The sequence below is a fragment of the Salmo salar genome, chromosome ssa02, assembly GCF_905237065.1.
Source record: "Salmo salar chromosome ssa02, Ssal_v3.1, whole genome shotgun sequence".
NCBI classification, from domain to species: domain Eukaryota; kingdom Metazoa; phylum Chordata; class Actinopteri; order Salmoniformes; family Salmonidae; genus Salmo; species Salmo salar.
This window is the reverse complement of record NC_059443.1, coordinates 62,174,118-62,236,524: the sequence shown is the minus strand read 5'-3', so window position 1 is coordinate 62,236,524 and position 62,407 is coordinate 62,174,118. Positions and strand designations below refer to the sequence as shown.

Genomic DNA, 62,407 nt, shown 5'->3' with positions numbered 1-62,407 from the left:
TGAACCTTTGCCCCAGTCTGAGGTCCTGAGCACTCTGGAGCAGGTTTTCATCAAAACATCCCCACAGCATGATGCTTCACTGTAGGAATGGTGCCAGGTTTCCTCCAGACGCGATGCTTGGCATTCAGGCCAAAGAGTTCAATCTTGCTTTCATCAGACCAGAGAATCTTGTTTCTCATGGTCTGAGAGTCTTTAGGTTCCTTTTGGCAAACTCCAAGCGGGCTGTCATGTAACCTTTTACTGAGGAGTGGCTTCCGTCTGGCCACTCTACCACAAAGGCCTGATTGGTGGAGTGCTTCATAGATGGCTGTCCTTCTGGAATGTTCTCCCATCTCCACAGAGGAACTCTAGAGCTCTGTCCAAGTGAACATCGGGTTCTTGGTCACCTCTCCGACCAAGGCCCTTCTCCCCTGATTGCTTTGTTTGGCCGGGCGGCCAACTCTAGGAAGAGTCTTTGTGGTTCCAAATGTCTTCCATTTAAGAATGATGGAGGCCACTGTGTTCTTGGGAAACTTCAATGCTGCAGCCATTTTTATGTACCCTTCCCCAGATCTGTGCCTCGACACAATCCTGTCTCGGAGCTCTACGGACAATTCCTTTGACCTCATGGCTTGGTTTTGCTATGACATGCACTGTCAACTGTGGGACCTTATATAGACAGGTGTTTGTCTTTCTAAATCATGTCCAATCAATTGAATTTACCACAGGTGGATTCTAATCAAGTTGTAGAAACATCTCAAGGATGATCAATGGAAACAGCATGCACCTCAGCTGAATTTAGACTCTCATAGCAAAGGGTATGAATACTTATGTTAATAAGGTATTTCTGTTTTTTTCTTTGTCATCACGATGTGTTGTGTGTAGATCGCTGAGGAAATGTTTTTGCTTAATCCATTTTAGAATAAGGCTGTAATGTAACAAAATGTGGAAAAGGTCAAGGGGTCTGAATACATTCTGAAGGCACTGTACATGACAGCCACAAGGTTTTCCCTGACCAGGATCAAATCTAGGCCCTGGTTATAGCCTTTGCTAGCCCCTCACATGACCACACTTACAACAACAACACCCCATTCTGATCTCTGTACTATAATTCCCCAATGATGAAACAGAAACACATCCCCCCCACAGTACTCAACTACATAACTGACTACTACCCCCTATCTATACCACACAACAGAACATAAACAAGTCTTTACTAGATGTAGGTCAAACATAGTCGGATATAAGGCACGTTTTGTTAACAATTCTCCTCGAGAACAATAGCAGCTAATTACCTCTTCTAATGACTGTTAGCGCCGCCGTGGCTAATGGCTGTAGGAGATACAGATCTCTCATTACTAAATCCTCCTCGTCGTATATATCCTCCAGCTGGAGGAGTGGTGTGTGTGTGGTGTGTGTGTGTATGTGTCTGCTAGCTGGAGGAGGATAAAATATTACAACAAACTGCTGCTTCTCTGCTGGTGGGAACAATTCACACATTGATACGAGATGAGGAGGACTGCTGGGCATGATATCTATAGGCTATATATGTGTGTGTATATACTATATATATATATATATATATATATATATATATATATATATATATATATATATATATATATACTGCTCAAAAAATAAAGGGAACACTTAAACAACACAATGTAACTCCAAGTCAATCACACTTCTGTGAAATCAAACTGTCCACTTAGGAAGCAACACTGATTGACAATAAATTTCACATGCTGTTGTGCAAATGGAATAGACAACAGGTGGAAATTATAGGCAATTAGCAAGACACCCCCAATAAAGGAGTGGTTCTGCAGGTGGGAACCACAGACCAGTTCTCAGTTCCTATGGTTCCTGGCTGATGTTTTGGTCACTTTTGAATGCTGGCGGTGCTTACACTCTAGTGGTAGCATGAGACGGAGTCTACAACCCACACAAGTGGCTCAGGTAGTGCAGCTCATCCAGGATGGCACATCAATGCGAGCTGTGGCAAGAAGGTTTGCTGTGTCTGTCAGCGTAGTGTCCAGAGCATGGAGGCGCTACCAGGAGACAGGCCAGTACATCAGGAGACATGGAGGAGGCCGTAGGAGGGCAACAACCCAGCAGCAGGACCACTACCTCCGCCTTTGTGCAAGGAGGAGCACGAGAAGCACTGCCAGAGCCCTGCAAAATGACCTCCAGCAGACCACAAATGTGCATGTGTCTGCTCAAACGGTCAGAAACAGACTCCATGAGGGTGGTATGAGGGCCCGACGTCCACAGGTGGGGATTGTGCTTACAGCCCAACACCGTGCAGGACGTTTGGCATTTGCCAGAGAACACCAAGATTGGCAAATTCGCCACTGGCGCCCTGTGCTCTTCACAGATGAAAGCAGGTTCACACTGAGCATGTGACAGACGTGAGAGAGTCTGGAGACGCCGTGGAGAACGTTCTGCTGCCTGCAACATCCTCTAGAATGACCGGTTTGGCGGTGGGTCAGTCATGGTGTGGGGTGGCATTTCTTTGGGGGGCCGCACAGCCCTCCATGTGCTCGCCAGAGGTAGCCTGACTGCCATTAGGTACCGAGATGAGATCCTCAGACCCCTTGTGAGACCATATGCTGGTGCGGTTGGCCCTGGGTTCCTCCTAATGCAAGACAATGCTAGACCTCATGTGGCTGGAGTGTGTCAGCAGTTCCTGCAAGAGGAAGGCATTGATGCTATGGACTGGCCCGCCCGTTCCCCAGACCTGAATCCAATTGAGCACATCTGGGACATCATGTCTTGCTCCATCCACCAACGCCACGTTGCACCACAGACTGTCCAGGAGTTGGCGGATGCTTTAGTCCAGGTCTGGGAGGAGATCCCTCAGGAGACCATCCGCCACCTCATCAGGAGCATGCCCAGGCGTTGTAGGGAGGTCATACAGGCACGTGGAGGCCACACACACTACTGAGCCTCATTTTGACTTGTTTTAAGGACATTACATCAAAGTTGGATCAGCCTGCAGTGTGGTTTTCCACTTTAATTTTGAGTGTGACTCCAAATCCAGACCTCCATGGGTTGATAAATTGGATTTCCATTGATTATTTTTGTGTGATTTTGTTGTCAGCACATTCAACTATGTAAAGAAAAAATATTTAATAAGATTATTTCTTTCATTCAGATCTAGGATGTGTTATTTTAGTGTTCCCTTTATTTTTTGGAGCAGTATATATATATATATACAGTCTGTGGTGCAACGTGGCGTTGGTGGATGGAGCGAGACATGATGTCCCAGATGTGCTCAATTGGATTCAGGTCTGGGGAACGGGCGGGCTAGTCCATAGCATCAATGCCTTCCTCTTGCAGGAACTGCCGACACACTCCAGACACATGAGGTCTAGCATTGTCTTGCATTAGGAGGAACCCAGGGCCAACCGCACCAGCATATGGTCTCACAAGGGGGCTGAGGATCTCATCTCGGTACCTAATGGCAGTCAGGCTACCTCTGGCGAGCACATGGAGGGCTGTGCGACCCCCCAAAGAAATGCCACCCCACACCATGACTGACCCACCACCAAACCGGTCATGCTGGAGGATGTTGCAGGCAGCAGAACGTTCTCCACGGTGTCTCCAGACTCTGTCACGTCTGTCACATGTGCTCAGTGTGAACCTGCTTTCATCTGTGAAGAGCACAGGGCGCCAGTGGCGAATTTGCCAATCTTGGTGTTCTCTGGCAAATGCCAAACGTCCTGCACGGTGTTGGGCTGTAAGCACAACCCCCACCTGTGGACGTCGGGCCCTCATACCACCCTCATGGAGTCTGTTTCTGACTGTTTGAGCAGACACATGCACATTTGTGGTCTGCTGGAGGTCATTTTGCAGGGCTCTGGCAGTGCTTCCCCTGCTCCTCCTTGCACAAAGGCGGAGGTACCGGTCCTGCTGCTGGGTTGTTGCCCTCCTACGGCCTCCTCCACGTCTCCTGATGGACTGGCCTGTCTCCTGGTAGCGCCTCCATGCTCTGGACACTACGCTGACAGACACAGCAAACCTTCTTGCCACAGCTCGCATTGATGTGCCATCCTGGATGAGCTGCACTACCTGAGCCACTTGTGTGGGTTGTAGACTCCGTCTCATGCTACCACTAGAGTGAAAGCACCGCCAGCATTCAAAAGTGACCAAAACATCAGCCAGGAAGCATAGGAACTGAGAAGTGGTCTGTGGTTCCCACCTGCAGAACCACTCCTTTATTGGGGGTGTCTTGCTAATTGCCTATAATTTCCACCTGTTGTCTATTCCATTTTAACAACAGCATGTGAAATCTATTGTCAATCAGTGTTGCTTCCTAAGTGGACAGTTTGATTTCACAGAAGTGTGATTGACTTGGAGTTACATTGTGTTGTTTAAGTGTTCCCTTTATTTTTTGAGCAGTGTATATATATTTATATTTCATACAGTATATGATGGTTGGTTAATAAGGCAATATTTAAAGGTTTGTAACCTTTTCTCCACTTTGTCACTGTTGAACGTGGAACGAGGGAGAACTCGGTTTGTTTTGGAAAGTTTGTTGTTTTAAAAGTGTATTGGAACATTTCGTAGTAGCTAGCTAACTTTTTAGATTGGATCGCTGCGACACAGTTGGCATCAGTTGCTGGGACTGCTTCTCTCTGTCCAGTGATCCTGCCGTCCAAGGCCGGGTCTGAGGAGATGCTAGCTAGCTGCCTATCAAGCTAGCGGTTTCTTAAGGGCTTGAACACAGCCCGTGATGTGGTTAGCCATTGTGGCTGGGACCTCAGACTGTCCCGGGTTTGTGGCTGTCTAGATCCCTGCTGTTTGTTGTTTCCAATCTTCCCTGTGACCTGCCCTGTCTGGAACTGCGAGGAGTAACAGTGTAACCTATGTTGCTAGCTACCATGAGAAAGACCAAAGCCGGTGGGAGTACTGTTGAGGACAGTGGTGTCTATCACAGGTGAAGGATCTTTTAAACGAACAAAAAGAGTTCTACAAGCAGCTGTTACAACAACAAGAAAAAAGCTTCAACTGTTTTGTCCAAATACTTGTGTATTCAACTAATAAAAGAATGGACGACCTGACCAGAGAGGTCCAGGACCTGAAGAACAAATTGCAGTTCTCTTAGGGTCAGCTCAATGAGTTGAAATAGGAGAACGGCAAGATGACAACAATCTCAAGTCATTGAGAGAGGACATCAGTTTTTTGTGTGTATCCATGATAACAATGACGGATAAATCAGACTTGAGGGATCAAGGCGGAATAACATGGTTGTGGACGGAATTGCAGAATCTCCACATGAGACCTGAGGACAAAGTGAGGGAAATGATCTCTGAGAAATTGAAGATGGACCACAGGAAGATTGAGGTGGAGCGCGCCCACAGTACTGGAAAAAACACCACCGGCCCAGGTGACAGGCCCAGGCTGATAGTGGTCAAGTACCTGAGGTTCAAGGTAGCTGTTCTGGAAAGAACCAAGAACTTGAGAGGAACGTATCTCTTCCTCAACGAGGACTATCCTGAAGCTGTGCGCAAGAAGAGGAAAGAACTTATCCCAGCCATGAAAGCTGCCAGAGTGTGTGAGGACATTGATTACATCTGCTATGACAGGCTCATTGTCCACGCTCCCTCCCATAAGCCTGGAAGGGATGAGCAAGCCAAGCCTATGTGTTCGTAGCTTCAACCCCGCAGCACGCACACACACGCACGCACACACACACACACACACACACACACACACACACACACACACACACACACACACACACACACACACACACACACACACACACACACACACACGCACACAAATTGATTCGTGGACTGCTGAATGTATATTTGTTCTCTTGCTTTCTTTGCTCTTTTCCATGTTAGGTCTATCTCTGATAAGCTACCAAGGAAAGCACTGAATATTAAAATGCAGCCATAATATAGCCCATATTAATATGCAGCCTTAGAAACAAGGTTAATGAAATCAATAACTTGCTGACATCAGTTAACATTCATATATTGGATAATTCATTTGATGATACAGCAATAGCAATACAAGGATATAACATCTATAGAAGAGACAGAAATGCTTATGGGGGAGGTGTTGCTGTATATATTCAGAGCCATATCGCTGAAAATGCTTAGAGACAATCTTATGTCAAGTGTTATTGAAGTGTTGTGGTTGCAGGTTCACTTGGCACATGTAAAGCATTTTCTTTTGGGGTATTGCTATAGGCCACCAAGTGCTAACAGTCTAAATAATATGTATGAAATGCTTGATAGTGTATGTGATGTAAACAGAGAGGTCTACTTTCTTGGGGACCTGAATATTGACTGTTTTTTTATCAAGCTGTCCACTCAAGAGGAAGCTTCTCACTGTAACCAGTTTATTTTACCTTTATTTAACTAGGCAAGTCAGTTAAGAACAAATTCTTATTTTCAATGACAGCCTAGGAACAGTGGGTTAACTGCCTTGTTCAGGGGCAGAATGACAGATTTGTACTTTGTCAGCTCGGGGATTTGAACTTGCAACTTTACTAGCCCAACACTCTAACCACTAGGCTACCCTGCCGCCCCAAACAGTGCCTGTAATCTGGTTCAGGTTATTAATCAACCTACCAGGGTGTGTACAAGCACTACAGGAACAAGATCATCCACATGTATCGATCACATTTTTACTAATACTGTAGAACTTTGTTCTAAAGCTGTATCAGTACCCATTGGATGCAGTGATCACAATATAGTGGCTATATCCAGGAAAGCCTAATTTCCATGTATAAGAGATCATACAAAATATTTTGCTGTTACTTTTATGTGGATAATGTTAAAAATATTTGTTTGTCTGATGTGATTAAAAGGAGCATCCAGATGCTGCACTTGATGAATTTATGAAATTGCTTCTTCCAATTATTGATAAACATGCACCTGTTGGATTGATGAGGAATTGAAAAACAGTATGGTTGAAAGAGATGGGGCAAAAAGAGTGGCTTATAAGTCTGGCTGCACATCTGACTGGTTGACTGTAATTGAGAAATTATGTGACTAAACTCAACAAAAAGAAGAAGAAACTGTATTATGATGTCAAGATCAATGATTTAAAATTTGGAGAACTTTAAATGAAATTATGGGCAGAAACACACATTCAACTCCATCTTTCATCGAATCAGATGGCTTATTCATCACAAAACCATTTGTTGTTGCCAATTATTTGAATGATTACTTTATTGGCAAAGTGGGCAAACTTTTAAGTTTGAATTTTGTAAAGTTAGTGTGGGAGAGGTGGAAAAATGATTGTTATCGATCAATAATGACAAACCTCCTGGCATTGACAACTACCATTTGTCATATATTTAATCTGAGCCTAGAGGAAAGTCTTTGTCCTCAAGCCTTGCGGAAAGCCAAAGTAATTCCGATACCCAAGAGTGGTAAAGCAGCATTTACTGGTTCTAACAGCAGACAAACTGTATAAGCTTGCTGCCAGCTCTTAGCAAAAAATTATGTTTGACCAAATACAATGCTATTTCTCTATAAACAAATTAACAAAAGACTTTCAGCATGCTTATAGAGAGATTGATAGTAAGAAGATTTTAGGGGCTGTACTGTTAGATTTCAGTGCAGCCTTTGATTTTATTGACCATAACCTGTTGTTGAAAAAACGTATGTGTTATGGCTTTTCAACCTCCATATCGTGGATTCATACTTATCTATCTAATATAACTCAAAGGGTTTTCTTTAATGGAGGCTCCTCTAATGTCAAACATATAAAGTGTGGTGTACCGCAGGGCAGCTCTCTAGGCCCTCTACTAATTTCTTTTTTTTACCAATGACCTGCCACTGGCATTAAACAAAGCATGTGTGTCCATGTATGCTGATGATTCAACCATACACGCATCAGCAACCACAGCTAATGCAGTCACTGAAACCCTTAACAAAGAGTTGCAGTCTGTTTTGGAATGGGTGGCCAGTAATAAACTGGTCCTGAACATCTCTAAAACTAAGAGCATTGTATTTGGTACAAATAATTCCCTAAGTTCTAAATCTCAGCTGAATCTGGTAATGAATGGTGTGGCTGTTGAACAAGTTGAGGAGACTAAATTACTTGGCATTACCTTAGATTGTAAACTCTCATGGTCAAAACATATAGATTCAATTGTTGTAAAGATTGGAAGAGGTCGATCCGTAATAAAGTGATGCTCTGCTTTTTTGACACTATACTCCAAAAAGCAAATCCTCAGGCTCTAGTTTTGTCTTATCTTGATTATTGTCCAGTCATGTGGTTGAGTGCTGCAAGGAAAGACCTAGTTAAGCTGCAGCTGGTCCAGAACAGAGCGACACGTTTTGCTCTTCAATGTAACCACAGGGCTGATATTAATACTATGCATGTCGGTCTCTCTTGGCTAAGAGTTGAGGAGAGACTGACTGTATCACTTCTTTTTACAAGAAACATTAATGTGTTGAAAATCCCAAATTTGTTTGCATAGTCAACTTACACACAGCTCTGACATGCACACTTACCCCACCAGACATGCCACCAGGGGTCTTTTCACATCCCAAAATCCAGGACAAATTCAAGAAAGTGTACAGTATTATATATTGCCATTATTGCATGGAACTCTGTTCCATCTCATATTGCTTAAGTGAACAGCAAACCTGGTTTCAAAAAACAGATAAAGGAACACCTTACGGCACAACGCCTCCCCCCTATTTGACCTAGATAGTTTGTGTGTATGTATTGATATGTAAGCTACGTGTACCTTTTGTATTTATTTATTTATGATGTTCTGTCCTTGAGCTGTTGTCTATTAATCTTCTGTATTATGTCATGTTTCATGTTTTGTGTGGACACCAGGAAGAGTAGCTGCTGCTTTTGCAACAGCTAATGGGGATCCTAATAAAATACCAAATACCCAAAATTTGCCAGTGTATTAATGCATGAGAGGTCAGCTTGTTTTGCAACTGTGGGATTAAACAGTGTTGTTGTAAAGTTGAACTGTTTCCGACTAGTGTTGAGGATAAGCAAGGAATGATACTTCCACACCGAATGTTGGATGTCAGATGCCATCTCTCATGGTAAAACCTCACACCTTCACAGTCACACCTTTCTCGATTTCTCTACCTATTTCTCTTTCTCCTCACGTGGCATGGCACGGCGACAGGAAACTAGTGGCATACTGTTATTATCACAGGTTAGTATGTTGTGACTGGCAGCTGCAGACAGAGAAGAGCAGGGGGCTGATCTGGGAGGAAGAGACCCACCACTGAGAAGGAGAGATGGGGGAGGGAAGGAGGGAGGAAGAGACCCACCAGTGAAAAGGGGGGATGGAGGGAGGGAAGGTGGGAGGAAGAGACCTCTGTCTCTTCTAGACGGGGGAGAGTGGCCAGCCTAAAACTCCCATGACTATGACATCATCTGCTCCCGTGTATTCTATGCCTAACCAAAGAAAATAGCCCTTATTGATATTTGTCAACTAATGAATTCGGTTTGATTTTCGCCACTGGATTGCAACAAGATAATGTCACTAGTATTGGATGAGATAGCACTTACCAGTGGAACAATGAATTGGCATTGTCTAATAATGAATTGGCATTGTCTGGCCGATTGTCAGTCCGCCAGAACTGATCTGGCCCTTAGATAGCTTCACAACAACCTCAGAAACAAAGCACACAGTAAGTGGATAAAGTGATTAGCCGAACTGATGATCTGCAATATATAAAGCTATCTCTCTCAAAAATCTAATGAATAGAATGGAAGCTTCCCTCCATTGGAAGCAGTGATGAGCAAAGCTGAAGCTATAAGCCATCCTTTTCCCGCCCCCCATCTGTTGATTAAACACTAAAACACCACTGTGCTTCGTGTTGTTGCACTGTGTCTAACCTCCCTTCCCATTCCCTTACAATGTCATTATCTAGCATTCGATTGAACTCAACAACACAACAACATGACTAGCTAGCTAACAGCTGCACTTTCTAGCTTTTCACTCCCTTTAAAAGCTAATGCTAACTGATGCGGACATACACTTGCTTAGCGATAATGCTAACTCTCTCTCTCTCCTATTACTGGCAGATTTAACTCAATGAACGAATACACTTTTAACATGATATCTATAGGTTCAGCTTATAGACTAGTGCATTACATGGATATAGATTTAACTTAATTAACAAATTGACTTTGACTAGCTTGTGACATCGATAGGCCTAAATGGTTTCAGTACGAAAGGGAGGACATACCGATATGGCTAGCAATAATTAGCAATTTTCCGTGCATTTTGTGTAGTATAGCCGCAAAGCTAGGCTAATCCATCTGTCATGTGGTGAGGACTTTCTCCCAAATACTGCAACCAAACTCCATTGGGCTCCAGGATTCAGCCTGGGCTCTGTGGCGCCATTTTGCTTCTTACTCACCCAGTGACAAATTAGGCACAGGGCCACAGACTCAAATAGTCCTACAGAGAAATAAACCTCAATTTCGGATCATTTCACTGTGGTACTTTAGCTGCGGGGCCCTGAAATGAAAGCCATGATGTATCCTGGGGGGATATTCAGGACAGCTCTGTATCCTACAGTTCCTGACTGCATTGACACGTCATCGCAAGTCCATTTTCTGTGTGCCTTTTATTAGCCCCTAAAAATATCCTGGAAACAATTATGCATTTCCCTCTGCCACAGAAACAACATATCCCCCATGTACCAAACGTGAAATGCAACGGCTGCCAAAAAATATCTATTGTATGCTGAGTACATTACATTGCAAGTTGGAGAAGAATGAGGCAACTGGGAAAAAACGAACTGCAGTGCATTTCGGTAATGATTTCAGAGAATGTGACTTTCACACAGAGTAATAATGTGTTCGATGGGGCCTACAGTACCTTTCTGGTGACTCAGTCAAAAAGCTCTAAGGTATAGGAATAACCATCTCCATCAATACACCTACGATAGTTCATTATTATACATTACACTAGCCTAACGCCATCTGCTTTGGCAGGGGCAACGGCATCCAGGAGTTGCAATTCAATGCACAATATTCACTGATGAGATCCTATTGAAGTATTTCAAATGCCAGGGGATGATGGGTCAGGCATTCATATCCTCAAGTGTACACACACACACACACACACACACACACACACACACACACACACACACACACACACACACACACACACACACACACACACACACACACACACACACACACACACACACACACACACTTCAATGTGTCATTAGTGTCTGATGGAATGAGGAGGAACAGGTATCATTCCAATGAGACAGACAGGCAGGCAGGCAAAGGCTTTGGGCAGATTTGTTTGGGCTTATCTCTCGATGTTGATAGAGAGGAAGAGAGAGACAAAAAAGAGAGAGAGCGAGAGAGATAGAGAGACAGACGGGAGAGAGAGAGACTGAGGGAGGAGCCCATGTGAGGCAAATGTCATAACACATATCTCCCTTCCCTTCCCCCTACAATGTCATTATCTAGCATTTGACTGATCCAGACAGCACAACAACATGGCTATCTCTCTCTCTTTCTGTCTCTCATTCTGTCTCCCTCCACTTCTCATTCTGTCTCCCTCTACCTCTCTCATTCTGTCTCCCTCTCTCAGGCCTCTCTCCTGTAACATCAGCCAGCCTTCACAGGCTCAGCTTAGTAACTGTCAATCTGGCTAAGTTCTATCTTAGTTTTCCACCATATTCCCCCTGTGTGGGCGTGCATAAATGTACACGCAAAAAAGGCTTACACAATCTGATAGCCACACAGCAGTATGAAACACACAGAGAAGGCGAGGACAGTAAAATAGTAAGGAAGGTGAGAGGAGGGGAGAGAATGAGAGAGATATGGGGAAAGAGGAGAGAGGTACCAATGGGCTAAGGTGTGAAAGCAAACAAGGCGCTGTGGAGTTCAGTCCATTTCCTCTTGTACTCCTTTTGACAGGTTGTGAAATATCTACAATACATGACATTAACACAAGGACACATCATTGTAATGTGGCATTGATTCTGACAGCACACCAGTTCTATCGAACACTGATGTCTCAATACAATACAGAACGGTCCCTCTTAGTTTAATCTCTCTCTCTCTCTCTCTCTCTCTCTCTCTCTCTCTCTCTCTCTCTCTTCTCTCTCTCTCTGCCAACTAATGCATATGCATACCTTAGTTACTCACCACGTCCCAAAGGCCTATGTACAATGCAGCTAGTGTATTATATCTCCATCCCCTGCACGTAAACACAACCTGCGTCTTTCTCTATTCACATCAAATATACTGTATCTCTCCTGAGAATCACAGAGGTCACTACCTCCCTGGTGGAAACAGACGACAGAGCTAGATTTTGACTTGGGTCCAACACAGTGACATTTTCCCAGTTCTTTGGCACATTTGACATTGGAGCTTTTTAGATGTCTGGTTAGTGGACATGACACACGCTCTGTGACCCTGTGATTGTCCACACACATACACACACAGATACACACACAGATACACACACAGATACACACACATATACACACAACACACATATACACATACATCTACAGATACACACACATCTACAGATACACACACAGACACAGATACAGACATAGACACACACACACACATACACACACACACACACACACACACACACACACACACACACACACACACACACACACACACACACACACACACACACACACACACACACACACACACACACACACACACACAAACATCCCCCACAGCTCATTCAGATGTCTCCAATCTACATAAAGTGTCTTAATAGGGTGCTGGGCCACCACAATCCAGAACAGATTCAATGTGCCCTGGCATAGATTCTACAAGTGTCTGGAACTCTATTGTAGGGATGAGACACCATTCTTCCACCAGAAGTTACATCATTTGGTGTTTTGTTGAGGTGGTGGAAAATGCTGTCTCAGGTGCAGCTCCAGAATCTCCCATAAATGTTCAATTGGATTGAGATCCGATGACTGACACACACACACACACACACACACACACACACACACACACACACACACACACACACACACACACACACACACACACACACACACACACACACACACACACACACACACACACACAACCTTTAATCCCCCTATGCTCCTTTGATCTCACACATACACCCCCTTCCCTGCCACAACACACAGCCTCTGCCCTGCCCCAGATTCCTTCTCTTATGTGTCCCATCTCTCTCTCTGCGTCCTTGTTCCTGATGCTCCATCCCTCCCTCCTCCCTCTCTTTTCAGACAGGAAGCTTTATCATCCAACCAGCCGTCTGAATGTCTGAGAGTTGCCGCGTCAACAACACACCACTAAATGGCTTTTTCCAGGACCCATTTGGCTCTGCATCGATTAAACAGGCCCAGGTCGTGATGGTTAGAGCTGTGTGCATGCCTGTGTGTGTGTCTCTGTGTGTGCGTGTGTGTGTGTGTGTGTGTGTGTGTGTGTGTGTGTGTGTGTGTGTGTGTGTGTGTGTGTGTGTGTGTGTGTGTGTGTGTGTGTGTGTGTGTGTGTGTGTGTGTGTGTGTGTGTCTGTGATGGGTGATAGCAGGAGGAGAGAACCAGGCCAGGGCTCCATCCCTCCAGTCTGTGTGGGAGCTGTCAGCATGTAAGACCCAGTGATGAAGTGACCCGACTGGGGTGGAGCGAGAGATGGAGATGGAGATGGGACAAGGCAGGGCTGCACCTCGACACCAGTAAATATTGGAGGCTGGGCTGTTTACTGACCTGTCAAAGGCTTGGTATTGATTTTCTCCTGGCTGGGCAGCGGTAAACAAGGGAGGAAGACTATCATACAGAAGAATAACATGTGAAGGGCTGTGTTATAGATCAATTCACACAATATAGAGGGTACAGTAGATCTCTTATCTAGCGACGTAGCTTTAATTGGTTGTTGTTGATGTGTCATACCGTCAGATCAATGGTGGCAGTGGTTACTGCTGAACGTGTATTGCCGTGGATTTAATTTAATGAGAGATATCGATTTAATTGGAATGCAAGCAACCTAAATCTGTTGTTCTATCATGCCAAAGCTAGCTGATCATTATGGGGTTTAAAAAACGCGGGACAATAAACTGCCTGTGTGGCGAACCCACAGATCACCTACCCTTCCAGGTGGGAAACCTCTTCATCATGTTCTCCTAAGAGACTAGACCCCGGTTGGCTCAAAAAGCAAAACAAGCCTCTTAAACTTAAAAATCGCCCCCGCCGTTAACAGGCCGTATCAGGGAGTGAGATGTATCGTCCCACCTGCACACTAATAAAAATGATTGTTTGCTCTCCTTCCTCTACACATAAAATACGGTTTTGTTCCGGGGGGCATCACATTCATCAAGTTTCACAGTTTACACCTCTACACCCCTCCCATACAGAGTCCCAGACATGGTGTTACGCAGTGGTGAATTTATTAGTGACGTTTTATGCATGTATACAGATGTCTTGTTGTCGGGTGGCGGTAGGGGAAAATGGCTTGTGTGTGTCGACAGTTGTGGTTAGTGGAGATGGGAATCGAACGAACGGCTTACAGGTCAAGGGAAGTATTGAAATCATTGGTTGCGTCCCAAATGCAATCCTATTCCCATAGGGCTCTGATCAAAAGTAGTGCACTATGTAGGGTACGTATATGGTGCCATTTGGGACACAGATTTAATGTACTTGCCTCACGGCTACACACAATGGTAGGGAAGGGTATCAGGGTCTTGTTCATTAGGCAGGAAATGTAAGAAAACAGATTGAAACAGGGAGAGACTACCTGACCTTGTCCAATAAGATATGCTTGTTTTCATTGTCCGCCGTGAAATGCTAGGCTACGGTGTGCCTGAACGAGTACGGCTCACGGCAATAAGTTCAGGCCCAGAAAGTTAAAAACATAGGAAGGAGAGGGTATTGTGTAAACGCTCTCCTCTGAGACCAATAGTAACAGACAGCTGGCCTTAAAAGGAACACAGACATCTCTCAATACCGCTTCTGCAGGTTCGCAAATTCACAACTCAAAGTGATCGGTCTGTTTTGATTTAGCCATATGCACAATTCAGTGTGTTTGACAAAAAAACTGAATTTCATGACAGACGTCCCTGCATGGTGTTTTTAGTATGGCTGATATCCCAGCAGAGCAGAGCTTGGATTGCAATATGTCATATTCAGTAGAACTCACATGATGCACACCCTTGTAGCTGAAGGATGTTTGTATTGTTGTGGATGGATGCCGGTCTAACTCTCCTACCACAGTAACATTACTAATATTTCTTTGAATAGAAGTACTTGTGGGCTTTTCAGACACTGCATCTCTAACCTGCATGCTGAAGAGGCTGTAGTCTCCACACCCCGGCGGTGTCTAAATCGAGGATAACATCCCCATCATCCATCCTGCCCAACACCTGAACACGGCCTCCTAAGACACCGGGACGTGGCAGTGCTGTCTGGAACCATCACTGCACCCCACTGATACACCCACACACACACACACACGCGCGCGCGTCCACACACACACACACACACACACACACACACACACACACACACACACACACACACACACACACACACACACACACACACACACACACACACACACACACCCCAATGACAGGAAATGGATGACAGCCAGCAAAGGAAGTGACATCGAACATCTGACATCTGATTAATGTAACTGGACACTGGTTCTCGATTGGTAATTAATAAATTTTGTTAATTAATTTGGTATTTTGGCTGTGACCTTACTCCTCGAACTAACCGAAGTGGATTAACAATGTATTGTCCAGCTAAAATACCACATATATAACTCTTATATAGCTAAACAATGGCTAATTCACTTGAAATCAATATCAACTATTTAAATCACTGTAAAATGCCTTATTTATAGTCAATCTGTCTTTCCTCCTACATGAAGAGGAGAAATTGCCCCTGTTGTCTGACATAGCGTCAGCAAACCGAGGGATAGAGGGTGTGATAGGTAGAGAGAGAGAGAGAGAGTTCTCTCTATGACGTTACACTTTTCCCCTCGTTCCTCATTCTGTCTGAGGAACACACACACACACACACACACACACACAAAAACACACACACCGCCTCTGAGACAGCGCCCGGCACAACGTGCGTGTGATCGGAATCACTAATGAGGTTACCGCAGCGATAATTGACGACCATTTAAAATGTAGGGAGTCATTATATTGGGGCTTGGATGGTTTTAATGAGAATTATGGATGCAAAACCAATGCATTTTATATGAATCAAACAAACAAACCAAAACAGGGAGATGGAAGGACGGAGGGAAAGGAGGGGGGAAACATAGCTAATGGCTTTGGACTAAACAGGAGGAGAGGACAGATGAGACACAATGTTCCGTTTTTTAGAGATGTGTCTTTTCTAGAGACTTCCACTAGCAGTTGTAATTAGTACTTGCTTTCATGTTAATGTTTGATGTTATTTATTTGTTGAATTGTTACTTCTTAGCGCCGCAGGAACTGAATATGTCATCAACTGTTTTCTAACATGTGTTCACGCTCTTGCCAAACATCAGCTACTGTACAGTGTGTGTGTGTGTGTGTGTGTGTGCGTGCGTGCGTGCGTGCGTGTGTGTGTGTGTAGGCTAAATGCATCGTTGGCTCTTCTCACAGACAAACTATTGATATTTTGTGTCCACAGCAGTGCAAGAGGGGATTATTTTCATATTTCATATTTTCCAGACAGATGGGCTTTCACTCTCACATGCAATTTAGATTCATGACACCAGAGGATGCAGAGAATCCACTAATACATGACAATACATACAGTTATCTATTGGGCTTTTCTGCAGGTAGGTAAACCTCACCGAAAGACTTGTGTGTGTGTGTGTGTGTGTGTGTGTGTGTGTGTGTGTGTGTGTGTGTGTGTGTGTGTGTGTGTGTGTCCATATGCGCGTGGCTGTGTGAGTGTGCGTGGCTGTGTGTGTGTATGAGTATCTGCGAATGGGAACACAATGTCCCGAGGACAGTCTTGAGGCACAGTGAGCGTGTCAGCCCATCCAGCCCCTAAGGGCTGTACTGAGAGAGAGAGGCTGCTGGTCCAATCAGTGCCCTGTCTGCAGAATGCTGCTGCAATAGCATCACAGCGGGGGACTGGCTGTGACATCAGAGGAATAACAAGGAACACCCCTGCTGATTCCCACCCTGCAGGCCAGGTGTGTTGAGACACGCAGATAGTGACACACACGCGTAGACACACGCACACATGTACTCAGGCATGTATATATTCACACCCTGAGACTCCAACTGACATCTACCATCTCCACACATCTCCACACTAAATCTCTGATACCAGCAATCACACAAATACCTCCATCAACTAAAATCTCCATCATGTCACATCAACCCACACAGTAAACATTCTCATCACTCACAGCACAGAATTTCAACTCTGCTAACATCTGGTCCTTCTCCAGCCCACTGTTCAGTGACTAACAACATTCATCTAGTCAGTTATACCATCGGGTCATGTGAAAGCTTCAGCGCCAGCTCCTCAGTATAGGCCAGTAATTAGAAACAGTGTGTCAGCCTAATACTGCTAAATGCATGTATGCACACGCACACACACACACACACACACACACACACACACACACACACACACACACACACACACACACACACACACACACACACACACACACACACACACACACACACACACACACTTTCCTATTTTCCCACAGTAACACCAACCCAAATGTTCCTGTGATCTGCCTGGTTCCATTAAGATGGATTACTCCCCTTTACATAATCACCTTAAACTGATTAATACGGTGTGGGAGACTTGTGGAAGGTGACTTTTGTTCACCTTAGAGGCATATTTCTATTCTGTCTAAAAGCCATATGAGGGTAGAGTATTGTCCATCTCTCCAGTGGCTCCTGGGGACAACAGGCCCCATTAGGACTTTTTTTCTCTCTCTTTCTAAGACGTTACCTCATTGTGGGCTTCCTTATTAGGGTTGTGAAGAGCACTTTAAGACCACACTATGGCAGGACAGGAGTCGGTGTTAAGGAGGATTAGAATCAACACTGTAACAGACAAGCATAAGGAATTGAAGTTGAACAGAGTGTGACTTGCCTCCTGTATTCTGGTTGGATTCTTGCTAACGTCTATTCTGGGTGCGTGCACGCACACACACACACACACACACACACACACACACACACACACACACACACACACACACACACACACACACACACACACACACACACACACACACACACAGTAGCAGTCTGCAGAGATCCTGTACCAGTTAACAATAGCGGTCCGGGATAGTACTGTAGCTACTGCAGAGGCCATTTGACACCTCCTTTATGAAGAGACGCAGTGCGCAGGGCTGGCTGCATAATGAAACACAACCCTGGCTGGAACAGTATGGGGACTAAACAGTGTTCATCATTTGGGCCTTAGTCTGCTGAAAAACTCTGTATCCTGGTTACAATACACAGCCTTAGTTCTGGTTAAAAATACAAGGATTACAATATGTGTTGTTCCCCAGATAAAACAGCTCTGTTATGACTAAGACATGTGACATCCTGTATCATTAGAAACATCACACTACATTTTCACTAAAAATACAAACAAAAAGTTTAAAAAGTGGTTTGTGCAAGTTATGGTTGTCCATAAAGCCAGTCTCTTCAGTAGGCAGATACAGTCAGTGAAGGGTGAGTCGAGTGCTGAATTCAAATACCAGGCAGCCATTTGAGAGAGAGAGACAGAGAGAAAGGGGGTGGTGTAAACTCTAAGAACTAAATAACTGCCCCTTTTAACCTTATATGGCCAGGAGACATCCTGCTCTGATCATGTGATTTCCTATATGATTGAAAATGAAAGGAAGACAGATAACTTCTATTTACATTCCTTTTACCGGTAAGAACTTTATTTGGTGTAGAATAATCTGTCTGGTGAATCACTTTTACCTGTACCTCCCTTTAGAGATCAACACTGATCTGTCATTAGGTGAACTAACTAATATATAACCATATAACTTGGACATTTTTTGGTGAGTATTTTATCCAACTTAACCTTTTCAAATTGCAGATGTTTTATACTCAGTTTTGATATACTGTAGGTAAAACATAGTTTATTTCCTTCCATATATATATATATATATTACCTAGTCAGACTAATTTTCCCCTTTCTTACTCGTCCAGTTCTGCAGTATTGTGCATTGACACACTTATTTGTGGTCAGGAAGGGAATTCCTTCAAATTGGGGAGGATATGGCCATGTGGGGAGGAGATTACTTCCCTACTTCTGCTGGGGCACGAAGAATGGGTCTGTCAGGGCCACGGAATGGCAGAACCTACATCATGTACCATGGCACCTCTTGGTGGGCTGCACAGACAATCATGACCAAAGGTTTTTATCCATCCAACCGTGGCATGTTGGGGCAGGGTGTGTATCTAAGCCGGGACCTGGAGAAGGCTAGTAGATACCCCCTGGACCTCACAGAACACCAGAAGGTTGTCATCAAAGTTAAAGTCAATGTGGGCAAGGTGAAAAAAATATACTGCCAAGGCCACCCTTTGCAGAAGACGTGGCATGACGAAGGTTACGACTCAGCCTGGGTTCCTCCTAACTGTGGCATGGTGAAGAGTGGTTTAGAAGAGAACTGTGTCTGGGACCCAAACCGTATTACTGTTTTAGACACTATCAAATCAAAAACAGAACCCACCTTACAAAGTGAGGACACTGATGAGGAAGAAGAGGAGGAAGAGGATGAAGAGGACACTGAGGAGGAGGAAGAGGAGGAAGAGGGGGTGGAGGGAGAGGAGGATGATTATGAGGAAGAGGGGGTTGATGAAGAGGAGGAGGAGGATTTTGAGGAAGAAGGGGTGGAGGGAGAGGAGGAGGATTATGAGGAAGAGGAGGAAGCAGATGGGGACACTGAGGACGAGGAGGATGAAGAGGGAGAGGAAGTGAAGGAGGAGGAAGCGGATGGGGACACTGAGGAGGAGGAGGAGGAGGAGGAGGGAGAGGAAGAGAAGGAGGAGGAAGCAGATGGGGACACTGAGGAGGAGGAGGAGGAGGAGGAGGAGGAGGAGGAGGAGGAGGGAGAGGAGGAGGAGGGATAGGGAGAGGGAGAGGAGGAAGCGGATGGGGACACTGAGGAAGAGGAGGAGGAGGGGGACACTGAGGAGGATTATGAAGAAGAGGAGATGGAGGGAGAGGAGGATTATGAGGAAGAGGAGGAGGACACATGGTGAAGATGAGCAGGATATTCTATGAACTCAGTGGTGTTTTTAATACATCTCCCTCTCTCAGGCTGAGGGACAGAAGCCACCATCATTGTAAAATGTTAACTAATTTGTTGTTTTGGGAAAGTCATTTCTGTAGATGTTTACTTACTTAATGGGATTCATTTACATTTGTACCACAGGTGTGAGACATGATAATGGTCATGATTAGGGACATGAGTTTTTACTGACCACAATGTCCTGACCAGGAAAAACTCCCAGCTCTGGTTATGATACACAGACTTTGGGGCCCAACGTTGTTCCTGGTCAGGTACATCATACTTGATATAAATTGAAAGAAGACTGCAAGTGCTTTACATGTACTGTATAGCCAGAGGATAATAAACATGTTTTTGTACTTGCTGACCTTTGATGGTAAAGGTATTACCATACTGACATCATACATCACTATAACAACCATAGAATCAAATCAAATCAAATGTATTTATATAGCCCTTCTTACATCAGCTGATATCTCAAAGTGCTGTACAGAAACCCAGCCTAAAACCCCAAACAGCAAGCAATGCAGGTGTAGAAGCACGGTGGCTAGGAAAAACTCCCTAGAAAGGCCAAAACCTAGGAAGAGACCTAGAGAGGAACCAGGCTATGAGGGGTGGCCAGTCCTCTTCTGGCTGTGCCGGGTGGAGATTATAACAGAACATGGCCAAGATGTTCAAATGTTCATAAATGACCAGCATGGTCAAATAATAATAATCACAGTACTTGTCGAGTGCAACAAGTCAGCACCTCAAGAGTAAATGTCAGTTGGCTTTTCATAGCCGATCATGGAGAGTATCTCTACTGCTCCTGCTGTCTCTAGAGAGTTGAAAACAGCAGGTCTGGGACAGGTAGCACATCCGGTGAACAGGTCAGGGTTCCATAGCCGCAGGCAGAACAGTTGAAACTGGAGCAGCAGCACGGCCAGGTGGACTGGGGACAGCAAGGAGTTATCATGCCAGGTAGTCCTGAGGCATGGTCCTAGGGCTCAGGTCCTCCGAGAGAGAGAAAGAAAGAAAGAGAGAAAGAGAGAATTAGAGAGCGCATACTTAAATTCACACAGGACACCGGATAAGACAGGAGAAATACTCCAGATATAACAGACTGACCCTAGCCCCCCGACACATGAACTACTGCAGCATAAATACTGGAGGCTGAGACAGGAGGGGTCAGGAGACACTGTGGCCCCATCCGATGATACCCCCAGACAGGGCCAAACAGGCAGGATATAACCCCACCCACTTTGCCAAAGCACAGCCCCCACACCACAAGAGGGTATTCTTCAAACCACCAACTTACCATCCTGAGACAAAGCCGAGTATAGCCCACAAAGATCTCCGCCAAGGCACAACCCAAGGGGGGCGCCAACCTAGACAGGAAGACCACGTCAGTGACTCAACCCACTCAAGTGACACACCTCTCCTAGGGACGGCATGGAAGAACACCAATAAGCCAGTGACTGAGCCCCTGTAATAGGGTTAGAGGCAGAGAATCCCAGTGGAGAGAGGGGAACCGGCCAGGCAGAGACAGCAAGGGCGGTTTGTTGCTCCAGAGCCTTTCTGTTCACCTTCACACTCCTGGGCCAGACTACACTCAATCATAGGACCTACTGAAGAGATGAGTCTTCAGTAAAGACTTAAAGGTTGAGACCGAGTCTGTGTCTCTCACATGGGTAGGCAGACCATTCCATGAAAATGGAGCTCTATAGGAGAAAGCCCTGCCTCCAGCTGTTTGCTTAGAAATTCTTGGGACAATTAGGAGGCCTACGTCTTGTGACCGTAGCGTACGTGTAGGTATGTACGGCAGGACCAAATCGGAAAGATAGGTGGGAGCAAGCCCGTGTAATGCTTTGTAGGTTAGCAGTAAAACCTTGAAATCAGCCCTTGCCTCAACAGGAAGCCAGGGTAGGGAGGCTAGCACTGGAGTAATATGATCAAATTTTGGGGTTCTAGAAAGGATTCTAGCAGCCGTATTTAGCACTAACTGAAGTTTATTTAGTGCTTTATCCGGGTAGCCGGAAAGTAGAGCATTGCAGTAGTCCAACCTAGAAGTAACAAAAGCATGGATTAATTTTTCAGCATCATTTTTGGACAGAAAGTTTCTGATTTTTGCAATGTTACGTAGATGGAAAAAAGCTGCCCTTGAAACAGTCTTGATATGTTCTTCAAAAGAGAGATCAGGGTCCAGAGAAACGCCGAGGTCCTTCACAGTTTTATTTGAGACGACTGTACAACCATCCAGATTAATTGTCAGATTCAACAGAAGATCTCTTTGTTTCTTGGGACCTAGAACAAGCATCTCTGTTTTGTCCGAGTTTAAAAGTAGAAAGTTTGCAGCCATAGAAATATGGCTGAAAACACAGCTAAGCCTGTCGACTATCTATGTATTCAAACATTATACTGTGTGTTACAATCTAGACAGACAGGGTATTATTCATACAATCATAACACAACAAATACAACACAAAACATTATTTAACCCTTCTCCATCCTTGCACAGTGGGGGAGCTGTATAACACGCACACACACAGACACACACACACTGCAACAACATGTCCAGCTCTGGTCTGTTAATCTGTGTGGTCATCCTCTAGCTCACCCACCACCACCACACACAGATGGCCTGTCACCACACGGCCACGCCAAAGCCCCTTGTATACCTCCCCCTGCCTCCCTCCTCTCCCTCTGCCTGGCTGGCTAACTGTCTATCTCCCCTCCACCCCAACTCACCCATCTCCCCTGCCTGGCTTCCTCACCTGTTAAGACTGTCTCCTCACAGGAACGACCAGGGAACATGGGGTCCTTGATGAAAATGCATATTCTGACACCGACATTGATGGATATTGTGGCCTTACCAATACAGAGGGAATCAGACACACACACACACACACACACACACACACACACACACACACACACACACACACACACACACACACACACACACACACACACACACACACACACGTAGACTGTCTTGGAAGGAGGCTATTTGAAGTAATGGAGCATGTCAATGGAGGATAATGTAAGATAAAATATTTATTTTATTGCAGTATTGCAGATCACATTCAAAGCAGAGGTACAAAGGAAGTGGATTTGCTACAGCTGACCGATTTGTCATGATTGTATTTTATTTAGCTTTGTGTTATTACATGAAAATGAGTTTATATATTGAATCAACAAGAGTGGCTCAGTCAATTACTACAGTTATTTCATACTTGTTTGTGAAAGCATCATGACCGTGAACAATAACAATCTGTCAATAATCTCTGGTGGACAGACCACGTAAACATACATGGTAGCGTAGATCTGTCTTCATACTATGGCCACCGATAGCTAACGAGCAGCAGTAGTTACGTGTTTTTTTCATCACTGGTTATTTGGACAAGTCACGATTTCGCAGGTGTTATGCACCTTTCGAATTTCAGAAGGGTAGGGGACTTGCCTGTAACTTTCAAAGAGAGAGGGTGAAGCTCCTTGATCCGGTTCTGCTCCTCATTCTAGCATCTCTTATTCTCGTCTCTTAACATTTCTGGACCCAGAATCTAATCGAGCAGCTGACCAATTACGCTAGACTTTAGTTTTGGGTGAACCGAGATTAATATTTCAATATCCTCATACAGTCCATCCATCAAGTAGAGTATTACTATGTTTCAAAACTGGACTATTTTTAGCTACAGTCCCTGCATTGAAATGTACCTCTCTGTAGTCACAAACCAATAAATGCAGGTATTGTAAACAGTAAAATGCCCAATCGAAGCAGCAAGCAGCAGTTAAGGCAGAATTTACTCTCTCACAAGGTATTAACAACTGTCTCTGGGTGGTTAAACAAATCAACCAATGAGAAATCAATACCAGACTGGCTTGCAGTCAGGCGAAGCTGAGAGAGCTGCGTTCAAGAGAGGGCTGATAAGAGCTCTTCTTCTGACGGTCAGACGTCCACACTTTTACAACCTCTCCTTAATGCATTTCTAATTGGACAACGGTGTAGGAACGATGGGTTGGAGAGAGCTGTGCTCAAGAGAGGGACGATAAATGCTCTTCTAGCAAGGGTCAGACAATGTTACAAGACGTACAACTATACTCAACTTAAATGTAATACACTTTTTGACGTTTATTTATTTTCTGGCAAGGCTACGGAATGGCAGGGTCTACAAAATGTACCACGCCACCTTTGAGAAAACTATATGTAAAATCAAAGGTTTTTATTCATCCAAGTGTGGCATGTTGGGGCAGGGTGTGTATCTAAGCCGGGACCTGGAGAAGGCTAGTAGATACCCCCTGGACCTCACAGAACACCAGAAGGTTGTCATCAAAGTTAAAGTCAATGTGGGCAAGGTGAAAAAAATATACTGCCAAGGCCACCCTTTGCAGAAGACGTGGCATGACGAAGGTTACGACTCAGCCTGGGTTCCTCCTAACTGTGGCATGGTGAAGAGTGGTTTAGAAGAGAACTGTGTCTGGGACCCAAACCGTATTACTGTTTTAGACACTATCAAATCAAAAACAGAACCCACCTTACAAAGTGAGGACACTGATGAGGAAGAAGAGGAGGAAGAGGATGAAGAGGACACTGAGGAGGAGGAAGAGGAGGAAGAGGGGGTGGAGGGAGAGGAGGAGGAGGAGGATTATGAGGAAGAAGGGATTGATGAAGAGGAGGAGGAGGAAGAGAATGAGGATTATGAGGAAGAGGAGGAAGTGGATGGGGACACTAAGGAGGAGGAGGAGGAGGAGGATTATGAGGAAGAGGGGGTGCAGGAAGAGGAGGAATAGAATAAGGATTATGAGGAAGAGGAGGAAGCGGATGGGGACACTGAGGAGGAGGATTATGAGGAAGAGGGGGTGCAGGAAGTGGAGGAAGAGGAGGAAGAGAATGAGGATTATGAGGAAGAGGAGGAAGCAGATGGGGACACTGAGGAGAAGGACGAGGAGGAAGAGGAGGATTATGAGGAAGAGGGGGTGCAGGATGAGGAGGAGGAGGAAGAGAATGAGGATTATGAGAAAGAGGAGGAAGCAGATGGGGACACTGAGGGGAAGGAGGAGGTTGCGGATGGGGACACGGATGAGGAAGAGGAGGAAACAGATGAGGACACGGAGGAGGAGGAGGAGGAGGAGGAGGAGGAGGAAGAGGAAGATGGGGCACAGGAGGAGGATGAGGAAAAAAAGGAGGAGGAAGCGGATGGGGACACTAAGGAAGAGGAGGAGGAGGGGGACACTGAGGAGGATTATGAGGAAGAGGAGATGGAGAGAGAGGATTATGAGGAAGAGTAGGAGGACTCATAGTGAAGATAAGCAGACTACTCTACGTATGAACTCAGTGGTGTTTTTAATACATCTCCCTCTCTCAGGCTGAGGGACAGAAGCCACCATCGTTGTAAAGGTTAGCTAATTTGTTGTTTTGGGAAAGTCATTTCTAAAGATGTATACTTTCTTAATGTGATTAGTGATTTATTTACATTTGTACCACAGGTTTAAGTCAGAAGTGGGAAAATTAACATGCTTTAGAACATGCTAACATCAGACATCAACATAATAGCCATGGAAATATGGCTGAAAACACAGCTAAGCTTGTTGTCAATCTACGTATTCAGACATAATACTGTATGTTACTCTCTAGATGGACAGGGCAGGGTAATATGCAGACAATCATAACGAAAAATAAATAAACTGTCACACCCTGATCTGTTTCACATGTCTTTGTGCTTGTCTCCAACCCCTTCACGGTGTCCGCTTATCTTCCCCATTATCCCCAGTGTATTTATACCTGTGTTCTCTGTTTGCCTGCAATTCTGTACCTTGTCACACCACACTGGATTATTGACCTCTGCCTGCCCTGACCATGAGACAGCCTGCCGTTCTGTATCTTTAGGACTCTGATCTGGATCACTGACCTCTGCCTGCCCTTGACCTGTCATTTTGCCTGCTCCCTGTTCTAGTAATAAACTTTTGTTACTTCGACACTGTCTGCATCTGGGTCTTCCATGATATAAACATTATTCAACCCTTCTCCATCCTTGCACAGTGGGTGACCTGTATAACACACACACACACACACACACACACACACACACACACACACACACACACACACACACACACACACACACACACACACACACACACACACACACGCACACACACAATGCAACCAACATGTCCAGCCCTGGTCTGTTAATCTGTGTGGTCATCCTCTGGGGACAGGGCTGACACACATCTCCAGCACTGCTGACAGAGATTCCCTTGGTGTACTGTTACCCAACGTCTGTGTGTGTGTGTGTGTGTGTGTGTGTGTGTGTGTGTGTGTGTGTGTGTGCTGTGTGTGTGTGTGTGTGTGTGTGTGTGTGTGTGTGTGTGTGTGTGTGTGTGTGTGTGTGTGTGTGTGTGTGTGTGTGTGTGTTTGTGACGATTCCTAAAATGTGTGTGTGTCTACTCGCCCCCCCCCCACCACACACAGACGCCTGTCACCACACGGCCCCACCAAAGCCCCTTGTATACCTCCCCCTGCCTCCCTCCTCTCCCTCTGCCTGGCTGGCTAACTGTCTGTCTCCCCTCCACCCCAACTCACCCATCTCCCCTGCCTGGCTTCCTCACCTGTTAAGACTGTCTCCTCACAGGAATGACCAGGGAACATGGGGTCCTTGATGAAAATGCATATTCTGACACCGACATTGATGGATATTGTGGCCTTACCAATACAGAGGGAATCACACACACACATCACACACACACACACACACACACACACACACACACACACACACACACACACACACACACACACACACACACACACACACACACACACATACATACATACATACACACATACATACATACATACATACATACATACATACATACATACATACATACATACATACATACATACATACATACATACAAGCCCACATAGACTGTCTTGGAAGGAGGCTATTTGAAGTCTTGGAGCATGTCAATGGAAGAAAATGTCGGATTTATTTAAAGTATTGCGGATCAAATTCAAAGCAGAGGTACAAAGGAAATGGATTTGCTACAGCTGACCGATTTGTCATGATTGTATTTTATTTAGCTTTGGGTTATTACATGAAAATGAGTTTATATATTGAATCAACAAGAGTGGCTCAGTCAATTACTACAGTTATTTCATACTTGTTTGTGAAAGCATCATGACCGTGAACAATAACAATCTGTCAATAATCTCTGGTGGACAGACTACGTAAACATACATGGTACGTAGATCTGTCTTCATACTATGGCCACCGATAGCTAACGAGCAGCAGTAGTTACGTGTTTTTTTCATCACTGGTTATTTGGACAAGTCACGATTTCGCAGGTGTTATGCATCTTTAGAATTTCAGAAGGGTAGGGGACTTGCCTGTAACTTTCAAAGAGAGAGGGTGAAGCTCCTTGATCCGGTTCTGCTCCTCATTCTAGCATCTCTTATTCTCGTCTCTTAACATTTCTGGACCCAGAATCTAATCGAGCAGCTGACCAATTACGCTAGACTTTAGTTTTGGGTGAACCGAGATTAATATTTCAATATCCTCATACAGTCCATCCATCAAGTAGAGTATTACTATGTTTCAAAACTGGACTATTTTTAGCTACAGTCCCTGCATTGAAATGTACCTCTCTGTAGTCACAAACCAATAAATGCAGGTATTGTAAACAGTAAAATGCCCAATCGAAGCAGAAAGCAGCAGTTAAGGCAGAATGTACTCCCTCACAAGGTAATAACAACTGTCTCTGGGTGGTTAAACAAATCAACCAATGAGAAATCAATACCAGACTGGCTTGCAGTCAGGCGAAGCTGAGAGAGCTGCGTTCAAGAGAGGGCTGATAAGAGCTCTTCTTCTGACGGTCAGACGTCCACACTTTTACAACCTCTCCTTAATGCATTTCTAATTGGACAACGGTGTAGGAACGATGGGTTGGAGAGAGCTGTGCTCAAGAGAGGGCCGATAAGTGCTCTTCTAGCAAGGGTCAGACAATGTTACAAGACATACAACTTCTTGTTAATGCTTTTTTAATGAGGAAATAGTGTAGGAACTATTATGGTTGGTTGCTCACCCTTCAGAGACACCACATAGACATGGCTCTTGACACGTGAGCCTTTTCTTCTAATGTAGTCTCGAGAATATTCAACAGTAACATCCATAATAATGCCTTATTTGAAATACTCAAATATCTTATTTGGCAATATACTCAACTTAAATGTAATAAGTTTATTTGACTGTTATTGTCTTGGGAGAAGGGGTATATTTATCCTGTCTACTTCTGTCTAATAGAACAGATTAGAGCAAGGCGACTGGTAACATGACCGAATACAAACAGTGTAGCTATTCCCTCTGCAAGGCAATCAAACAAGCTAAGCGTCAGTATAGAGACAAAGTAGAGTCGCAATTCAACGGCTCAGACACGAGAGGTATGTGGCAGGGTCTACAGTCAATCACGGACTACAAAAAGAAAACCAGCCCCGTCGCAGACCACGATGTCCTGCTCCCAGACAAACTAAACAACTTCTTTGCTCGCTTTGAGGTCAATACAGTGCCAACGACACGGCCCGCTACCAAAATCTGCGGCATCTCCTTCACCGCAGCCAACGTGAGTAAAGCATTTAAACGTGTTCACCCTCACAATGCTGCCGGCCCAGACGGCATCCCTAGCCGCGTCCTCAGAGCATCCGCAGACCAGCTGGCTGGTGTGTTTACGGACATATTCAATCAACCCTTATCCCAGTCTGTTGTTCCCACATGCTTCAAGAGGGCCATCATTGTTCCAGTTCCCAAGAAAACTAAGGTAACTGAGCTAAATGACTATCGCCCCATAGCACTCACCTCCGTCATCATGAAGTGCTTTGAGAGACTAGTCAAGGATCATCACCCTACCTGACACCCTAGACCCACTCCAATTTGCTTACCGCAATCGCAATCACACTGCACACTGCCCTAACCCACCTGGACAAGAGGAATACCTATGTAAGAATGCTGTTCATCGACTACAGCTCAGCATTTAACACCATAGTGCCCTCCAAACTTGTCATTAAGCTCGAGACCCTGGGTCTCGACCCTGCCCTGTGCAACTGAGTCCTGGACTTCCTGACGGGACACCCCAGGTGGTGAGTGTAGGAAACAACATTTCCACCCCGCTGATCATCAACACTGGGGCCCCACAAGAGTGCGTTCTCAGCCCTCTCCTGTACTCCCTGTTCACCCATGACTGTGTGGCCATGCACACCTCCAACTCAATCATCAAGTTTGCAGACGGCACTACTGTGGTAGGCTTGATTACCAACAACGACGAGACGGCCTACAGGGAGGAGGTGAGGGCCCTCGGAGTGTGGTGTCAGGAAAATAACCTCACACTCAATGTCAACAAAACAAAGGAGATGATCGTGGACTTCAGGAAACATTAGAGGGTGCACCCCCCATCCACATCGACGGGACAGTAGTGGAGAAGGTGGAAAGTTTTAAGTTCCACGGCGTACACATCACGGACAAACTGAAATGGTCCACCCACACAGACAGCATGGTGAAGAAGGCGCAACAGCGCCTCTTCAACCTCAGGAGGCTGAAGAAATTTGTCTTGTCACCAAAAACACTCACAAACTTTTACAGATGCACAATCGAGAGCATCCTGTCGGGCTGTATCACCGCCTGGTATGGCAACTGCTCCGCCCACAACCGTATGGCTCTCCAGAGGGTAGTGAGGTCTGCACAATGCATCACCGGGGGCAAACTACCTGCTCTCCAGGACACCTACACCATCTGATGTCACAGGAAGGCCAAAAAGATCATCAAGGACAACAACCACCCGAGCCACTGCCTGTTCACCCCGCTATCATCCAGAAGGCGAGGTCAGTACAGGTGCATCAAAGCTGGGACCGAGGGACTGAAAAACAGCTTTTATCTCAAGGCCATCAGACTGTTAAACAGCCATCACTAACATTGAGTGGCTGCTGCCAACATGCTGACTCAATCTCTAGCCACCTTAATAATACAAAATTGAATGTAATGAATGTATCACTAGTCACTTTAAACTATGCCACTTTATATAATGTTTACATACCCTACACTACTCATCTCAAATGTATATACTGTACTCTATACCATCTACTGCATCTTGCCTATGTCGTTCGGCCATCGCTCATCCATATATATTTTTATGTACATATTCTTATTCATTCCTTTACACTTGTGTGTATAAGGTAGTTGTTGTGAAATTGTTAGATTACTTGTTAGATATTACTGCATGGTCGGAACTAGAAGCACAAGCATTTCGCTACACTCGCATTAACATCTGCTAACCATGTGTATGTGACAAATAAAATTTGATTTGATTTGATTTCAGAGCAAAAACCAAGCCATGAGGTCGAAGGAATTATCCTTTGAGCTCCGAAACAGCATTGTGTCGAGGCACAGATCTGGGGAAGGGTACCAAAATATTTCTGCAGCATTGAAGGTCCCCAAGAACACAGTGGCCTTCATCATTGTTAAATGGAAGAAGTTTGGAACCACCAAGACTCTTTTTAGAGCTGACCGTCCGGCCAAACTGAGCAATTGTGGGAGAAGGGCCTTGGTCAGGAAGGTGACCAAGAACCCGATGGTCACTCTCACAGAGCTCTAGAGTTCCTCTGTGGAGATGGGAGAACCTTCTAGAAGGACAACCATCTCTGAAGCACTCCACCAATCAGGCCTTTATGGTAGACTGGCCAGACAGAAGCCACTCTTCAATAAAAGACACATGACAGCCCTCTTGGAGTTTGCCAAAAGGCACCTAAAAACTGTCATACCATGAGAAACAAGATTTTCTGGTCTGATGAAACCAAGATTGAACTCTTTGGCCTGAATGCCAAGCGTCAAGTCCGCAGGTAACCAGGCACCGTTCACTACCTGTAACACCCTGGCCATAGAGAGGGTTTTTTTGTTATTTATTTTGGTTAGGCCAGGGTGTTACATTGGGTGGGCGTTCTATGTGCATTTTTCTATGTTGGTTTGTTTCATTGATTTTGGCTGTGTGGCTTCCAATCAGGCACAGCTTTAGAGTGTTGTTGCTGATTGGGAGTCACACATAAGTGCCTGTTTTTCCGTTGGGGTTTTGTGGGTAATTGTTTCTGTTAGTGTTTTGCACCTGACAGGACTGTTTGGCTGTTGGTTTTCTTATTTTTGTATAGTGTTCTTTCGTCTATTAAATATTCAATGATGAACACTAACTCCGCTGCACCTTGGTCTACTCTCTCTCACGACAGCCGTTACACTACCCGGCCAATACCATCCCTACGGTGAAGCAACGTCGTGGCAGCATCGTGCTGTGGCGATGTTTTTGAGCAGGAGCGACTGGGAAACTAGTCAGGATCGAGGCAAAGATGAACTGAGCAAAGTACAGAGAGATCCTTGATGAAAACCTGCTCCAGAGTGCTCAGGTCCTCAGACTTGGGTCAAGGTTCAGCTTCCAACAGGACAACAACCCTAAGCACACAGCAAAGACAACACAGGTGTGTATTCGGGTCAAGTCTCTGAATGTCCTTGAGTGGCTCAGCCAGAGCCTGGACTTGAACCCGATCAAATCTCTGGAGCGGCTTGCAAATAGCAGTGCAGCAACGCTGCCCATCCAACTTGACAGAGCTTGAGAGGATCTGCAGAGAAAAATGGGAGAAACTCCCCAAATACACGTGTGCCAAGCTTGTAGTGTCATACCCAAGAAGACTCGATGCTGTAATCACTGCCAAAGATGCTTCAACAAAGTACTGAGTAAAGGATCTGAATACTTATGTAAATGTATATTTCATTTTTTAAATCTTTTTACATTAGCAAAAAATTCTAAAAACCATTTTTTTCTTTGTCATTGTGGAGTATTGTGTGTAGATTGATGAGGGAAAAAATATGTAATCAATTTTCACATAAGGATGAATGTAACAAAAAGTCAAGGGGTCTGAATACTTTCTGAAGGCACCGTACAATCTAGCTGCATAGCAGATTCCCTCGTCTGCATTCCGTGTGGATCTGTGGCTCTGCTGCTAGTTCAGGAGAATCTGTGTGGATCTGTGGCTCTGCTGCTAGTTCTGGAAAATCTGTGTGGATCTGTGGCTCTACTGCTAGTTCAGGAGAATCTGTGTGGATCTGTGGCTCTACTGCTAGTTCAGGAGAATCTGTGTGTATCTGAGGCTCTACTGCTAGTTCAGGAGAATCTGTGTGGATCTGTGGCTCTACTGCTAGTTCAGGAGAATCTGTGTGGATCTGTGGCTCTGCTGCTAGTTCAGGAGAATCTGTGTAGATCTGTGGCTCTGCTGCTAGTTCAGGAGAATCTGTGTGGATATGTGGCTCTGCTGCTAGTTCAGGAGAATCTGTGTGGATCTGTGGCTCTGCTGCTAGTTCAGGAGAATCTGTGTGGATCTGTGGCTCTACTGCTAGTTCAGGAGAATCTGTGTGGATATGTGGCTCTGCTGCTAGTTCAGGAGAATCTGTGTGGATCTGTGGCTCTGCTGCTAGTTCAGGAGAATCTGTGTGGATCTGTGGCTCTACTGCTAGTTCAGGAGAATCTGTGTGTATCTGAGGCTCTATTGCTAGTTCAGGAGAATCTGTGTGGATCTGTGGCTCTGCTGCTAGTTCAGGAGAATCTGTGTGTATCTGTGGCTCTACTGCTAGTTCAGGAGAATCTGTGTGGATCTGTGGCTCTACTGCTAGTTCAGGAGAATCTGTGTGGATCTGTGGCTCTGCTGCTAGTTCAGGAGAATCTGTGTGGATCTGTGGCCCTGCTGCTAGTTCAGGAGAATCTGTGTGTATCTGTGGCTCTACTGCTAGTTCAGGAGAATCTGTGTGTATCTGTGGCTCTGCTGCTAGTTCAGGAGAATCTCTTTTGGATGCTGCTCTGACATCATCAGCACGCCTCCGCCTCACCTGAGTGACCACTGATCCCTGCTCCCCTCTCTCTGTCCCCTCTGGCTGAGACTGATCATTCTTCATCTGGGGGTTATCACTCACTCACAAACTCTCTCTCTCTCTCCCTCTATCTCTATATCTCTACTCACTCTCACTCTCTCTCTCTCTACTCACTCTCTCTCTCTCTCTCTCTCTCTCTCTCTCTCTCTCTCTCTCTCTCTCTCTCTCTCTCTCTCTCTCTCTCTCTCTCTCTCTCTCTCTCTCTCTCTCTCTCTACTCTCTCTCTATCTCTCTGTCAGGTATATGAGCAAATATTGTCACCAAGGGGAGTTCTGTTTATTGTTGTGAGAAGAAGTGAGTCATCCTGGGTTATTAAAAACACACACACACACACACACACACACACACACACACACACACACACACACACACACACACACACACACACACACCCTCCCCCTAACACACACACACCCTCCTAGGTAGGACAGCTCCTAGGTAATAATAATCACACACACGTACATGCTGTAACACCCCCCCCCCACACACACACACACACACTGCATGTGAAATCTGTAATCCCACAGGCCCATAGAAGCCCTGATGAAACACACACTACAATTGTCCACCATCATCAAAAGCTGTGTTTGTTCATGTCCAAAACAACAAACCTTTATCCACTGTGATCCCGATCCTCTATTCATATACTGCTATATTTAGAATCTGTAAGTAAGTGCTTCCATTTGGGCACATTCAATTTCATTCAATTCAGGTCAAGGTAAATTGAAAATCCAATTCAAGGGTTGAATAAGGCCATTTAATTGACATATTTCTTACTTTCATAAAATGTACTGAACTGGAATGGGATTGACCCAAACCCTGTTCACTGAAGTAATTTACAGTGGATCTTGGGATCTTTAACATTGCGACAGCAGCATGTGACCTTTCCTCTGTCTTGTGTCAGGCTTAAGCTAACAGGAAGTGTTATACAACGTGACATTTGTACATCCGAAGCCTCAGAAGGTTCAAATCCACATGACTTACATAACATCTCCCAACACACGCTGTCAATCAATCTGATTTCTAATCAATCAGTTGACTATCGCTCTAATGTGCTGGCCTGAATTAACTGGATTAATTTCCATTACTTTAGTCACTAGCAACATGTCCTTTCATTTCAGGGTATTCCCACAGCCATTTTAGAAGAAAGAGGAAGCAGCAGACTCTAGTAGCTCCGATGCAGTCATCTATTTACAAGCGTTTCCACAGCAAACCGTCTTCATCAGGGTTTCATCAAAATGTATTCCTACAGCCATAGCATGGAACTGTCCCGGGCAGATCATATTGTGTAGTCGATACATTGATATCTAGTTCAAAATATGTATTTAACTAGGCAAGTCAGTGAAGAAGAAATTCTTCTTTGCAATGACAGCTTACCCCACCAACCCTATGGGACTACCGATCATAGCCGGGTGTGATCCAGCCTGGATTTGAACCAGGGACTTTAGTGATGCCTCTTGCACTGAGATGCAGTGCCTTAGACCGCTGTGCCACTCAGGAGTTGTGTCATGTCCACTACTGTTGGTACATTTACATTACAAATACATGTGAGTTATTTAGCAGACACGCTCTTATCCAGAGAGACTTACAGGAGCAGTTAGTATCATTCATACAGTTGCTGTGTGGTGTGCGGATGTGTCATGCCTAGCAGGATGTATGCTTTAGGGCAGCGGTTCCCAAACGTTTTCACTCAGGCCCCCCTTTCAGCACTGGGGACATCCCGACCCCCCCCCCTGCATGCGTGCACCCCGTCTATTTCTATAGGCACAAGCACTGTTCATGACACAAACTGTTCACAACCCCTCTTGTTGGCGGAGAGAAGATTTTGCAGGTTTAAAGCTTATTTCCTGCAATTCTAAACATTTTGCCATGTCTAATGTGTATTCGTATGATATTTCAGTGACTCGAACATAAAAAACCTAGCTAAAACACGTTCGCAGACATGGGCTAGTTGATCTGGACATTTCTGACAAGTTAGAAATAGCTCTCTAAGGTCTGAAATGACTGACATGACAAGAGGAACTGATGATGCACTACCCAATTTAGAAACTGCATCTTGTGCATTCTACTATTATAACTTTCAAGAGTGAGTTGAAAGATGGACTGAGTTCCTTCAAAAAAAGTGAATTTATTTATTTTATGTATTTTTTTGGAGGGGGGGGTGTAGTGTACCAGAGCAGATGCAAAGCTTCCATAGTCAGTCATCTATCTTGCTGTGTTGAGGACAACCACCCACACAACCCTCCCCTTCCAGATACATCTCCTCACCCCCACCATACCACCACACACACATTCTAAGAAATGTACACATTTCTACCATACCCCCCTCCGCTGCCCTCCTCCACTCCATCTGGCACACACACACACACACACACACACACACACACACACACACACACACACACACACACACACACACACACACACACACACACACACACACACACACACACACACACACACAACCCGCCCCCACACAGTCGTGTCCTCAGTAGCCTGACAGCGGTAAGGTTATAGACCCACAGATCACATCTCACTGTCACCCAGAGAGCTCCAAATCAGTCCTCACACACACACCACAATGAGTTACAGAGTATCCAGACATAGAGACATTTTAATGAGCTCAGCCTCCTGACACATCCATCAGAGGACACCAGGGAGGTGTAGATTTGGCCCCCTCTCTTTCAAAAGGTTCCCCTCTCACATAGATTTATTGAAATGATATGCAGTCGTGTCGCCCGTCATGCATTTTGGAAAATGTATCTAGTCGACTCTCTTGGAAAACGTTGGGCATAGAGTTTATGCTGAGGACAATTCAGGTTAAAGTGCTCTTCAAGGAAGCTGAGGTTCATGAAAAACAATAGCATCAAATTAAATGTGGGGGTCCCATAGGCTAATAGGCCAACTGCTAACCCCTATACCAGTAAGTAATTGTCATCCCTGGAAAATTAGAGTCTCAATTATCGTATTCGAAGACAGTTAACATTGTATCATTTCAGCGATCATTTTTTTATTTAATAATAATTTAATAATTCAACATAGTCAAATGAAATGTCACACCCTCCTCTTCAAGACTAATCCTGACCTATTCCTCCCCCATTGAGAACAATGTATCATTGACCTTCTGGAGTAGGCATTTACATATCCAGCTTTATGATGTCTGACCTCATCATAGCTGGGTTCATAGTACTGGAGCTGACGGCTCCTTCTGACATCTCTCTTATCACCATGGCAATTAGGAGGATGGTTGGATGTGTTGCAATGTGGAAGTGATGTTGCAAGCAATGGCGCCGACAGATATGCAGTATTTTACAGTATTTTTTTTTTTGTGTGTTATTTCTTACATTATTAGCCCAGAAAATGTTTTGTGTTATTACATACAGCCTGAAATAACTTTTGGATATCAGAGCGGCCGTAACTCACCAGCATTACGACCCGGAATACGACTTTCCCGAATTGGATCCTTTGTTCGTACCCCCCAGGGCACATGAACTTATCCCAGAGGCTGCTCCAAGTCGCCGCCGGCGGAGAAGAGGTACTCGGAGTGGACTTCTAGTCCGACTCAGGAGGCGGGCACACCATCCACCGCTTCCGAGTATATTACTCGCTAATGTTCAGTCTCTGGACAACAAAGTAGATGAGCTCAGGGCGAGGATCTCCTTCCAAAGAGACATCAGGGACTGTAACATACTCTGTTTCACGGAATCATGGCTCTCTCTGTATATATTGTCCCGGTCCATACAGCCAGCTGGGTTCTCAGTTCATAGCACAGACAGGAATACAAATCTCTCTGGGAAGAAGAATGGCAGGGGTGTATGCTTCATGATTAACCACTCATTGTGTGATTGAGATAACATACAGAAACTCAAGTCCTTTTATTCACCCAACCTAGAATACCTCACAATCAAATGCCGATCATATTACCTCCCAAGAGAATTCTCTTTGGTTGTAGTTACAGCCATGTATATTCCCCCTCAAGCCGATACATAACGGCCCTCAAGGAACTTCACTGGACTTTATGCAAACTGGAAACCACATATCCTGAGCCCGCATTTACGGTAGCTGTGGATTTTAACAAAGCAAATGAGGAAAACGCTACCGAAGTTCTATCAACACATTGACAGTAGTACTTGCTTAGGGAAAACACTAGATCACTGCTACTCGCCTTTTCGAGATGCCTACAAGGCCCCGCCCTCCCTTTGGCAAATCAGATCACAACTCCATTTTGATCCTCCCTTTCCATAGGTAGAAGCTCAAACAGGAAGTACCCATGCTAAGGTCTATTCAACCCTGGTCTGAACAATCGGAATCCGTGCATCAAGATTGTTTTGATCACGCGGACTGGGATATGTTCCAGGTAGCCTCTGAGAATAACATTGACACTTACACAGACACGGTGACTGATGTTAATCAGAAAGTGTATAGGGGATGTTGTTCCCACGGTGACTATTACAACCTACCCAAACCTGAAACATGGATATATGGCAGCAATCGCGCAAAACTGAAAGCACGAACCACCGCATTTAACCATGGCAAGGTGACTGGGAATATGGTTGAATACAAACAGTGTAATTATTCCCTCCCTAAGGCAATCAAACAGGCAAAACGTCTGTACAGAGACAAAGTGGAGTTGCGATTCAACTGCTCAGACACGAGACGTATGTGGCAGGTTATACAGACATTCATGGATTACAAAGGGAAAACCAGCCATGTCGCGGACACCAACATCTTGATCCTAGACAAGCTAAACACCTTCTGCGCCTGCTTTGAGGATAACACAGTGCAATCAACGTGGCCCGCTCCCAAGGACTGTGAGCGCTCATTCTCTGTGGCAGACGTGAGTAAGACATTTAAGCGTGTTAGGGGCTCCCGAGTGGCACAGTGGTCTAAGGCACTGCATCTCAGTGCTAGGGGCGTCACTACAGATCCTGGTTCGATTCCAGGCTGTATCACAACCGGTCATGATTGGGAGTCCCATAGGGCAGTGCACAATTGGCCCAGCATCGTCCAGGTTAGGGTTTGGCCGGGTTAGGCCGTCATTGTAAGTAAGAATTTATTCTTAACTTGCTTGCCTAGTTAAATAAAGGTTAAATAAAAATGTAATAAAAAAACTCACAAGGCTGCCGGCCCAGACTGCGTCCCTAGCCACGTCCTCAGAGCATGCGCAGACCAGCTGTCGGACATATTCAATCTCTCCCTATCCCAGTCTGCTGTCCCCACTTGCTTCAAGATGTTCACCATTGTTCCTGTACCCAAGAAAGCAAAGGTAACTGAACTAAATGACAACTGCCCCGTAGCACTCACTTCTGTCATCATGAAGTGCTTTGAGAGGCTAGTTAAGGATTATATCAACTCTACCTTACCTGACACCCTAGACCCATTTGAATTTGCTTATCACCTCAATAGATTCACAGACGGGTGTGATCCCCATCGCACTAAACACTGCCCTATCCCATCTGGACAAGAGGAATGCCTACATCAGAATGCTTTTCATTGACTATAGCTCAGCCTTCAACACCATAGTACCCTCCAAGCTCATCATTAAGCTCGGGGCCCTAGGTCTGAACCCCACCCTGTGCAACTGGGTCCTGGACTTCCTGACGGGTCGCCCCCAGGTGGTGAAGGTAGGAAACAACACCTCCACTTTGCTGATCCTCAACACAGGGGTCCCACAAGGGTGCGTGCTCAGCCCCCTGCTGTACTCCCTGTTCACCCATGACTTTGTGTCCACGCACGCCTCCAACTCAATCATCAAGTTTGCAGACGACACAACAGTAGTAGGCCTGATTACCAACAATGACGAGATAGCCTACAGGGAGGAGGTGAGGGCCCTGGCAGAGTGTGGCCAGGAAAATAACCTCTCTCTCAACGTCAACAAAACAAAGGAACTGATCGTGGACTTCAGGAAACAGCAGACGGTGCCTGCCCCATCCAAATCGACGGAACCTCAGTGGAGAAGTTGGAAAGCTTTAAGTTCCTCGGCGTACACATTACTGACAATCTGAAATGGTCCGCCCACACAGACAGACACACGAGGCTGAAGAAATTTGGCTTGGCCCCTAAAACCTTCAGAACCTTTTACAGATGCACAATTTACAGCATCTTGACGGGCTGTATCACCGCCTGGTACGGCAACTGCTCCACCCGCAACCACAGGTCTCTCCAGAGGGTGGTACGGTCTGCCCAACGCATCACCGGAGGCACACTGCCTGCGCTCCAGGACACCTACAGCACCCGATGTCACAGGAAGGACAAAAAGATCATCAAGGACATCAACCACCCGAGCCACGGCGTGTTCACCCTGCTATCATCCAGAAAGCGAGGTCAGTGCAGGTGCATCAAAGCTAGGACAGAGAGACTGAAAAACAGCTTCTATCTCAAATCTATCACTGTTAAATGATGCCGATGCATGTCTAGCATTTGTCTTTGTGACTCTACGCATCAATATTTCCTACTGGGCAGATAAACTGTCATGAGAGAATGGGGCCTGTCTGATAAAAGGCATAGTGACTAATGCACACCATTTTCCAGCAGCCCACCACCAATGTAATGTTATCCATTAAATTGCACTGCCCAATAACAAATGCCCCATACAACCTATTATCATTGCCAACATAACAATAATCTGCCATAAACAGGTGAACAGCCTACCAAACGACCCCAACACCAAATATTACAGCACTCCCAATCCCTCACAACACCCCTCTCCTTTATCACAGCCCAACTGCGGTGGTGTTAATAACAGCGTCCTTTTGTATTCCGCTCACCAGACCACCATCACAGTAGACAGTAGCCTACAGGGGATCTAAGGACTCTTGACTGCTCAACTGACCTCAACCTTTTCCACTCTTCTCTTCTCTTCTGCCTTTCTTGCACATTTCAATACTTCTGGGAACTACTGTTGTTGTGCTTCGGAAACAAAATGGCCACCGTAGCTGGCCCACAGGGTAATGTGATGCGGGTGGATTGGTCGCAGCAGGTGCTGCAGTCAGTCAGAGGGAGAGAGGGAGGAAGTCAAGGTTGCCTGAGTCAAATGTCAGTGGCCCTGATGGGAGGAGACAGGGGCACCCTATCCCTAGATAGGGCTCTAGTCAAAAGTGGTGCACTATGGGCACTGATCAAAGGTAGTGAACTATATACTGTAGGGAATAGGGTGCCATTTGGGACACAGACAGGTCATTGGACGTGGCCTCAACCTAACCTGATCCCTGACTGCCTGCCTAGCTGTCTGCATGACTGGTGGCCGAGGTGTGTGTGTGTGTGTGTGTGTGTGTGTGTGTGTGTGTGTGTGTGTGTGTGTGTGTGTGTGTGTGTGTGTGTGTGTGTGTGTGTGTGTGTGTGTGTGTGTGTGTGTGTGTGGCCCCTGGCAGAGCCTCCTCTACTGTCTCTGGGAGGACAACAACATTCCCACTATACTGTAGTAGACAGAGACAATTCCCCAAAGAGAAGACGGGATGGAGAAGGGGAAGAGAGAGACAGGGAGAGAGGAATGGAGAACAATAGAAAAGGGATGATGCAGAGACAGGAAGACATGAAGATAAAGAAACAAGGGTAATAGAGAAAGGAAAAATGAGTGAGATCGGGAACAGAAAGGAAAGGGAGTGAGAGAGATAGAGAGAGAGGTCAAGAGGTGAATAAACTTGACTTTTTTCCACATAACTGAAGTGTTTACATAACAGTTTGCTGTGACTAGCTTGTTCTAGTTGGTGTGTTGCTGTGTTCTATCTGGCTGGGGCTTGACAACCTCCCCACCACCACCAATACAGCCTTGCATGCCAGTGATGTCTCCTCTGACTCAGGTTGCTGCCCTTCATTCTTAACACACAGATTGTCCCTTTCATCTCCTCATCCTCCAGTCCTCCATCCTCCAGCCATATCTCATTACTACCTCACCGCTCATATTGACACACACTGGGCTAACATGGAGGAGTTCCATTTAATGAGAAGAGAAGCATAGATAAGCATTTATAAAGGCCTTAAAATGGAGTTATGAAGCCTTTATGAGTTGCGGTTAGTTTAAAGTGGGGTTATCGCATTAATAACACTGTCGCGCATATCTCATATTCACGCACTGGGCTAGCATGGAAGAATCACATGCAGTTTAATGAGAAGTGTAGCCTTTAACACAATATCCTGGTCCCAGATCTGTTTCTGCTATCTTGCCAATTCCTATGGTTATGGGTCCGCAAGATAGCATAAACAGATCTGGGACCAGTTACTAAACAGCGTTGGGAGCAGGGATTGTCATGACTTTCCCATTGGAACATTAAGTAAAACATTTGGTGTTCTTTCTTCGTATTTACTGGAAATACAACATGACAATAATTGGTTGTTGTAATGATAATAATATATGCCAACTATGCAGATGCTTTTATCCAAAGCGACTTACAGTGTTACGGTATGCGTGCATACTTTTTTACCACACATTGTAGCTCCCACATTGGAGAGAATAATAGGCCACTCAGTCCAATCTGTTTGTGTTGGCATGTTTCTCTCCCAGGTAGAATGGTTAGAAAGTGTTTGTGACTCTATCAGTGTTGTTTTCAATTAGACAGACTAGAGACAAGGGGTGTTTCTCACAATGCATACTACTGTGCTGCGAGCATGCAAATTGGAGCACAGAAGGGTCGGAGTATGAGTCCAAATCAAAAGTATGTGAAACAGAGCACGGAGGTCACTTCTCGAATGCGTACTCCATTTGTGTATATTTTGAACCATGCAGCGATGCAAGATTCAACTGAGCGTGTGCAACGGAATATGACGCAACCACATCAAAGATTACGCAAATGTTCTTGAAATCAATGGCGGCCGTTATTTGAGGTGAAGCAAGAGAAAATACACTCCGACTTCGGAATGAACTAATGCCTTTTCACATCTCTATTATTGCCTAACTACAATATTTGAACTTGATACATGAATAAATACATGCTGTGTTCATGTTGTCATGGTTACCTGCCTACAATACCCACTGTAGTGTGTGTAGGCTGCAAGCCCATAGTAAGTCAATAGAGCTAACTAACTAGCTACTGCTGTTAGCTAGCCAGATAGCCATGAAGAATTGACATCTACGTTGGATAACATTAGTCATTTTTGCCTGTTATACTATCTGGTTAGCTACATTATTACGATTCACATATACACTACCGGTCCAAAGTTTTAGAACACCTACTCATTCAAGGGTTTTTCTTTATTTTTACTATTTTATACATTGTAGAATAATAGTGAAGACATTAAACCAGGTCATCTTATGCAGCACTCCATCACTCTAATTCTTGTTTAAATAGCCCTTACACAGCCTGGAGGTGTGTTGGGTCATTGTCCTGTTGAAAAACAAGTGATAGTCCCACTAAGCCATAAACCAGATGGGATGGCGTATCGCTGCAGAATGCTGTGGTATCCATGCTGGTTAAGTGTGCCTTGAATTCTAAATAAATCACTGACAGTGTCTCCCCCACACCATAAAACCTCCTCCTCCATGCTTTACGGTTGGAAATACACATACAGAGATCATCCATTCACCCACACCACATCTCACAAAGAATCTCCAATTTTGACTCCAACCAAAGGACAGATTTCCACCGGTCTAATGTCCATTGTTCGCGTTTCTTGGCCCAAGCAAGTCTCTTATTCTTGTTGGTGTCCTTTAGTAGTGGTTTCTTTGAAACAATTTGACCATGAAGGCCTGAATCACGCAGTCTCCTCTGAACAGTTGATGTTGAGATGTGTCTGCTACTTGAACTCTGTGAAGTATTTATTTGGGCTGCAATTTCTGAGGCTGGTAACTGTAATGAACTTATCTTCTGCAGCAGAGGTAACTCTGGGTATTACTTTCCTGTGGTGGTCCTAATGAGAGCCAGTTTCATCATAGCGCTTGAGGGTTTTTGCAATTGCACTTGAAGAAACGTTCAAAGTTCTTTAAATGTATCGTATTGACTGACCTTCGTGACTTAAAGTAATGATGGACTGTTGGTTCTCTTTGCTTATTTGAGCTGTTCTTGCCATAATATGGACTTGGTATTTTACCATATAGGGCTATCATCTGTATACCTCTCCTACCTTGTCACAACACATCTGATTGGCTCAAACACATTAAGAAGGAAAGAAATTCCACAAATGAACTTTTAAGAAGGCACACCTGTTAATTGAAATGCATTCCAGGTGACACCCTCATGAGCTGGTTGAGAGAATGCCAAGAGTGTGCAAAGCTGTCATCAAGGCAAAGGGTGGCTATTTGAAGAATCTCAAATGTAAACTATATTTTCATTTGTTTAACACTTTTTTGGTTACTACATGTATTATTTTATAGTTTTGATGTCTTCACTATTATTCTACAATGTAGAAAATAGTAAAAATCAAGAAAAACCCTTAAATGAGTAGGTGTTCTAAAACTTTTGACCGGTAGTGTAGCTAGGTAATAGTTATGAAGTAAAATCTTGTTTCGTCTCTATTGCCCTGGCTAGAAGAAGGAAGGTTCAGTAAATGGGTCCATAGTAAGTCAATAGGGCTAACTGGCTAACTAGCTACCCTCAAATAAGTGACATCTACTGTACCTTGCATAACATTAGTTTTAAGTAATTTTTGCCTGTTTAACGATTCACATATATATCTAACTGATAATTATGAAGTAAAACGTTTGCTTTGTGTATATCTTGTTTTGTCTATATTGTTGCCATTGTCCTAGCTGGAGGAAGGTTAAGTAAATGGGGAGATGCAGCGTGAGGTAATACAGTAGGGGGAGTGCAAGTGCCTCTCAAATGTAACGTCTTATACGTTCTCCACCCTCTTGCCCTAACAACAACGTACTCAAGAGAACGTCCTCATAGGGATGCACTTGGAGCATGAGAGTGTGGAGCACGGTAGTATGCATACTGAGAAACACCCGAGGTCGGTAGATTGAGACGCTGTTTTTCATAGTAATTGGATGAACTCATAATACTGGGGCTGTGGACTGTTACTGTCTTATCAGACAATAATGATGGTGGATGTTGAAATTAAGTGTTTGTGAGAGAAGTGTGTGTGTGTGTGTGTGTGTGTGTGTGTGTGTGTGTGTGTGTGTGTGTGTGTGTGTGTGTGTGTGTGTGTGTGTGTGGCTGGCTGGCTTGCAGCATTTATCTGTCATGCTTAGAAACCCATGTGAGGGACATGTGTGTCTAATGAGGATCCAATGGAGAACAGATTGTCGTTATGGATAACTATAAGGTGGAGATGCTTCCTGGAGGCATTGGACAAAACTGTCACTAGTTTATGCTTGAAATGCTGATTTTAACAGTTTAACACTCCACTAATGTATTTCCATGTGTGAGGATGTTGGGAGACGACGTGCCAACAAAGCATCTGCCTCTGGTGCAAAAAGTTGCATGTTCAAAATCAACGATACGAAGTTGTTTTCGACATTTTTGTTTTAAGCCTATCCCAAACCATAACTGTTACCTTAAAAACACTTTGAAATGTGAAGTTTCGATCAACTTTGAAATTTGATGTTTAAGAAACATGGATGAACGTCTAATTCTGACGTGAGACTGGGAGAGCTTGTTGGAAATTGATTGGGGGAAAATTAAATTAATACAAATTTTAAAGGTCCAATGCAGATGTTTTCTTACATTTTTTTTATCTCAATATCAAATTATTTCTAGGTACCTTACTGTGATTTTTTAAAATAAAAAATGGTCAAAAATAACCATTCTTAGCTAAATGCAATTTCTCAAGCAAGGATTTTAGGAGTGGTTTGAGAGAGGGTTCTAGTAAGAGGAGCCTAATGGGAGGGATATGTAACCTGAAAACGAGCTGTTATTGGCAAAGAGGAGGGCAAACTCTTTGTCATGGATCTATTCACTTATAACCTCTTGGTGATGTCACCAGGAGGTCCAAAAACCCCACCCAGCCAAACAAGATGACATTTCTGGCAGTCGTACAACTATTACACGAAAAGTGCATTATCATTATCCCATTTCACAGTATTATTCCAACCTCATAATGTGGCAATATGTATATATATCTACAGTGCATTTGGAAAGTTTTCATACCTCTTGACTTTTTCCACATTTTGTTACATTACAGCCTTATTCTAAAACCGATTAAATCGTTTTTTTCCTTCATCAATCTAGTTTAGCACACCTGTATTTGGGGAGTTTCTCCCATTCTTCTCTGCAGATCCTCTCAAGCTCTGTCACGTTGAATGGGAGCGTTGTTGCACAGCTATTATGAGGTCTCCCCAGAGATGTTCGATCGGGTTTAAGTCTGGGCTCTTGCTGGGCCACTCAAGGACATTCAGAGACTTGTCCCGAAGCCACTCTTGCGTTGTCTTGGTTGTGAGCTTAGGATCATTGTCCTGTTGGAAGGTGAACCTTGACCCAGTCTAAAGTCCTGAGTGCTCCGGAGCAGGTTGTCATCAAGGATCTCTCTGTACTTTGCTCCGTTCATCTTTCTCTCAATCCTGACTAGTCTCCCAGTCCCTGCCTCTGAAAACCATCCCCACAGCATGATGCTGCCACCACCATGCTTCACAGAAGGTATAGTGCCAGGTTTTCTCCAGATGTGAATCTTGCCTTTCAGGCCAAAGAGTTCAATCTTGGTTTCATCAGACCAGAGAATCTTGTTTCTTATGGTCTAAGTGTCTTTAGGTGCCTTTTGGCAAACTCCAAGCAGGCTGTCATGTGACTTTTTCTGAGGAGTGGCTTCTGCCTGGACACTCTACCATAAAGGCCTGATTGGTGGAGTGCTGCAGAGATGGTTGTCCTTCTGGAAGGTTCTCCCATCTCTACAGAGGAACTCTAGAGCTCTGTCAGAGTGACCATCGGGTTCTTGGACACTTCCCTGACCAAGGGATTGCTCAGTTTGGGCTGGCGGCCAGCACTAGGAAGAGTCTTGGTGGTTCCAAACTTCTCTCTGTGTTCTTGCGGACCTTCAATGCTGCAGACATTTTTTGGTGCCCTTCCGCAGATCTGTGACTCGGCACAATCTCGGAGCTTTACGGACAACCCTCATAGGTTGGTTTTTGCTCTGGCATGCATTGTCAACTGTGGGACCTTATATAGACAGGTGTGTTTCTTTCCAAATCATGTCCAATCAATTTAATTTAACACAGGTGGACTCCAATCAAGTTGTAGAAACATCTCAAGGATGATCAATGGAAACAGGATGCACCTGAGCTCAATTTCGAGTCTCATAGCAAAGGGTCTGAATACTTATTTAAATAAGGTATTTATGTTTTTGTTTGTAATGATCATTATGGGTTATTGTGTGTAGATTGATAAGGAATTTGTTTTTATTTAATCCATTTTAAAACACAGCTGTAATTTAATAAAATGTGGAAAAATGGAAGGGATCTGAATTCTTTCGGAATACACTGTATATCTATAAAACACAGGTAAATCTAGTTTTTGACTGCACAACTCCTTTTAAAAAATATATGAAAAAAATTGACATTTTAAAATTCATAAAAATTCACATTACTTCACATAAATGTACGTTTTCTCAAATTGACTGAATTGAAACAGAACTGACCCCAATCCTGACTCTCCCCACTCTGGTCAGTAGAAAGAGAAATGGGTCAGAAACAGCCTCCAGTGTCCAGTCTGTTCATCCAACCCACAGAACAGAGAGGTCTACTGAGTCTACTGAGGCCATATTGATTTTCTCCCCTGTGGGCACGAGAGAGAAAGAGAGAGAGAGTGGACTGACTCGTACAAAATGGAGCGGACAACGCCGGCCAATGAAAGAAACGGAGTCGTGGTCAATTAGAAATGAATCCAACAAAAGCCCAACAACTGCTTTCCCTTCCATGTTTCTTCTGACAGAAAAAGGCGCAGTCAGCACTTCCCTCAACGATTTAGCAATATTTTTCCTAATTTTGACAAACTAGGTGAGCGTAACTGGTAGCATCGACTGAAATGGCCGCTATTTACCAACTGCTGTTGAAATGAACGTTTCAGTTGAAGCTAGTATGGATCCCTGCAGTTGGTTATTGTACCATAGAGTAACATACAATATCAAGCCAGAAAATATATTGGATTCAAATTCATGCATTGGAACCCATGTTCAAAGCACAAAGCTCCGATAAGAATATTCCCTCACACATTTCTCATATATTTCCAATCATACGCTCATACATTTCCAATGGCATGGATGAGCAGCCCATATATTTTATATGTCGACCAGTGGACATGAGACACACACATAAACCAGCATGACCTCTACATTTACAACCTGTCTGAGTTGGATGAACATTAAAACGTCAGCTACTGAGGACATGTGAGTAACACGCGTATATAGGATGAAGGTCAAAGGTACCCACAACCTCTCTCTCTCCCTCCGTCTCCCTTTCTCCCTCTCACCCTCTCTCGCTCCCTCCCCTCCCCTCCTTAAACAAGGGGAAACGTTGTGTATTTGTCAGTGGCAGGGTCCACCAATGAGTCCTGACACATCTCCCTTCCTCTGAGAAGGGTAGCTGTATCCTGCACTTTACCCACCACTTCCTTCTGCCCAGATGGAAATAAAAATGTCAGCTTCCTTTTCCGTCAAAGCCCCATCGTCAGGGTCAGTGAATGGAGTGGGATCTTAGGGATCGAGTGATTGGTTTTGGCAGATCTTGTGTTTACTTCACACACACAGACACACACACATGGACACACACACACACACACACACACACACACACACACACACACACACACACATGCCAAAAGCTCAAACACACATGCGAGCATACACGCACAAATACACACACGCTCATGTAGATTCATACATACACACGCACGCACATACACAAACACACGTACCCTTATATGGATAGATACAGTACACATGTATGCGGGTACGCACACACATACAAACACACATGCGTGCACACACACGTGCACATCATCATGTTCAACTACTAGTGACGGATTGCTTTGTGGAATGAAAAGTGCCACTCCACTGAAATAAGTAGGAACAATTGTTCTCTATGAACAATTGATACCCACAAAGCCTCCCCAACCCACACACACTGTCACACTCACGGCTTCATCAATTTATGTCCCCCGGCCTGGCGCTGCAGGTGACAGCCAATGAGATTTGGAGCGTCTCATAATCGCATTACCGCTGCACCTCCCCCGGTCTGGATCAAGGCCAAGAAACATATTATAGAAATAAAACAAGAGACAGACAGAGTGGGGATAGCACAGTGACTGGTACACAACCTTCTGTCCTCTCCTCACCACATGTACTGGAACTAAGCCTAGCTAGCTTACAATGCTACCTGAATAGGGAGTAAACAACACGTACACGACCTTCTGCACTACGCTGTTCTTTACTGTATAATCGTAGAGGCCGAGTGTTTCCCCCTTCACAAATAAGAAAGAAATGTATTGTGTTGTCTTTTACGACCTCCTGTCCTCTGGATAGGGGATCTGGATAGTGGATATATAGGAAGGTTAGCATTAGCAGTGGGTGGCTAATTATAGCCAACCTTTTGCAGGTACAAACACTGTGGCGCTGTGCTGTATGAGTGATGACGATGGAGAGGAGGAGAAGAGGAGAGGACACCTGGCCCAGGCTATCAGTCGAATGTCACATTTTAACGGCAGGAAGAGAAGAAGGAGGAGGATGAGCAGGAGGAGGGGAATTAGATAGAGTGATGAAGACTTTTGGTTTTAGTGCCACAGAGAGAGAAGGAGAGAGAGAGAGAGAGAGAGAGAGAGAGAGAGAGAGATATTGAGTTATCGAGAGACACTCTCAGAGAATAGGTGGTAACTTCCTGCTTCTAATTCCAAAATGTACGACTATGGCTGGCATCTCCTCTGTCCAGGTTGGTGTAGTTAGGCAGCTGGAGACAGTCTATAGGCAGGGTGATCACAGCTCAATCATCCAGTCAGCCAGCCAGGCAGAGCAGACTAGCAGACTGGTGTCTTATAGCCAGGGACCATCCATTCCTTATGACCCTCTAATGGACATCTGGGGCATAGTCTCCATAAATTATCTCCGTCTCTCTCTCACTCTGTTTCTCTCCCTCATTCTTTTTCTCTCTTCCTCTGTCATTGGTTTTCTTTCTCTTTCTCTGTTAATCAATCAGTCTCTCTAATTCTCTCCTGTGTGTATCTCTCTCTCTCTCGTCAGTTTTTCTCTCTCTGTCAATCAGTTTCTGTCTCTCATCCCTCTCTATTTCTATCCTCGGATCCCCCCTCTATCTGTCTATCATTCTCTCTCCCTCCCTGCTTACCACCGACACACCTTCTCTCTCTCTCTCTCTCTCTCTCTCTCTCTCTCTCTCTCTCTCTCTCTCTCTCTCTCTCTCTCTCTCTCTCTCTCTCTCTCTCTTTCTCTCTCTCTCTCTCTCTCTCTCTCTCGGTCCCTTCCTCCCACTGCCCCACCTTGTCTCTCTCGCTCTCTCTCTCCCCTTCTCTCTCTCTCCCTTCCTTCGACTGCCCCACACTTTCTCTCTCTCTCTCTTCTCCTTCTCCCCTACACTCTCCTCCACTCTCCTCTCCCAGACAGCAGAAGATCAGAATTAGATTCATGGATCAGAAAAAAATTGGAAATCAAAGCACTCAAATAGGGCCCTCACCGTCTCTCCCTGTGTCTCCAGAGATCTCCTCTGTCTGTCTAAGCAGTTCATCCATTAGAATAGTCTAGACACCCTATCCCCCATGCAGTGCACTACTTTTGACCAGAACCCTATGGGCCCCGGTCAAAAGTAGTGCACTAAATAAGGAATAGGGTGCCATTTGGGACAGCCTTAGAATGGGCTGGGAATCTCAGCGGATGAGGGTTCTTCTTAGAACTTGTCTGATAGTAGAGAGTTATGAACAGGTTAATCACATGTTGTCTCACCAATGGGAAGACTGGGGGTATTTCATGTGTTCATAATGTAAAAATAAAGAATAAAACACTGTCTTTAATGTGATTCACTGTAGGGATTTAGGTCTGGAGGTGAGGTAAAGGATGTGTATTGTGTGTCTTAGAGAGAGACAGAGGAGAGAAGAGAGCGACATTCAGAACCACTGTATATACATAGAGAGAGAGAGAGAGAGAGAGAGAGAGAGAGAGAGAGAGATAGCGAGAGAGAGAGAGAGAGATAGAGAGAGAGAGAGAGAGTTTGAGTGTAAATGTGGGGCTGACATACAGTAGGAGAGACACACACATGTAAACACACATTCACATGGAATTCATACGAGTGGCAGAGACACACCCATTGTACAGTACTCTGAGGGTTTGAGGCCACATCACGTCCTGGGAGCAGCCCTGTTCTGATCTGTTGTGTGTAGATCCTTTAACCCAGTAGAGTGTGAATCAGCGTCAAAGAGTCAGCTCAGATAACCCTCCAGTAACACAATCAGTCAGTGAAGCACTGAAACATGCTGTACTGTATCGTCTACTGTACTGTGTACTGCACTGGAGTGTTTACCACATTGTGCATAGTGTTAAAGGGGCAATATGCAGTTAAACAACAACTTTTTCAAGAATCAATAGTATATAATTAACTCATTTAAAAGTCCAAAAATGTATGCACCAATACCATTTTCCCCTTTAAAATAATGTGGAAAAGCTATCTTAAGATTGATTTGATGAAGGTCATAAAATCCCATCTGAGCTCGTTATATATCTGTAGAAATGGGTCTACAGAAAAGACATACAGTCTATAGCAAAAGGAATAAAGAGCTACTGTATATAAATGCAGACAGGGTAGCCTTCATACTCATAGTTGAGTCACGACTTCACATGGCCCTGGAGTGCTGTTGTTGGCTCTCTTTTCGCTCACTCTCACTCTTACTCATCCCGTCTCCCTCTCCCTCTCTGTCTCTCTCTTTCTCTTTCTCTCCATTTCTCTCATTCTCACCGTCTCTCTCTCATTCTCACACTCTCTCTCTCTCTCCCCCTTTCTTTCTCTCTCTCTCACCCTCTTTCTCTCTCTTTCACCCACTCTCTCTCTCTCTATTCAGAAACATCTCCTCAGGCATTTGACATCACCCTCCGCCAGAGGCTCTGACCTTTACATCACTACCCCTGTTAACGCATCACATCCCGTGGAAGCCGTGGCAAAACAAAGTGAATACATAACACAACCAGGAAGTTACAACACGCATGATTGACAGACGTGTAATGGATGCCTAATTGTGCTTGATTGACTGAGCACAAATCTCACCTCATGTCTAGCTGATAGCATCACAATTACACAGGCCTATGTGTGTGGAATAGATTAGCATAAACAACAATGGCCGCTCACTCCCATCATCATGAGTTTAAGATACTGTAGCTGCTAAGCTATCTAGCGCAGCCAATGCTAACGTAAAGCTCACTAGCATATATGCTAGCTTACGCAGCCATGCCAATGAGGCATTAGCGTATCCGTTAGCTGTCTCACAATTTTGACCTTCAATGGACAGAGAAACGTGAAAGAAGCCAATGGAAGCCAATGGACGTAAATAATCATTTATTTTATTTATTTTTATTTTTATTTCACCTTTATTTAACCAGGTAGGCAAGTTGAGAACAAGTTCTCATTTACAACAGCGACCTGGCCAAGATAAAGCAAAGCAGTTCGACACATACAACAACACAGAGTTACACATGGAGTAAAACAAACATACAGTCAATAATACAGTAGAAAAATAAGTCTATATACAATGTGAGCAAATGAGGTGAGATAAGGGAGGTAAAGGCAAAAAAGGCCATGGTGGCAAAGTAAATAGATTTGTAGTGGAAGAAAGTGCAAAGTCAAAATAGAAATAATGGGGTGCAAAGGAGCAAAATAAATAAATACAGTAGGGGAAGGGGTAGTTGTTTGGGCTAAATTATAGATGGGCTATGTACAGGTGCAGTGATCTGTGAGCTGCTCTGACAGCTGGTGCTTAAAGCTAGTGAGGGAGATAAGTGTTTCCAGTTTCAGAGATTTTTGTAGTTCGTTCCAGTCATTGGCTGCAGAGAACTGGAAGGAGAGACAGCCAAAGGAGGAATTGGCTTTGGGGGTGACCAGAGAGATATACCTGCTGGAGCGCGTGCTACAGGTGGGTGCTGCTATGGTGACCAGTGAGCGGAGATAAGGGGGGACTTTACCTAGCAGGGTCTTATCGATGACCTGGAGCCAGTGGATTTGGCGATGAGTATGAAGCGAGGGCCAGCCAACGAGAGCATACAGGTCTCAGTGGTGGGTAGTGTATGGGGCTTTGGTGACAAAACAGATGGCACTGTGATAGACTGCATCCAGTTTATTGAGTAGGGTATTGGAGGCTATTTTGTAAATGACATCGCCGAAGTCGATGATCGGTAGGATGGTCAGTTTTACGAGGGTATGTTTGGCAGCATGAGTGAAGGATGCTTTGTTGCGAAATAGGAATCCAGTTCTAGATTTAACTTTGGATTGGAGATGTTTGATGTGAGTCTGGAAGGAGAGCTTACAGTCTAACCAGACACCTAGGTATTTGTAGTTGTCCGAATATTCTAAGTCAGAACCATCCAGAGTAGTGATGCTGGACGTGCGGGCAGGTGCGGGCAGCGATCGGTTGAAGAGCATGCATTTAGTTTTACTTGTATTTAAGAGCAGTTGGAGGCCACGGAAGGAGAGTTGTATGGCATTGAAGCTCGTCTGGAGGGTTGTTAACACAGTGTCCAAAGAAGGGCCAGAAGTATACAGAATGGTGTCGTCTGCGTAGAGGTGGATCAGAGACTCATCAGCAGCAAGAGCGACATCATTGATGTATACAGAGAAAAGAGTTGGCCCAAGAATTGAACCCTGTGGCACCCCCATAGAGACTACCAGAGGTCCGGACAACAGGCCATCCGATTTGACACATTGAACTCTATCAGAGAAGTAGTTGGTGAACCAGGCGAGGGAATAATTTGATGAGGATGTGGTGATTGACAGAGTCGAAAGCCTTGGCCAGGTCAATGAATATGGCAGCACAGTATTGTTTCTTATTGATGGAGGTTACGATATCGTTTAGGACCTTGAGAGTGGCTGAGGTGCACCCATGACCAGCTCTGAAACCAGATTGCATAGCAGAGAAGGTGCGGTGGGATTCGAAATGGTCGGTAAACTGTTTGTTGACTTGGCTTTCGAAGACCTTAGAAAGACAGGGTAGGATAGATATAGGTCTGTAGCAGTTTGGGTCAAGAGTATCCCCTCCTTTGAAGAGGGGGATGACAGCAGCTGCTTTCCAATCTTTGGGAATTTCAGACGACACGAAAGAGGGGTTGAACAGGCTAGTAGTAGGGGTTGCAACAATTTCGGCAGATAATTTTAGAAAGAAATGGTCCAGATTGTCTAACCCGGCTGATTTGTAGGGGTCCAGATTTTTCAGCTCTTTCAGAACATCAGCTGACTGGATTTGGGAGAAGGAGAAATGGGGAAGGCTTGGGCGAGTAGCTGTGGGGGGTGCAGTGCTGTTGACCGCGGTAGTGGTAGCCAGGTGGAAAGCATGGCCAGCCGTAGAAAAATGCTTATTGAAATTCTCAATTATACTGGATTTATCGGAGGTGACAGAGTTTCCTATCCTCAGTGCAGTGGGCAGCTGGGAGGAGGTGTTCTTATTCTCCAAGGACTTTACAGTGTCCCAGAACTCTTTTCAGTTTGTGTTGCAGGAAGCAAATTTCTGCTTGAAAAATCTAGCCTTGGCTTTTCTAACTGCCTGTGTATATTGGTTTCTCATGACTATATAGGGGATCGGAATCTCTAATTGTAGCCGACTGGCGGGTCATGCACCACCCCCAACCGCGCCGCCACATATCACCATGGGGACGGGGCTGCTGGGAGCTGGGGTTGACGTGGCAGAAGAAGTAGGCAGACGGAGGGGCGTGGGCAGGTCCTGAGTGGGCCATGATTGATCGCTACTTGGCTCAGCTCACCTACATCCCCTGTAAAAGCTTCCCCCCACTGCTGGATGAACGTATTCACGGTTCCTCTCCGTCTTGACTCCGCGGTGTGGTCATTTGGCTACAAGGCTTGGTGAAAGATGCTGAGTGTTGGAACTGTTTGAAGAGGCTGGACTGCACCCCAATGTGGCGGAGGGAGGTTTCTACACGGCAGCAAGCCCAGAAAAGATCAGATTACCGGGTTCGAGTAGTCTAGAGCGGATGTGAGCTGTAGTAGCACAACCTCTAGAGTCTAGGCTGGACAGTTTATAGATGAATAGTGTTTAGGTGTACTTTTACAGGCTGGTGTTTCACATAGTGACAGTTTTCACATAGTTGGAGTTTTGGTCTTTTATTGTATCCTTGACAAGTGTATCGACTTTTCTAGGTCATTTTTTTGTCTTTGTCTTGAAGAGGAAGAGCATGAATGTGTCACTCACTTTCAGCAACCATATGTTCATCCACCCAACACTTAAACACATGAGTACGTATGCGTTGAGTACGTCATCAACACATTACTTACACTGCGTACATAAAAGTCCTCCATGAATAAAACAGCTCACATTTAGACAACCCCATATAGAAATCCCTATAGGCTCTTTCCCCACATAGACCCAAGTAATAATAGTTATGTCATTAAGGCCAAATTGAAACTGAAATTGAAGTTAAATTGCCATTCTTTTGTGTAACTTAAGGACAGGCTAAACACTGCGAAAATCATTCATTCCAAAGAAGAAAATGAACGATGAGCTTTCCCTACTTTTCATAATTCCTCGATTTGTTGAAATCTACGTCACATTAAGTCCCATTAGAGATATGACTCTGTATGGTAAATATGGTATCGCCCATCTGAAAGCATCGCTATAGAGATGAGTAATGGATTAATGTGAGGCTCTCATTTCGCTCACTCAGACATAATGCTGACTAAATAATGTGATTTAGAAGAGAAAAAGAAGATGGAGGGGGAGAGAAAGAGGGGAGAGAGCTGGTAGAGGGAGGGAGGGGAAGAGAAAGATGGTAAAAGGAAGAGGAAAAGAGAGAGGGACATAGAGGGAGAGAGAGGGGATTATAGTGAGGGGAAGAGAGAGAGAGAGAGAGAGAGAGAGGGGGAGAGAGAGGAGAGAGAGATGAAGAGAAAGAGAGAGCGAGCGAAAGAGAGAGAGAGAGTGAAAGAGAGAGAAAGAGAGAGCGATGAGACGTCATTCCCTGCGGCCTAGGTACTGACAGCTGCGACCCCAAGAGCTCTGCATGTTAAACCATCTCTCTCTCGCTCTCTCTCTCGCTCTCTCTCTCTGTTCTTTCTCTGTTCTCTCTCTTTCTCTCTCCATCCCTTTTCCCCTTTCTCTATGACCTTTTGTATCTATCTCTGAACAACCAGAAAGTACAATGTCTTTTGAAAACAGATGATTCTTTGAATCTGTTCAGTTTGTCTGGATCCACCATTCTCACAAGAGACACGTGTTTTAACACAACAGCGTAATCACTCACCATCATGCATGTCACAGTTAACAACATCTTGGCCTTATTACCTAATCACGCATCTATCTTGACATTATCACATGTTCTACAATATACTGTCACCTAAACCCCAACCTACAATCATATCAAGTACTGCCATCAAGGACTGCCTGTCACAGGTCAGAGGTCACCGGTGAGTGTACTCCCTGAGGGTGCCACTAGAGGGCACTCTTGTGTCCTGGTGAGCCTGATTGGGCTTATTGGGTTCACCTGGTGTATGACTATTTAGGTCCTCTGTGGACTGGGCTGGTTGCTCAGGTTTCTTGTTTTGTTTAGTGATTCATGTGCTTTGTTGTTTAAGCTTCAGTAAATGTTCTGGATTTATCCTCACCTCTGCGTTTCTCTGCGCCTTGGTCCAAATTGTACGGGACTTATTGTCACACTGCCATCAAGGACTGCCATTAAGGACTGCAACAGTGCGACTCAAAAACAGCAGTCTATTTCTATACCATATCAGCCGCAACATGGCAGGCTGACCCTTGTGCCTGGGGCGCAGTGAGAGAGAGCAGCAGTCAGTCATGCTGCTGAAAAATGTCATCTGCCCCTCAGTGCCCCAGGCTGATGTATGGGCATCAGGGAGAATAACAGGCTGCTGTGGATGAGCATTAGGCAATGAGGGAATGTTAATGACTGTTGGTTTCCTTCATAGCATGACTACAAAATGTTTTAACCTGTAGGATGTTTTCATAGAGTAGGCCTAGACAGAATTGTGGTCATTTATGGACTTGGAGGTGACACAATTAACATTTTAAGACTTCAGAATCTATCAATGTGTTTTTCCCCCAAACTTTTTATAAAAGGTAGGATAAAATGGCATGTTAGGCCTACAAGGCTGGTTGTATTACAATGCTGGTTGTATTGTAGCTAGATTCCAATCAAAGTGAGTAAATGCTGATTTCTTTATTTGTGTGTTTAAATTCTCTATCAGTGTTGCACAACTAGCCGCTGCTGTAGCCTACAAGTGTAAAGACAAGCGGCTCTATTTTTAGCTCAGCTGACACTGAGAAAGTCAATTACAATTTTCTCATCTGCGGCTTTAAATAGCAGCCCAGCAATTCATTTAATCCCCCATTCGCTGCCTGTTCCTCCGTATGGCTACTTGTTATTATAATTGGAGTAGGCTAAACTAACAACCTGTGCTACTGCTAGGTTAGATTAGCACTTGTTTAACTGGACTAGGCTAAACTACCCCACTCTGTTAACTGCTACCACTAGGTTCGATTAGCACCTGTTTAAGTGGACTAAATTAGGCTAAACCACCCCACTCTGTTAACTGCTACTGCTAGGTTAGATTAGCACCTGTTTAAGTGGACTAAATTAGGCTAGGCTACCCCCCTCTGCTTACCGCTAGTTTCTGATTATCAATCACACTCTACACATCCATTACTCTGCTTGCTTGCTAACCTGTCTCCCAAGAGCTCAGGGATTATGTTATAGTTGTTTATTACCCAGACACCCCAGTCAAAGTTTTACGGTCAACACACTAGCACAAGCCAATTGTCCTAGTCAAATATGGCATTTCAGGAAATGGAATCCCCCGACCAATGTTGCCAATGGCTATTTTGGAGAGGATGTTGTTTTCTTTCTGTGTGTGTGTGGGTATGCATGTGTGTGTATATATATGTTTGTTTGTTTGTGTGTGGCTTGTTTGTGTCAGTTGGAATGGGTGGGTGTTGGGTGGGAAGACCGTAGAATGTGATAGCAAACCAGGGTGGACAGCGATGACCTCTGGCTACAGATCTCTTTCCTCCTGCATTGGCTTTAATTTCCATGGATGCCTAGCTGGGTTATTTGAGTTCCTCTCTGCCCCTGAGTTGCAGGACTACTCTGCTCTGACTGTCAAAGCCGAGGGGATGGATCTTTGTTTGTCTTGATCAATTCTGGTTCAGAGTGAGAGAGAGTATCAATGAATTGGCGAGTGCACTAGAAAAGTCTGCAGCACCCGGCCTCACCCTACTAGAATCTGAAGTCAAATGTTTGCTGATCTGGTGCTTCTGTCACCAACCAAAGAGGGCCTACAGCAGCACCTAGATATTCTGCACAGATTCTGTCAGACCTGTGCCCTGACAGTAAATCTTAGTAAGACAAAAATAATGGTGTTCCAAAAAAGGTCCAGTTGCCAGGACCACGAATACAAATTCCATCTGGACACTGTTGCCATAGAGCACACAAAAAACGATACATACCTCAGGCTAAACATCAGAGCCACAGGTAACTTCCACAGAGCTGTGAATGATCTGAGAGACAAGGCAAGAAGGGCCTTCTATGCCATCAAAAGGAACATAACATTCGATATACCAATTAGGGTCTGGGTAAAAATACTTGAATCAGTTATAGAACCCATTGCCCTTTATGGTTGTGAGGTCTGGGGTCCGCTCACCAACCAAGAATTCACAAAATGGGACAAACACCAAATTGAGACTCTGCATGCAAAATTCTGCAAAAATATCCTCAGTGTAAAACACCAAATAATGCATGCAGAGCAGAATTAGACCGAATCCCGCTAAATATAAAAATCCAGAAAGAGCCATTAAATTCTACCACCACCTAAAAGGAAGCGATTCCCAAACCTTCCATAACAAAGTCATCACCTACAGAGAGATGAACCTGGAGAAGAGTCCCCTAAGCAAGCTGGTCCTGGGGCTCTGTTCATCAACACAAACAGACCCCACAGAGCCCCAAGACAGCAACACAATTATACCCAACCAAATCATGAGAAAACAAAAAGATAATTACTTACATTGATGCTCTTATCCACAGCAACTTACAGTAGTGAATGCATACATTTCATACATTTTTTTTCTTCTTCTTAGTACTGGTCCCCCATGGGAATCAAACCCACAACCCTGGCATTGCAAACACCATGTTCTACCAACTGAGCCACATGGGACCTTGACACATTGGAAAGAATTAACCAAAAAACAGAGCAAACTAGAATGCTATTTGGCCCTACACAGAGAGTACACAGTGGCAGAAAACCTGACCACTGTGACTGACCCAAAATTAAGGAAAGCTTTGACAATGTACAGACTCAGTGAGCATAGCAAGAGAAGACAGGCTATGTACACACTGCCCACAAAATGAGGTGGAAACTGAGCTGCACTATCTTTATGAGGTTATCTCAATGTATTCTATCTAGAGTGGAAAACCTCCCTCAGCTCAACATAATGTAGTTATCTCAATGTATTCTATCTAGAGTGGAAACCTCCCTCAGCTCAACATTATGTAATTATCTCAATGTATTCTATCTAGAGTGGAAAACCTCCCTCAGCTCAACATTATGTAGTTATCTCAATGTATTCTATCTAGAGTGGAAACCTCCCTCAGCTCAACATTATGTAGTTATCTCAATGTATTCTATCTAGAGTGGAAACCTCCCTCAGCTCAACATTATGTAGTTATCTCAATGTATTCTATCTAGAGTGGAAACCTCCCTCAGCTCAACATTATGTAGTTATCTCAATGTATTCTATCTAGAGTGGAAAACCTCCCTCAGCTCAACATTATGTAGTTATCTCAATGTATTCTATCTAGAGTGGAAACCTCCCTCAGCTCAACATTATGTAGTTATTACATTTACATTTACATTTAAGTCATTTAGCAGACGCTCTTATCCAGAGCGACTTACAAAATGGTGCATTCACCTTATGATATCCAGTGGAACAACCACTTTACAATAGTGCATCTAAATATTTTAAGGGGGAGGGGGGGTTAGAAGGATTACTTTATCCTATCCTAGGTATTCCTTAAAGAGGTGGGGTTTCAGGTGTCTCCGGAAGGTGGTGATTGACTCCGCTGTCCTGGCGTCGTGAGGGAGCTTGTTCCACCATTGGGGTGCCAGAGCAGCGAACAGTTTTGACTGGGCTGAGCGGGAACTGTGCTTCCTCAGAGGTAGGGGGGCCAGCAGGCCAGTGGTGGATGAACGCAGTGCCCTTGTTTGGGTGTAGGGCCTGATCAGAGCCTGAAGGTATGGAGGTGCCGTTCCCTTCACAGCTCCGTAGGCAATCACCATGGTCTTGTAGCGGATGCGAGCTTCAACTGGAAGCCAGTGGAGAGAGCGGAGGAGCGGGGTGACGTGAGAGAACTTGGGAAGGTTGAACACCAGACGGGCTGCGGCGTTCTGGATGAGTTGTAGGGGTTTAATGGCACAGGCAGGGAGCCCAGCCAACAGCGAGTTGCAGTAATCCAGACGGGAGATGACAAGTGCCTGGATTAGGACCTGCGCCGCTTCCTGTGTGAGGCAGGGTCGTACTCTGCGAATGTTGTAGAGCATGAACCTACAGGATCGGGTCACCGCCTTGATGTTAGTGGAGAACGACAGGGTGTTGTCCAGGATCACGCCAAGGTTCTTAGCACTCTGGGAGGAGGACACAAGGGAGTTGTCAACCGTGATGGCGAGATCATGGAACGGGCAGTCCTTCCCCGGGAGGAAGAGCAGCTCCGTATTGCCGAGGTTCAGCTTGAGCTGGTGATCCGTCATCCACACTGATATGTCTGACAGACATGCAGAGATGCGATTCGCCGCCTGGTTATCAGAAAGGGGAAAGGAGAAGATTAATTGTGTGTCGTCTGCATAGCAATGATAGGAGAGACCATGTGAGGATATGACAGAGCCAAGTGACTTGGTGTATAGCGAGAATAGGAGAGGGCCTAGAACAGAGCCCTGGGGGACACCAGTGGTGAGAGCGCATGGTGCGGAGACAGATTCTCGCCACGCCACCTGGTAGGAGCGACCTGTCAGGTAGGACGCAATCCAAGCGTGGGCCGCGCCGGAGATGCCCAACTCGGAGAGGGTGGAGAGGAGGATCTGATGGTTCACAGTATCAAAGGCAGCAGATAGGTCTAGAAGTATGAGAGCAGAGGAGAGAGAGTTAGCTTTAGCAGTGCGGAGAGCCTCCGTGACACAGAGAAGAGCAGTCTCAGTTGAATGCCCAGTCTTGAAACCTGACTGATTAGGATCAAGAAGGTCATTCTGAGAGAGATAGCAGGAGAGCTGGCCAAGGACGGCACGTTCAAGAGTTTTGGAGAGAAAAGAAAGAAGGGATACTGGTCTGTAGTTGTTGACATCGGAGGGATCGAGTGTAGGTTTTTTCAGAAGGGGTGCAACTCTCGCTCTCTTGAAGACAGAAGGGACGTAGCCAGCGGTCAAGGATGAGTTGATGAGCGAGGTGAGGAAGGGGAGAAGGTCTCCGGAAATGGTCTGGAGAAGAGAGGAGGGGATAGGGTCAAGTGGGCAGGTTGTTGGGCGGCCGGCCGTCACAAGACGCGAGATTTCATCTGGAGAGAGAGGGGAGAAAGAGGTCAAAGCACAGGGTAGGGCGGTGTGAGCAGGACCAGCGGTGTCGTTTGACTTAGCAAACGAGGATCGGATATCGTCAACCTTCTTTTCAAAATGGTTGACGAAGTCATCCGCAGAGAGGGAGGAGGGGGGGGGGAGGGGGAGGAGGATTCAGGAGGGAGGAGAAGGTAGCAAAGAGCTTCCTAGGGTTAGAGGCAGATGCTTGGAATTTAGAGTGGTAGAAAGTGGCTTTAGCAGCAGAGACAGAAGAGGAGAATGTAGAGAGGAGTGAGTGAAAGGATGCCAGGTCCGCATCCGTCCGTTATCTCAATGCATTCTATCTAGAGTGGAAACCTCCTTCAGCTCAACATTATGTGCTTATCTGAGTTTATTCTGAGTGAACCAGGTAAATCACATGGGTACCTGGTAGTCATGATACAGTAACTCACACTGCCACCTACTGGTTGACTATTTAAGTACCACTATCTCTTGTGCAAGCAGGATTACATCTGTAGCATTAACATTGTAAAAATTATAATTTCACAAACATAAAACAAGCATCAGATAATCAATGTTATATAGATCATTGCCAAGTCACTGATTTGTGTGCTCTTCTTTAAAATGTCCTCTTTCTTTTCCTCCTACTTCATCCCTCTCTCCATCTATTTCTCCATCCTTCTCTTGCTCTATGTTCGATCCACACTGAGTCACGGGTCAGATAGAGCAGAGACTGCAAGACAGAAACTAGCTGGTAAATTGGCTCCATTCCACAAACCCCAGATAGATCAATATGAGATACAGTAGGCCAATACCTAATGACCCAATATTTTATATCATATGCAACTATGGAAGTGACTGAATGTCATCACAGTTCAATGTCATAATATTTTAGTTTGCATTGGAATAATGTTTTAAAGACTACAAATGTGTAAAATACATATCATTTTGTACTCGCTACGGGATGATAAACTTGAAACGACTATTTATTAGTATTGTTATACTGTGACACTACTGACTGTAATACCACACAAATATCTCTCTCACTTTATCATAGCTTCCAAATGTATCTTTAGGCTTGAAGGAGTTTTTCTCTACCCAATCAGCACGACAGTCCTTTCCTCCTTGTTAGCTGTCAGCACCATGGCCCAGTTGAACCCACTAACAACCCCTCTCTGCCATCATATTGATTGAGACACAAGATGAGTCATTAAAGTCCCATTCCACTGCTGTTATTGTAAAACCATTTAGGAGAGAGAGAGGGCAATGCACTCTTCGGTGTTGACACCGTCTTCTAGTTCTACCAAGCCAAGGTACTCTGTTATTCTGTGGACCCAGAACATCTGTGAGTCTGCTGGACCATTAGAGAGAGATAGGGACGGAGTGTAAAGGATAATCCATTCACCCAGTACCCAGAGATACTAAAAGGGTACCATTGATTGTGCTGTGCAGACATGTCTACCAAGCTAAGCTAGAATGGTAACCCCAAATGGGCACCCTGCCACCCCCTGGCCTGGTAGTAGTGATAGTGGTGATGGAGGATAGATGGACTGGGTTGAGGGATAGGACCAGGCAGCCTGCCACCCCCTGGCCTGGTAGTAGTGGTAGTGGTGATGGAGGATAGATGGACTGGGCTGAGGGATAGGACCAGGCACC

General features: G+C 44.9%; 1 protein-coding gene across 1 annotated transcript; it reads left to right on the top strand.

Moving 5' to 3' along the window:
• Nucleotides 1–18,780: 18,780 nt before the first annotated feature.
• Nucleotides 18,781–24,982, top strand: LOC123737577 (glutamic acid-rich protein). Its single transcript, XM_045713263.1, has 4 exons — nt 18,781–18,961; nt 19,113–19,880; nt 22,789–22,848; nt 24,242–24,982. Exons 2-4 carry the CDS (start codon nt 19,182–19,184, stop codon nt 24,965–24,967), a joined length of 1,485 nt encoding a protein of 494 aa, XP_045569219.1. The 5' UTR covers nt 18,781–18,961; nt 19,113–19,181; the 3' UTR covers nt 24,968–24,982.
• Nucleotides 24,983–62,407: the final 37,425 nt, after the last annotated feature.

Bases quoted from the DNA above. Each gene is read 5' to 3' on its own strand.
- LOC123737577 (XM_045713263.1), top strand. From the start codon at position 19,182: ATGGCCATGTGGGGAGGAGATTACTTCCCTACTTCTGCTGGGGCACGA. The intron at 19,881-22,788 runs GTGAAGGAGGAG...GTCATCCTCTAG, and splicing joins AGGATGAAGAGGGAGAGGAA to CTCACCCACCACCACCACAC. The intron at 22,849-24,241 runs GTATACCTCCCC...ATGCTCTTCTAG, and splicing joins CGGCCACGCCAAAGCCCCTT to CAAGGGTCAGACAATGTTAC.